Consider the following 53,161-nt stretch of genomic DNA (forward strand, 5'->3'; position numbering starts at 1 on the left):
AATGGTTTTTTAGTGTGCTTTATAATATTAAATAATATTTAAATTATTTAATAAATATGAAGGATCTTTTTTTAATATTATCCAAATGAAAAGAGTTCAATTTAATGTTTCAGACTGCAATTAAAAACTAAAAATTCAAAATAGGGTAATATTAAAAAATTACAACGTTAGGGTGACATTGAAAATTAAAATAATAATTACTATGTCTGTCCCATTTAAGAAGGAAGATATCTCATTTTTATTTGTTCCACTAAAAAAGGTCATATGTTTTTGTGCCAATTTATATGAATTTTCTTTTTTACTCCTTTTCTCTTTACATGATTAATGACTACTAGTCTTGTTGGTTAAAGACCTTAATCCATAATTCTTATTTTGATGATAATTAAAGCCCACTAATCTTTGTATGCCCAAGTGTTATAAGGCACATGTTTTAGAAGCATTTTGAAGGTTTCTTATTACTCAAGAAATATGAATGGAGGGTATTTTAGTCATTAAGCTAAAGGAGCTAGCTCAGCTTATGCACCCAGGATGGATCCGTACTTCTGTCAGGCTGACACACTAACAAACAAGAACATCAGTGTACTATTGTCTCACTAGTAAATAAAATATTCTCAAGCTGATTAGACAAGCTCAGTTCAAGGAGGCTCCTCCATTTGTTATCTTATACACCTTGCTATTTGGATGAGGATGATTCAGCCCTTTTTCAGAAAATTCTTGAAGACTATATAAAAGGCTCCTTTACCAATTTCAAGAGTGTGAAATTTTAGAAAGAAAATCATCTCAACCACCATCTTTGTGCTTAATATTTTGGTTATACCTCTCAAAGGAATTAGAGCTAGTTTTGAGTGAGAGTTTTATACCACAACAATTTGTGAACACTTGTAAGGATTACACTAACTTCTGAATAGAATTAGGTTTACATTTTCAAAGAAAAATAATTTGTTGAAGCTAAATAAATCAGTTTGTAAGTTACAGACTAGTTTCTGGATAAAATTAGAGTTGTATTTTTAAGGCTTTTTTTCTAGCCCGTAATAGAAATTGAAGAGTTGAAATTTTAAGGATGGGTATTATTAAGGAGTGGATGTAGGCAGGGTTGTCAAACCACTATAAAAATTTGGCATGATCTTTTATTATGCTTTAACTTTTTACACTACTTAGCTTACTTATTGATTAGGTTTAAAAGAGTTTTTCAAACTAAACCTATTTTTAAATCTCTGTGTTTTAACTCTTGCAAAACAAATTTATCTTCTGATCTTGTTTAAAGCTAACAAGTTCTCATATACTTATTTAGCTTAAACAAGAAGCTATGTGTTATAGTTTAGTGAATTTAAATAATTTTAAAAATCAGTTTAATTTTTTGTTTATATAATAAAACTCTTTAATTTATAACAAAATTTTTTGTTAAATATTAAACTTCTAAAAAATTAATAATGAATTTATAGTTTAATTTAATTTTGGGGCTTAATAATGAATATTACAAAATTTAGGCACTCATTTGGAGTGAATTTTTTTTAAAATTTAGGAATTTAGTAAAATCTTAAAATTTACGGAGTATAAAATATATAAATTTAAAAAATTCCACAATTTAAATTGAATTTAAAATTAATAAATTTATAGAGATAATTTTAAAATAAATAATAATTTAATAAACCATCATGCACAAAAAAATTAGTGTATTTTAATTTTGTATTTTTTAAAAGTAAAATCAAATTAATTTTTTTTCTTGATATATGATAGATGAATTAGAAAATCCACAAGACAAGATGGGGAAGACAAATCAATATATTAATTCTTTTTTTTCTATTTTTATTAAATGGTAAATTTTATTTTTATTTTTAAATAAAATAAAATTTACATATTTTAATCATTTGAATTCTTTCGATCTAAAAAATAACTTAAAAAATCAAAAAACAAAAGAATTTTGAACATTGGTTTGTCTCTCTCTTCACTTATTCACATGGTAACTAGGAGGGTGTCTTGTAGTGAAGTTTAGTAATTCCATTTAGATCTTGTTGACACACATGTGAAGGGTACTCTGCCCTTTAATTTGTTTTAAGGTCCAATGGGGTTGTTTGCATGTGCCTCTTTCCATTCCTTTTTTTTAATTTAAACCCTACACTTACCTCTTTTCTCCTCCACTTTTTATACCTAAATCATTTATTGCAACCCCCATTTCCCTATCCTATACACATTTCTCCCTCTCCCCTCCACAAATCTTCATTCTCATTTTTTACTTTTTTTCTTCTAAATTTAGATATTTACTTTTCACATCAATTATTTTATAGAATAAAGTTGTAATAGGATAGTTCTTTTTAAAAAAAATCATTTTAAGAATTACATCGAGAAAAAAAATACTTATTTCGTCTCATTTTAAAATTTTCACTGCATTGTTCCTAATGACTAAAACACAATTATCATTATTTTAAATTTGTTAGAGCTAATTACTTTTAAGTCCGCCAGTTATACCATATTAACAATTTGATACATCTTGTTTCAAAATCTTATTTAATGGTCTCTCACTTTCAATTTTATTAATTATTAGGCCCATCTGTTAATTTCGGTACTTATTTTCAATCGATTTGTTATCTCACTTTCAATTTCGTTAGCGATGTGGTCCCTCACTTTAAATTTAGTTAAACAATTTGTTACCTCACTTTTAAACGATATGATATCTCACTTCCAATTTCATTAATGATTTGGTCTCCCAAATTAACAAAAGGACCTAATAGTTAATGAAATCGACCATTAAGTAGAATTTTTAAATAAGAGGTATTAAATTGTTAATTATAATATATGTGAGAGACCTCATAGTAATTTGCTCAATTTTTTTATGTATATTTTATTTTATTAATGGTAATGACATTATTTTTTAAAAAATAATGAAAACAAGGGTAAACACGAACTTAATATGAAATTCCTTTAAAAATAAAAATAAAATTTTAAAATGGAACATCCTAAAATAAAAAGTGGGACACATAAAATAAAACAGAGGGAGTATATTATATCAATGGACTCAAGTTGAATTCCTCGATTTGATTCAGTTATTCAGTTTGATCTTTTTTTTACATAATCTAATAGCATATATTGATTAATTAATTAATAATATGAAGGGTTTGTACGTATACTTCTATCCCCTTTTCAATCATAATACGAGTTTTAAATCTTTATAATGTCAGATACGAGTTATTAATTTTTTTTAGTTGAGATATCTTTTTTTTTCATAAAAAATATTGATAGAATATTAGTGCATGAATTGCCATTTTTATATCAAAAAAATAGTATCGATTCTCTAAATGTTAAAAAAACTAATAATTCGCACTTTATATAGCAAAATTTAAAATTTTGTGTTATAATTGCAAACGTGCTAAAATTTGTGATTGTCTTTATAACTAAACCAAAATTATTTTTAAGGCAATTAAATTTCACATTATTTTGTAATCTAATGAATTTGTAAATTAGCGAATGGATATTAATTATATTTATTTTATTTAAAATATAATTTGAAGCTTTATTGAATTGATAATTTTCATAATATATAATAAATTTATTTATGAACTAAATAAAGTATGGAGTGGAATTAAATATAAAAGAGATATGTAAATTTTAGAATTGAATTTTTATTCCTTTCAGATATACATTTAGTAGGAGGTAGAATAGTCTTAAAAAAATCTATATTAAATACAGATATAGTTTCTTAAAAATACTTATATAAGGGGCGAGTAAAAAATGTTTTAACTTCTATTCATTTTAGTGGTTTCACCGAATGTCTTAAAAATTCTCAAAAATCTATATTAAGTTGACCTTTTTTAAGAATTTTTTGAAATTTTTTCAAATAAAAAAATGTCAATTTGATGTTTAATGATACAATTGAAACGAAAAAATATGAAATAGAATAAATTGACCAGTTTTCAACGTTAGGTTAAAATTTAAAAGAGGTTAAAAGATCGGTTGTTTTTTAAGTATTAGCCAAAATTCAATTACATGATGGTAAATTACTTAAAAATCAATCTGTTCCAATGAAATGAGGTGTGACCCGATAGTTAGAAATTACCATTATTTTGAAATATATGCAGCAATTTTAATCATAGATTGCCAATGAATTGATGCTTTTATTATTTAAATCTTATAGTATAATCTGAGTTTTATACAGGGACTTTTTAATATTTAGACTTACCGATTAAATTTTGTCAAACCAAATGAATTTTCAAGGAGTTTATAGTTTTAAACTTTATAATATATGTTCCCACTCATAAAATGCGAGCTAGCTGATAAATTTTAGGCAGACACAGTTTATTATATAATTAATGGACTATCTATCATATTATGACACGTTATTAACATAGTGACACTACCGTAATTTTATTTGTTACTGTTTTACACATTTGAAGAAATTTTTCTAGGTAAACTCAGTCCACCATCATCAGTGAACTAAACCTATTACATTATAACAAGTTATAAAAATAATGGCAGTATCGTAATATTAATATTTAAAAGTGTAAAAAAGTAATAAACGAATTTACGATAGTGCCACTATTTTAATAACGTGTCATAATGTGATAGATTAATTTATAGATGACGTGGTAGACTGAGTCTACTTAAAAATTTCTCCACATTTAAATAGTATTATATGATAATGTCACTATTTTAATAACGTAGCATAATATGATAGACTAATTTATATATAACGTGATAAATTGAATCTATCTAATAATTTATCGAGCTAGAGACATTACTGAATGTCTTACCATTTAGACCAAGATTTATTAACCACTTAGTATGGATTCAGTATTCTAATTGGGAACTAATAATTTCTTCCAGTCCACTTGCTATTTATAAAAAAAAAATCTTAGAAAAAGGGGGAGTATTTTATATTTGTTTCTCATTTTATTCACAAGAATACCAATTTAATCTCTATTTTCAATTTTCCTGTTATTACATGCCTTCTTGATTTACATTTTCCAAGTTAAGTGTGATATTCCAGATATATTTAGTTTTATATTTAAATGTAAATATAAACTTTTTTCTATGTATTTACTCTTATTCATTTTCTTTCCTAAAATAATTAAAAAACTTATTTGTATTCTTAAAAAAGCTTAATTTATACCCATCAACGTTGTTCTTTTTCCATAATCAAACTTATTCAGTTCAATCCAATTCAGCCAATTTATTTCATATTTAATATTTCAATCTCTCTCAAAAATTTTGAAATATAGCAGACCACTTTTCAAAAAAAATTAATTAACTCGATTTCATGTAATAAATCAATTTTAAAACATTGAATATAATAACTTCTTCACATATCACAATTTTATTAGCATGTATCTACACATTAGCGTGAAATTCAAATACTTTTTCTGTAAGTTTTAATAATCTTAATTAAATAACTTAATTAATAATAATAAATTTAATAACGTAAGTAATTTATAATTTATTAATAGTTATTATTAAACTAAATTAAATAATTTTAATCAAACATTTTTGGGAATAATAATTTTGTTATTTAAAATAAAATATATTATAAAAATATAAATTTCAGAAAAGTAAAATCTCATTCATTTACGTATATTTAAATTCTAATTTAAATTACATTTCATAAATAATAACTTTCATATAGAAAAAAATAAATAACTTCAAAAACAAAAAACAAATAAAGAATAAAGAGTGATAAAGTTGTTTATGGAAATTAAAACCAACATTTGTGCTAATTTAAATAAAAATAATTTTAGAATAAAATAAGAAATTAAATAAATTAAAATTAAAGAAAGTTAAAAAAATATTTCAAGCTTTTCATATATGTCATAATTTACAAAACAAAATCCCATATTTGACTTCTATTTATATTTTTCTCCATGATCTAATCTCGCGGGACATTTTTAGTATTAGTAAACTAAATTAAAATACTAAAATAAAAAAATAAAATTTCAATTTGATCTTTAAACTTATATTTAGCACAAATATAGATTATGAATTTATGATATTTAATGGATTAATAAATATTGTTCATTTAATTTTTACTTCTTTTATTTTCAATTTTTAATTTTTTTAAATTCCTATAAAACAATTTAAAGCTAAAAATAATTATTTTAAAAAATAAAAAATTAATAAAAAATTAAATATAAATTAAATTCGTTAACTCGCTGAATTTTATAATACTATGATATTTATTTGGACATATTAAAAATAAAAATTTATATACTAAATTGAAAGACTCGATTGATTAAAATAAATAAATAAAATGAGTAAAATCGTTGAAGTTAATAAGAATAAAAGGCTAACAAAAGTGTAAATTAAAATAGAAAAAAAGTGCAAAAATAACTCCCATGTATATTCTGTGTCTCTAATTGGCACTTTATGTATTTCGGATCTCAAATATGACCTTAATGTTGTGAAGAAGTATCAAAAAAATACAAAAAAAGGTGACATTAAATAGAAATGTGTACGGCATTAAACGGAAATGTTAACGGAAGAGTCTTTTTGATGCCTTTTCAATATATTATGGTCATTTTTAGATTCAAAATACATGAGGTGAAAAAATAAGATCAAGCTATACATCAGAGTCATTTTTGAACCTTTCCTCATTAAAATATACGGAACACACTTTGAATAAGATGCCCTTCGAACATTCTACTCCCTCTATTTCAATATAATAATCCACTTTCTTCTTTTTTGTCTCAAATAGTTGTCTATATTCCTAATAAATATCAATTAAAAGTATTGATTTTTGCATTGTTCTTATTTAAAATTTTCCATTTAATGTTATTAGTTCAAAAAGTAAATTAGTTATAATATTTAATAAGGGTATGCTAATAAAATAAAATTATAAAAAGTTAAAATATTAATTGTGTTTTTAAATTATATAAAAAGAAAAAATGGACTGTTATTTTAGGATGAAAGGAGAATGACATAGTAAAATTTTCAACAAACATTCAAAGTTGAGTTTCAGACCATTTGAAGTCAAAGTTGTTGGAAAGAGTGAAATTAAATTAATTTTATTTTTGTTTAGATTAAAAAGATAGTTTTAGCCATTTAATTTCCCCAGTAATGCTTTTACTATTACCCTGAAAAACTAGGGGTAGGGTCCTTTCCTGAGTAGGGTGCATGGTTTGGCCTATCTGGCAATTCTCTCTCTTTATCTCAAGAATACATGCTTATAATAACTACTTCAAAAACTTCTATATATATGCACCCTTCTAACTCATACTACCTTCAACTTATACCAAACTATAACCCACTCAACACCTTCTCATACCAGTAACCATTTTTTGCTGTTGAAGAGAAGAGCAATGGCTATTTTAATGGTGATTGTTTTTTTAATTATATTTTTGCTCTGCCTCTCCTCTGCTTTGTTGAGATGGAATGAGGTTAAGTACATGAAGAAAGGTCTGCCTCCTGGTACTATGGGTTGGCCAGTTTTTGGTGAAACCACTGAGTTTCTTAAACAAGGTCCTAATTTTATGAAAAACCAAAGAGCAAGGTGATTCATTTTTTTAATATTTTTTTTGTAATATGTTTCTGAATGTTCATATATGAAAAGGGTAATTTCAGTTTTTGCTGTTTATGATTTGATTTTCTTAAACATAGGCTAGCTAGCCTTAAAAAAATCTTCAAAAAAGTGAAATTTCTTTTTCATTTCATTTCAGTTTTGCCCTCTTCAATCAGCTTTTTGGGTAGTGGAGATTGGTCCATCATAGCCCATAAAAGTTACCTATAAAACCCATCTTTTCAATCAAGCAAAGGGTGTTAGTTAAAACAGTTGAAAAGGGTTATTATCTTGTAAAAAAACTTAACTTTTTTATCTAACTTTTCATTTTTTTTATAGGTATGGTAATTTTTTCAAATCCCACATACTTGGGTGTCCTACAATAGTGTCAATGGATCCAGAAGTGAATAGATTCATACTAATGAATGAGGCAAAAGGGCTTGTAGCTGGCTATCCACAGTCCATGTTGGACATACTAGGGAAATGTAATATTGCAGCGGTTCATGGCTCCACCCATAAGTACATGAGAGGTGCACTATTGAACCTCATTAGCCCCACTATGATCAGACATCAACTTTTGCCAACAATTGATGTCTTCATCAGATCCCACCTCAGCAATTGGCATGGCCAAATTATTGACATTCAACACAAAACCAAAGAGGTATGCTACTACTAGTATATGTCAATCTTTGTGTGTCCAATTATTACTTTGTTTACTTAATTGATTAATTAGCTTTATTAGTTCTAATTATTATCAAAAGTTTTACTAATAAGTTTCTCTAATTAATGTTTATGTAGATGGCACTTCTCTCTTCACTTAAACAAGTTGCTGGTGCTGATTCTGCCTCATTCTCTCAAGCATTCATGCCTGAGTTTGTCAAGCTTGTTTTAGGCACTTTGTCACTTCCAATTGATCTCCCCGGCACCAATTATCGTCGCGGATTTCAAGTAATTTTTTTCATTTCCATCATTTTTTTTAAATAAGTACTATCAACTCTCGAGGTTAGGTTGAATTTACCATTTTCCTTCTGTCTTTTTGTAAAATTTATATTCCCCTTGACATTTTAATTTTATGTAATTGGAATCCTTTATAAGGGATTTCATTTGTGTAATACTTAAATATCAGGGAGTAAATAGTGATTTTAAAAAATTCAGGGAGAAAATGATATATTGACATAATATCAGGGGGTTAATTGTAATTATTCCATTTTTTTAATTACACACTAATAATTTCTATATTTACTATGTTTTACAGGCTAGGAAGAATATTGTGAGCTTATTGAGACAAGTAATGGAAAATAGAAGAAAATCAAATGAAATATATGAAGACATGCTGGGTTGCCTCATGAAAACTGAAGATAATAGACATAAGCTTAGTGATGATGAGATAATTGATCAAATTATTACAGTTTTATACTCTGGTTATGAAACTGTTTCTACTACTTCAATGATGTCACTCAAATATTTGCATGATCACCCTCAATTTCTTGAAGAATTAAGAGTAAGTATTAATTAAGAAAAAAAAATTACATAAGTATTTTTTACTGTTTATGGTAATAAAAGTACTAATTAGCTTAATGATTGAATTTGCAGAAGGAGCATTTAGCAATTAGAGAAAAGAAAAAACCAGAGGATCCGATTAATTTCGATGACCTTAAAACGATGCGTTTTACTCGTGCGGTAAGAATTTTATAACTACTGAAATTTGATAATGATTATGTTTTTGATTTGTTGATATGGTAATGATTTGATGAGTTATGTTGTTATGATGGGCAATGATGCAGGTGATCTTTGAGACTTCAAGATTAGCAACAATAGTTAATGGGGTGTTGAGGAAAACTACTAAAGAAATGGAAATAAATGGTGAGTTTTTTAAAAAGTTTGTAATAAAATATTTAATGTCTCTTTTTGCTAAAGTTCTGTTGTCTTTATGGGCTCAAGAAGCTGTTTTGCAGCTAGTAGTTGCTGTTTTTTTGCAACTTTTATCATTAATAGAATATACTTTAAATATAATAGGGTGTGCAATAAAATAAAGTAAACCGAATTCACCGAACAAAACTAATAAATTCGGTTCGGTTTGTTGCAGTTTTAGGTTTTTTTTTTGGTTTGAACCAAACTGAACTCTTAAAATCAATCGAATCAACTGGTTTAGTTTAATCAGTTTAATTTTTTTTTATTTTACTAAAGTTTAGACTGAATTTGATTTTTTTAAAAGAAATTTTTTGATTTAGTTTAATTCGGTATGGATATAATGGACAACTCTAAGTATAATCATCTTCTTCCTCCCTTTTGTGGACCTTACTCTTACATGATTTACATAGCATACCTACCAATCCAGCTAGGCCACTCCTTTTGCTGCCCTAATTTTTGTTTTAGTTATTTTCGAAATGACTAGTATTGTAAGAGGTCAGCATTTTAAATCTGAACACCCATCACTTATGCACACGACCAGAACTAAGGGACAGAGTGGGCGACCGCTTATTAGCCGTCAGTCACCGGTTGTCTTAATTTATTTCATATTTTTTAAAATATTATTATTTTGTAATTTTATTATATTTCGCCTTCTGTCTATACTCCGCGCTACCTAATTTATTGTTATAGTAGATTATGCATTAGCTAATGACATTTTGTTTCTTTGAAAATCTCAGGATTTGTGATTCCTGAAGGATGGAGAATTTATGTTTACACTAGGGAGATAAATTATGATCCCTACTTGTATCCAGATCCATTTACTTTCAACCCATGGAGATGGATGGTTAGTGTCAATTAAATTATAATTTATTATCGTGATAAATTTTCATATTAGAAAGCAATTAAGTACATTTTAAGTGACCAATCTATAATTTACTTAATGCAGGACAAAAGTTTGGAATCTCAAAACTATCTCTTCATTTTTGGAGGAGGTACCAGGCATTGTCCTGGAAAGGAACTAGGAATTGCAGAAATTTCAGTATTTCTTCACTATTTTGTAACTAGATACAGGTAATTTTTACTATTACATAACTTATTGATTTGGTTTGATTTTAATTGAATGCGTACCCTTACTAGTACCTACTTAATTATTTTTGAAGAGGGTAAATTGGACTAATGTGAGTAAATTGTGTACTAAATTGCAGATGGGAAGAAGTTGGAGGGGACACTCTGATGAAATTTCCAAGAGTTGAAGCTCCAAATGGATATCATCTTAGGGTTTCATCTTACAATTAAGTCCAACCTTTGAATGTACATAAGAGAGATTTATACACATGTTAAAAATAAGAGATAAAAGATGTACAGTGATCTTCTAACATAATTGAAAGTGAGTCATCACCACATTTAGCTCCTCCATTTTTCCATCTATTGAATTTGGTTCAGAGTTCCATAATAAAAGTGCAGTCGTGCTAACAACATGTGAAATAGACGTACTTTATTCCCGTGACTAAGGGACCTAATATCTAAAAAAATATACAGGCTCGATACTAATAAATAAAAATATAATAGATTCTATGTCATAAAATTGATAAATATAGTAATTTAAATACACATCTAGCTATAGATAAATACAGAGTACAGACCTTTATGATAAGGCAGTATTTCACCTAAAAACTTTTTTATTTTATTTTTTTATTATTATTGTCAAGTGAGTCTGCAAAAGAAATAATTGGGCTTCAATAGATTGATGTTGAATCATAAATTTAGAAATTTCCCAAGATTCATGGACAAGTTCAAGCTAATCAAGGCTTTTCTATTAAATCCAGATTATGTCCAGCTCCATTTTTCACTTTGAAGTTAGACTTCTAGTGGGTTGGGCCAAGAAAAGTGAGGTTTCCATAAAATTATCTAAAAATGAAAATATTTGCAAAACCTAATTCCAAAACAGTAATTTTGATAGTTTACTCAGCACACTGGAATTTAATTTTTTATTATGTCACGTTACTGTATGTGACATTTTATTTAAATTTCTTATGACAATTTATATAGAAGTACTCTATTCACTTAAATATCAACTCATTTCTTCATAGTTGCAAATATTTTACATCAAAAATTTAGTTCATAATGTTAATACATGTTTAGTTAATTTATTTCAATAGTTGCAAATATGCTTCGTGTGGAAAGAAAATGAAACTCCTCATTTTTTGTTTATTTTGTTATTAACTGACTTTTACAAATCGTGATTGATTCTGAAAAAATGTATATATTTGGTGAATTTATATAACACTGATCTTATAATGTAGGAATATTGAGATGAGTTTTGGCATTTTTATATTCTATCATAAAGTGATAAATTCTATAGATTTTTATATTTTATCATAAAGTGATAAACTCTATACGTGAATATAATATTATGTATATTTAAAGATTTTCCTTATTGAGAGCTTAAATGCTGATATGGAATTTGTTGGCCAATTGAAGTAAAATAAAACAGTTTGCATATATAGCTAGCTAAATTGAAATTTGTCAGCCAAATTAATATATGGACTACTTTAGCAACTTTCCTATAGCAAGTAAAAATCAAATCATTATATTTGGTTGTTAAAATAATATTTAATATTTAGTGTAATGATATGAAAATAAATATGAATTTAGAATATTTAAATTTGAATTATTCTCATTATGGTAAAACAATACTATCTTTTATTTTTTAAAACAATACTATCTTTTACCATAATGAGAATAATTCAAATTTAAAAAATATACTTATATTACTTTATAATTTTTATTTATGATAAATAAATATTTTTATTAAATATTTTATATTGTGTAAAATTAAATAAAAAAATATAATTTTTAAATTTTAATATTTAAAAACTCTCCTAAATAATACTTGAATCATAAAATAAGAGATGATAAGCAAAAATTAAATTGTTTATTGCTCGATTTTTAAATTAAAATTATTTTTTTAAAAAAATATACTTATATTACTTTATAATTTTTATTTATGATAAATAAATATTTTTATTAAATATTTTATATTGTGTAAAATTAAATAAAAAAATATAATTTTTAAATTTTAATATTTAAAAACTCTCCTAAATAATACTTGAATCATAAAATAAGAGATGATAAGCAAAAATTAAATTGTTTATTGCTCGATTTTTAAATTAAAATTATTTTTTTAACAATATAAAAATTATCAAAGAACATTTATGTCTTTTAGTTAAAAAATATAGTATATTATATTAAAATTAATTTTGTACTTTCCGGGAAGTAAAAATTGAAACAAGTAACATTTATCAAACTTCCCATGAACTACACTTTCCGGAAAGTTATTTTCCAGGAATTGTTATAAAACAAACCAAGCGAGGCCTTTATAACATGCTAGTTTATCAATTGAACTAAATTAATTTAAACAAAGGAATTTTAAAAGGAAATATTAATTAGTTTTGAAAAAAAAAATAAACTATGAATCTTGGCTAATTAATCTCATCAGTTAATTTTTGTTATGCACTTATTTTTAAAATTATTATTATAAGACACAACATATATCACGAAGACTCGAACTAAACTGTTATGATGATTAATGATTTATTGGAATTATTATTCGTAATGTTTAAAGGATATTCCATAGAAGTCTATTTACATTGGACCAAAACTTTTATGGAGATTGCATTTGATTTGATTTCATATACTAATACCAAAAGGAGCGAATATGTTGGATAAAAGGAAAATTAATTCTCCATTGACCATATCGTATTTTTCCAATTAAAGCTGCCACCAATAATATCCATTATCTCTTCATAATTGGCATTACAATGAATCCAAAAATAGTTAGGTAATTAAGTTGTGTATATACCTTTTAATATAAAAAATAGGAATTTTTAATGGTGATGTAAACCTCTCTTACCAATCAATTAAGGCAATTACTAATATATTTTTACTTTTGAACCTCAGTCTAATTTTGTTTTCAAAAGAAATTTAGCTTGTCGCATAATTTAATAGTAAAAATGTTATGATCAATATAGTCTGATAGTTAGAACGTTATAATTCAATATGATTTAATAATGGAAAATGTTACATTTCAATATTATTTTTTTAAATTCGATAAAAACACTATAATTCAATAAAATTTAATAGTAATAAGAATGTTATAATTCAATACGAGAGTTTCATATTCGATTCAAAAATGGTATAAGTCTATAAAATCGAATAATAGAAACGTCACAATCCATTAATAAGAATTTTAAATTCGATTCTTCTTTTCTATTATAAATATATAATAATAACAACAATAAAAATAAAAATCAAACTCAAAATTTAGTTTTTTTTTTGTAGAAAGATGTAAATTTCATTATAAAAAGATCAATTACACTCTAACTACGTCAATTGAGCTAGAGAATTATAACAGAACGAATCATCTCCAAAGAATTCCTTGGCTATATTACGAACCGCTCAATTACGAGTAGGTCTATAAAACTAAATGAACAAACATTTAATGATTGACTTAAATTAGTATAAACACTATTAACTTCCTCAATATGTTATTTTTAAACCAAATTAATTTATTCAACTTCTAACAATAAATATTCTTAACATAATTATATAGATACAAGAAATCCCAAAATTAATTTACATTCCAAAAGAGTAAAAAAATAAAATAAGAGCAGAAATGCTAAAGAAATTAAAACTACCATAAAAAGCTAAAAAGTCTCAACACTAGAGGCTAAAATTGAATTAGATTCCATGCATAACATCACTTATTACCAAACTCTTAAAAAAAACTTCTTGGATTGCAATTGATTGAACAAGTCATAGACCGCAACACCACCCACCATTAGAAAACATTTCCAATTTCAGACACGTCTCTGTCTCCTCCTCTACTTCTGCCACTCTTCTCGGCACCCATGTTCCCCTTCTAATCCCTCCTTATAAACCCTTCTAATTCCTCTCCTTTTCCCTACATCTCAACCCTCTCTTTTTTCTCTAACAATGGTGGACCAACCGGCTAAGGATACCTCAAAGGCGACCAAGATTACGCCGCTGCTGAAAGATGAGCTTGATATTGTTATTCCAACTATTCGGAATCTTGATTTTTTGGAAATGTGGAGGCCCTTTTTTGAGCCCTACCATCTGATTATTGTTCAAGATGGGGATCCCACGAAGACTATTAATGTTCCTGAGGGGTTTGATTATGAACTTTATAATAGGAATGATATTAATCGGATTCTTGGTCCTAAGGCTTCTTGTATTTCCTTCAAGGACTCTGCTTGTCGTTGCTTTGGTTATATGGTCTCCAAGAAGAAGTATATCTTCACTATTGATGATGATTGCTTTGTGAGTATTTTTACTTCTTGATCTTTAGTTTAACATGTTTTTTGTTGTTTGTTTTGTTCAATTTTGCATCTGGGTGTTTATTTTTTGCTGTAAAGTTTAGATCTTTGGTGTTTGTTTCAGGAAAAATTGAGTCTTTTTGATCTATTGGGTGATTTTTTTCAAAGCTGTTTTTATGTATCGAGTTGACTTCAATTATACTTATGTTTTGTTTTTGAAGCTAAAATTAGAGTTTTAATTGTCAATTATAGAATTTTATGTTTATAGTGTTGATCTCATGATCTAGATAGCAAAATTGTAGTGTGTTATTTGACTTTGGATAGCTAATTAGGCCATTTTGGTTTGTTAGGATTTCAGTATGTTTTAACTGCTGTAAACGAATGTTTATCAGGTTGCTCAGGATCCATCTGGAAAGCCAATCAATGCACTTGCGCAGCATATCAAGAATCTTCTGTGCCCATCGACTCCATTTTTCTTCAATACCCTTTATGATCCATACAGAGAAGGTGCAGATTTCGTGCGTGGATACCCTTTCAGCCTACGCGAGGGTGTTCCTACTGCTGTTTCCCATGGCCTCTGGCTCAACATCCCTGATTATGATGCTCCTACACAGCTCGTCAAGCCTCTCGAGCGTAACACCAGGTATATGCAATTTCATTGATTGAATAATTCCATTCACAAAATTGCAGTTAGTCAGGAATTTAAATGTAGCATGATGATACTCAATTGTTGTCTGTTAGGTATGTTGATGCTGTCCAAACAATCCCAAAGGGCACCCTTTTCCCTATGTGTGGTATGAATTTGGCTTTCGACCGAGATTTGATCGGACCCGCAATGTACTTTGGTCTCATGGGTGATGGTCAGCCAATTGGTCGTTACGACGACATGTGGGCTGGCTGGTGTATCAAGGTAAGTTACATGTTCAAGCCCTAATCAAAGCTCAATTAACTCTAAAGCTATGTAGTGCATAAACTATTTGCGCGGAAACATGTCGAGTCCTATGTTTCCACGTTTCATTTTGGTTTCAGGATTTCCTTTCCTTTTGAACATATTTTCGTTTCCGCTTCAACTGGCATTTCCATATCCGTGGAACATAGCTCGACAAGTTGACTCACACATGTTATAACAATCACTTATTTGCAGGTGATATGTGACCATATGGGACTAGGAGTGAAGACAGGGCTGCCATACATCTACCACAGCAAGGCAAGCAATCCATTTGTAAACCTAAGGAAAGAGTACAAAGGTATATACTGGCAGGAAGAGATCATTCCATTTTTCCAAGCTGTAAGTCTTCCAAAAGACTGCACCACTGTCCAAAAATGCTACATTGAACTCTCCAAGCTTGTTAAGGAAAAGCTTAGCAAAGTCGATCCTTACTTTGATAAGCTTGCTGATGCTATGGTCACTTGGATTGATGCCTGGGACGAGCTTAACCCGTCATCATCTGCTGCTCCTGCTAAACTTGCTGCCAATGGCAGTGCATAATTTATTAAAGTTTTGATTACGCTTTTGTTTTATCATCCTTTTGTGTTTAATTTAATTTTATTACGTTGAGAGAAAAGTAGAAGAGAACAAAAAAGTGATGTTTTTATTTATGGTGTAATTTTTGTTTTTGTTCATTAACTTATTGTTATGAGTTTTTTGAGAAATTAATAAAACAGTTTTTCTTATATGTTTTGTTTGGTTGTTTGATGAATGTTATCATATTTTCTAAAAACAAAAACTGAAGTGTTAATCTTAGTACTCTAGTCTTAATTTGTGCTTAATCATAAACTCAGCTATTATTTTGAACCCAAAATAAGAAGATTGGAGATACATATAAAAAAGACAAAATAGACGCCGTTGCCGCGGATCGAACCCGGGTCACCCGCGTGACAGGCGGGAATACTTACCACTATACTACAACGACCTTGTTGTGTTAATATTTCTATATTTTTGACAAATTTTGTATGAGATTCTTTTTAATGGGCACGTTAACCTCAACTAAGCAAGAATCTCCATTTCTCTAATTATTAAAAAACAAATCTATTTACTTGTATCAAATTTAATTCACCAAATTGTTAGATGATAAGAGAAGTTATGAATGACAATATATGTTACTATCTTATTCCATTTCATATGTTACTCTCTTTATTCACCATGTGTGTAAAGCACTAATTCTTATGTATTAGATATTTAACATATTAATGTTATAAATGTGGTATAGTTAAAAAAATATTCACTAAATTGGTTTTCAGTAAATATATAGTGAAGAAAGTAATATAAAAATGTAGAAACAAACTCATTTAGATGTTATCTTATTAGAAAGGATTGGGATTCCCTCAAGGTCAAATGAACTTGAGGGGGTCATGTTCATAATCTCTACCGTTCATTATAAAATGAATGGTGTGGATTAATTTGATTAAAATTGTACCTTTTTGATCTACACCGAATGAACGGTCCCAATCCTATTAGAAATCATAAGCTATCTCCAACAAATAGAATTAAGCTGAAATGTAATTTGCATATTGAAAAAGTAGAGCCTAAAAGATTGGTTTCAATATTGCACAAATGGCATGTGAAATCATAAACAAAGCCTTAATTCCAATTAAAATACAATTCTTGAAATTTCTTATGGTGAACAGCACCTTGTTCCTATTTTTTTTTTTTTAACAAATAAATAATAAGCTATCATAGCCAAATAAACTAGTAAAAGATTTTACATCCAACTCAAAATTGGCGCAAGATTGCTTTACATGTCACAAAGTATGCAAACTTCAAAGGCAATCTGCAAATTTGTTTAGCGGCTGAGAACTTACGCTTGTAAATGATGCCTCCTATCAGCAGATGAATGTGATTTGACCAGAGGAATAACAAAAAAGATCCAAGAAAACCAGGTTCAGAGGTGAACTGATGAAATGAAGAGTTTATTCTTACGAAACGGGGGTTGAATCCTCCGTACCCTCGGTCTTTTGGCGTTTCGGCTGGGGATCTTCATTGCTTTCTTGGTTGAGATGTCCATTGATTGCCTCTGGACCCAGAAGAGAGACGTGTTTGCTGGTAATATGACGACCTGCTCTAAGTTTAGGACCCCAGTGTCTTTCGGGATTTGGAAGGAAGCGAGCAACTTTCTTTGCTTGTGCTTTGCTAAGAGATGCAACAGCTCGGGCAAAATTTGCCTGCACAAAAAAAGAGGCAAAGGGATAGAGAAGGTGTTCTTAAATGCCAATGCAAAATAAAGCAGTAGAAAAAACAAATTAAAATCTGAAACTTTCACATACTTGAATAACGGGTTCTTTGGCAAGAATCACACTTCCTGGTTGATCACGTGGTTGAGTTTTCACAGGATGATTTTTGACCTGTATAAGAAAACCGTGATTTGAAGGTAGTTAGACAGAAGAAAGGGATGAGCAGAGATGAAGAGACCCCAAGAAAAATGTACATCAAAGCCAGATTTCAATTGCATAAATCATCAAACAGGCTAACACAGTGAAATTGAAAACAAACAAAATATAAAATAATATAGCTTATAACTCACACAAATCAAGCAGAGAGAGGATATTGAGCAAGAAATACTTACCCAGCATCTCATTATATCCCAAATCACATCCATTGGAGCATCTGATTTTAACCCCAAAGGATTTACATGTGTTCCAGAGATACGATATCCTGCATTTATTACGGCAGAACGGAAGATTACTGCAGACGGGGAAGTGCATTTTAGTGTTGAACATAGGTTGTGCAGACTCAAGAACAGAGGAACATCAGGCAATTCCTGCAAATAGTGCAATATGAGAATAAGAAACCCATTTTGGAAAGACACAAGCCAAACTGCAAAGAACAGAGCCCTTGCAATCTTTCCCCTACAGTTACGTAAAGAAGATGCAATCTTCTAATCAATTATTTCCTTTAAATATCAAACTATGAATGGAAAATTTGTCAAATGCTGTAAAGAAAACATATTTTTTAACATAATCTGTCACTTGGATTATTAAACTGCCTCTCTTTCAAGTGAAAACACTGACCAAATGGTAAAAGCAAAGTGGCTTAGTAACACTGATTTAAGCTAGTGATTCTTCATGGAATGTTAACGAACCTTTGAACATATATATGCATTGGTCAATAATAACATACCTCAGATATTGTTGTCAGGATAGCAGAGATGTGATCGTAAGCAGGATAACGGTCCTTCATAGATTTTACAGATTCTAAAATGGAAGTGACCCACTCTTGCTCGTGTATAGGAGCGGACCATATAGGACCGCCCATGTTGAATTTCTTCCCACAGTCGCTGCACTCTTGAGGAACAGCTGGACCAAACCCAGGCATATATCTCACACTGCTGTTCTGAAAAAGAAAAACAGATGCTATATCAAGATCTATAATTATTTAAAAGTGGAATAAACCAAGGAAACAATGTAGGCCTAGGGACACGACTTCCTCACTCCCATAACTTCATATCGCTTGTCCTAAACAATTTGCAAAACTTTTGAGAAGCAATTTGGATTAAAAATATAGACATTCTTATATTCTCAAGAGTAGGAAAGTTGCAGCTGAAAATGACCAAGTACTTGCCATCAAGTTGATCAGTTAATGCAAATTCAGGACAGTAACACTTTAAAAGAATATCTACATTATGTGACATATCAAAATGATGCGGACCTTGGCTACAGTCCTTCCAATTTGCTGAAGATGAAATGAATCACAACCGATGCATTGATAAACATACGAAAGCTTAAGAGGAGTGTTTTTCATTGCACTTGCAGAACTGCAAACAAGAATTTGAACTTATTATCAAACATAAATAGATGTACATTTTCTTGTTGTAACATATATTCAATCAGAATAAATAAGCCACATACGTGTATATCCGAACAAACACTCGAACATAGAAGTCCATTTGGACAGATAGCACAGGAACAATGTAGCGCTTGTAGCGATTTGCATGGCTCTGCATTAGAAAAAGATACATATACGATTACTCATACAATATTAAAATTCTTGAATACAAGAACTATAATTTACATCAAGGAAAAGGCCTACAAATACATGCAAGGAACAAAGGACTCTCCCAATACCCAGACAGAGGATCTAAGATTTATCATTACACAAAGAGCGCCATAACAATTTTTTCATAATTAGATACCTCAATGCAAGCAAGAAGAATCCTCAGAGCCATCTCATGGCAATATTTTCCTCTCAGTGGATAAGAGCCATACCTAATAGCATAAATATTTGTCAAAAGATAACTCATGATTATCAAACCATAATTCAGATGTAGAAAAAGGAATACTCTTACTTGGAATAGCAAACCTCGCCATTGCCTCCACAAAGCACTGCCATATCGGTTGCTGTACACATTAACATACCACCATCGGCAACAGATTGAACTGCAGAATCCAAAAATATTGAAGGTGATCCATAAGGATCAAGATCGACCTGAAACAGTATAATCCAATAAAGAGAGTAAGTCTTTCTAACAGAACATAACCGCATCCATTGGTCATGCCCAATTTTAGGAAAATGATATCAAATATTGAGATAAGATATGCATACCATATCAAATTCTTTTGGGTGGGTGAGCATATATACACGGGCATCAGTGAGATGTGATTCCACCTTAGAAATTGCCACTGAACCATTGAACTTTATATTTCTCTTGCATGCTTCAACTGATGCTGCATAGCCAAAAACACATCACACTTCTAATGTGCAATTTATTAATGGTAAGAAATCCCTTCATAATCTACATTTGTTGATGTTATCTCATTTGGGAACCAAAATCTACATTTGTTTCCTGAGTTCAATTTCTGCATTAATATCAGAACAAGTTTATCCAAATCAACGAAAAGGAAAAAACCTGGAATGCCTAGCTAGCATCCAAAAGTTACCTGGATCATTGTCCAATGCCACTACTTGGCCAATTCCTTCAATCTCACGAGCATATCTTAAAGCTCTTAACCCAGAAGCGGACAGTGCCTAAAGATACAGAAGGCAGTACTTTAGTCATGACTGAATAAAAATACAAAATACAAAATGATGAAATAAAACAGACAATAAACTCCATAAAAGCAAATAAATTAACTACAAGAGGAATTAACTAAATAGAAAAAAAGAGATTCAGCATCAAACCTCAAGAACTCTTGGCGGCTCCAACTCTCGAATTTTACGGTCTGGTATCTTCCCTGGTTCTTCTGATATGCTAGAAGGTTCTTCCTGAATTTTTTCATCTGGCCCTTCACTGTCTCCATTTACTTTTACATTAACCATAGTCGCAGTCACTTCTTCAGCAGCAGATTCAGAAGCATCTTTCTCAGATATCTTTTCCTCACATTTTCCATTCAATTTTTCATCATCTCCAGTAGGCTCATCAGCAGCAGATCCAGAAGCATCTTTCTCAGATGCCTTTTGAGCAGATTTTGTTTTTCTGGACAACCATGCTTCATGCTCCTCTTTGCGTTTGGATATAAATGTCCTCAGGACAGCAATAGATAGATCTCTGTTGTGAACCTGCGCATTTTATAGTTCATTCTTTTAGGATTCTCCTAATATACAAGCCACCAAAATCCTAGTGCAGAAGATAAGTGACCTCACAAACAAAAACTAAGCTTTGTTATTGTTGCTAATTAATGGCATAAGTCATCTAAGTGAAACACAGAAAAGTCCAATCAACAATGCCCGAGTTCTTTCTGTCGCTAAATTTGAGAAGTTACCTTCTAAACTTATAAGTAGTAGTTGACAACATACTAACTGGTAAAGTATAACCACATGATGAAATTATCACAACCGATAAGTGTCAATTAGAGATAAATACATGAGACACCCAAGTATTCCTTGCTCCTAATAACCAACTATAAACTATGTTTCCTCACTATTATACAATTGTATCAAACAAAATTAGCCAACGCCGAGAATTCTTAAGGTTGCATCATTTGAATTGGGTTCCAATATTCGCTGTCTAATATAGAGCTAGCTAAACATGTTAAAGTTACAAAATTACTTCAATCACTACTTCAACAAGCAATTGAAAGAGAGAGTACAAAATAGAGTTAAAAATGTTAAAACTTACTAATGCAAACACAACAATGCTCCTACCAACTTAAGGGGGGGAAAGGAAGTTATGTCATCTGCACATTCAAATTTTTACAAAAAATCTAACACCAATTAAATTCAAAACAAAGCTCAATCATCAAAAGTCACCAATCAGAACAACAATCCATATCCTGTTTCTCTTCCTAAACAAATCATTAATAACTTCAAATTTGTACAATGAACTCAGTAAACATCAGCTAAAAACTTAACATTTACTACTCAACCTAAACAAACAACATTAAAAAAAGATACATAAATTGAATTGGGTACCTGGGCTTTGTTGAAAAAGACTTTATTTTTATTGTGCATGAGAATCTCAGCTTCTCCTTCCTTAATAATGCTGTAATCATTGAGATCCATTTTTTTACTCAGCTGCACAATCTTCAAACTTTGTTCTCCTTCTTTCTTCTTGTTAGTGAAGAATCAAAGGATACTGATATTTAACAATGACAGGCTCAATTTTTTTGTTGGGTAAGAGATTATTTTCAATGGATTTTAGAGGTTGTTTAAGAATTTAAATTTTAAATTCTTTTTTTTTTTTTTTGAATTTAAGAATTCGAAGCTGAAGTGCACAGAAATAAAGAGTTTAAATTTATATGGGGAGAAACCACCAAGGCACTAACCACACCCTCAACTTCTTCACGAATGGTTTTTGCAACTGCGCTTAAACCCTAATTCCCCAAACCGGTTTATGTTAGCATTTCCTCGTAGTTTGCTGCTAAATTGAGCTGGAGGGTTGTCTCTTAATTGGCTGGGCTGTAGGTCGTGGGGTATGGCTCGCATATGAGATTCAGACTTTAACTTGAACTTAATTTTTTTTTTTTAGATTTAAGTTGTAATTTGCCCCTTCAACTTGTAAGTAATGAACAATTAACACATAAATCAATTTTATCGGCAAATCAATACACGAATTTGGTGATTATGGGCAATTAGTTTATTTTGGCAAATTAACTTACAAGTTAAAGGAGACTAATTGCCAATTCAGGATACAATTAACTTACAAATTAAAGGGAAAAATTGTCAAAATGGGGCTAATTGCCCATAATCATCAAGTTCGTGTACTGATTTGTCCACAAAGTTAATTTATATGTTAATTGCTCATTGCTTACAAGTTGAGGGGGCATATTGCCACTTAAGTCATTTTTTTTATTCTCATAAAATATACTATAAAATACCTTCTTATCAACATAAAAATATAAATATTTATTTGATCTTTTAAACTTATTCACATCCTTTTCTTTGATAAAATATACTCTCTCCCGTTTAAGAAAAGACTGTTCCATTTTATATCTTTCATTTTTATCTTTTTAGTTATTTCAAATTTTCAATATCCATTAAATGCAATTTACAATATATTTATTGTATTATTAGGTAAAATTATATTAATTAATAGAAGTAAACATGATAAAATAAAATGTTGTCGTATTTTATTAATTTTGGTGTAAAATTTATTTATCCTTTTTTAAAAGAGACGGAAAAAAGTAATTTTTTTATAATTAGAAAAGAAGAGCGCTTGTGGAAAAAATTGAACACGTGACCTAAGAGTTTGACGTCTAAACTTATTTATTTTTTTAAAAACTGTCTTAATCTAGCGCTTATTGACTTATAGCTCATTGATATAATTTTTTTTTATTTCTATTATTCAATTGGCAATTTTAAGCCATTTTTCATATAGATATATAAATAAAGTAACATCAATCATACATACACTTATCATTATTTATATTTATTTTAAATAACAATAATAATTTTATTTTATATTATTATAAAATGATAAAATTTTCACCCTTAGAACAATTTCATATAAAATATGTGTTTAAACTAGTGTTTTAAAAATCGGACCGGACCAGTCAAACCGAAATTTAGCTAGTGGTCAGGTTTAAAATCTACAAAAAATCGTAATTCTTGTCAGTTTGGACCGGATCGAAGCGGACAAGTCGGTCATTGAACTGCTGATTGAACCGATTGGACCGCTATCAAATCGGATTAAGATAATTATCGACGAAAAATTTTATCGCTATATACCTATAATTTGTCGTTAATTTTAGTTTTATTTATTTTTTAAAAATGTCACTGAACTGGTTAAACCGGGGATCGATGGCCTCACCAGTTCAGCCATTGATTTGGTTTTTAAAATGCTAGTTTAAACCAAAAAAATAACAGTGAAGCATCTAAACAAGAAAATTACGTACAAATAATGGACAAAATTAGGAGTAGGATAGACAGTCAAATATTGAACGATTGTTTTCGATTGATCTATTACTTCTTTATTACTTCTTTCTATATTATTTTCTTTTTAGTCGTATTTCTTTTTTAAAATTACCTCTAGTTTTTTTCCTTTTTCCTTCTCATTTTATTTCTGGTTTTCACTGCTTTTATAATGATCTTACATATCAACTTAATATACAAAGAAAGCAAAAAATATGTACATAGCCAATTAGCAAGTCCATGCAGTCACAGCATAAAGGGGTCTTTCATGCCAACAAATCATCAATCTTGATCTCTCACTAACAATCTTATAACCTTTACCAAACCCATCAATCATTTGTTTGGTTTCCTCATCAAAATTAAACCACATTCTAACCGGCTTAAACCCACCTCTACCTAACCGAATCATCCACTTAGCATATCTCTCATGTCTCTCATATCTCTCCAATCCTTCACATGCCACAATATTTTCAATCTCTCTTCCAAACATTTCCTCCAAAATTATCCTATCTTCACTTCCTAATTTTCCTAATGTTGCATCAATTGAATCAAACATTGCACTGTAATAATGTAATCCCTCGACAAATCGATCGGCTAACCGATGGACATTATGATCCGCTTCTTGTTCTACCATAAATAATAATTTAGGTGAAACTGATCGGATCTTCGCAAAAAAAATCGTTCATTTGCTTACAATTTTTAGGGCCGTTTAATTTGTTGCCTTCAAAATGTGTATCTACTCTATCATCTTCGGCTAATAAAATATGAAGATTTAATATTGAAATAAAAGCTAATGATTCACCTGATTTTACCTTAAGCATATTTATAATTAGGTCTCGTAAGCTAATATTTAGGGGATTAAATTGAAACTCCATGTCTAATGATTTAGCTTCTTTGACTAGCCGTTTTCCCAACTTTTCTAGAAGAGCTTGATTTCTTTGTAGACAAGTGATCTTCAAATTCAGAGGCCTGTTTGGTGAGTGAGCTAAGCTACGAAGCAGAGGAACTAAAAATTTCGAGTCACCAGAACCCAAATCCACGATATGAATTATATGTTCGTGGGTCATAGAGTGGATCAAGGTTCGAGCTATGATGGCGTAGGCTAGGTAAGGGAAGGCTCGTGCAAAAAGAGCCCTAGCCCGAGTTAGGTCTACTTTAGATTGTTGGTTAGGGTTTAAGGTCTTATATAGACCGGGCCAATGATGGATAAGGCGTATAGCTAGGGCTGAGGCAAACCGAGTTGCCAACCGTTGGATCGAGTCACCGGAAACCGATGAGAGCTCCGAAATCTCTAAAAGACACATATCTGCGCAATGCAGCTTGCCCGAGGAAACATGATTAGCACATTTAAGGAGGAGTTGAACGAGACGTATACCTCTTTGTTCAGACATGAGTGTGTGAAGAGAAGAAGAAGATGATGATGATGATGATGATGATGATGATGATGATGATGATGATGATGATGATAGTGCAAGTGATAGGGTTACATCTGGCTTTAACAATGATTTTGCAGAACTCATAATTTAGGATTAAGGTAGTATAGATTGGTGAGGGTAGCTTAGTTTTGCTTAAAATCAAAGATAACTTCTTTGAAGGAATCAAATTTTGGTTATGAGACTTATACATAGTGGACTTGATTTTAAAGGCAAGGATGTGAGTAAGAAAAAAGAGGTATCTTATTGGAAGTATGTCACCCTCCAAATGCAAGAGTACAACAATTGACTTAATGCTTGTGCTCTTTGTCGTTTGAAAGATCATTTATGAATCAAAATCTTGTTATAATATAGTGATGATTTCAAGAAAAATTTAAGGTTATAGAGATTTAGTAAGGGTCACGTTTCACATCTATCTGATTAATTAATATAAATGTGAATGATGTTTTAAAAATTGAATCGTTGGCCGAACAAAATGGCTGTTGATTCATAATTCGACAAGTCAAATCGATTTAATCAGTTGATCTGGTTAATATATTAAATAATGTTATTTTATTAAAAATTATTACTTTCTTAAATCTCTCTCTTTAATGTAAAAAGCTTTTGAATCGGTCTAAAAGATACTCAAATATAATATCCAATAATTTAGATTATAACAATATCTACTCAAATTTATGTTTTGATTTAGGTAAAATGGCAATAGAACTTTGTAGAACTTTTTTAGATATTCATAATTTGTGTTCTAATTACACATCTACACTAATGCCGCCCATCCTCTTCACATTTCGTTGTCCTCTTGCAAAAAATTGCTTCTCAAAAAATCCCATAGGAGAAAACATAATTTAGCCAATATATAACCAAATGAATGTATAGTTTGGTCTAATCAAGAAAATGCAATTAGTCAAAATGTGTAAATATATGATTAATTGATAATTAATTAACCTTTTGGACATTTATATGCAGCTAAAGAGCAAAGACAAACCAAACTTAAGTAATTTAGTAGACCTAAGTCACAAGATGATATGTCAAAATAACAATTTAATGTTTTATTTGATTTTTTTTAATCTTTCTATTTGAGAAAAAAGAAACATGTTGTTTTTCTCCCTTTTTTTTCTTTTCTGGATTTTGTGTTTGGACCCTGCCTATATTTATGCAGACCAAAGTCATCAAGTCTTATCACAAAATATTAATTATTTTTTAGGATAATTTTGATACAATAAAATAAATCCAACAGAGTGCACAACTACATATTATTATCTTCTAAAAGAAAGTTGAAAGCAGAATGTACAATTACGTCTTTAAATTTTTGATAAAACTTATAAAATCGACGCGTATCTAGTAGAAAAATAAATGGGTCTAATCTAAAGGGTCGATCTGTCTCAATTTGATAATTTTGAAGACTAAGTTGTATCGAGGTAAACTCTAAGAAAATAAATATTATTTCGTATAAGCTTAGGAACATATATAAGCATTTTTTAAATTTATGAAAAATTGATTGTACATATTTTTTTTCAATGCCAAAAATTACACTAAAATCTTTAAGAATACAATCAATATAATACATGTAGAATATAAATATTTAAAATAAAACCGTAAGTTAAAATTATTTTAAATAAAACGAGTTATTGATTTTATTATTGTATTATAACGGGTACTTAGCTATTTTAAATATAATAAGTAATAAATTAAAATGAATTTTGAGGTGCTAATAATATTTTTAAAATCCATGGATAAACCGGCCGATTAGAGTGAATTAATTGAGAATGTGTTGTCTATGACATCTAAATAAATTTTAAATTTTGAAATAAATAAAAATCAAGTCAAATCAATTTTATAAATTGTATCGAAAAATCATATTAAATTGATTTTTGATTCATAAATTTCAATTTTTATATAATCCTAAAGAAAATTATTTTAAAATCATTTAAATTATAAGTGGTTGCACATTGAAAATAAAAAATCTATAAATAAGAAAATTAAAATTATAAAAAATAATAAACAAGCATGATCAAAAAGTAAAATTAAAAAAAAAGTAAAGTGGAATGAGACATGATTTCTGAAATTTATTTTGTGAGAATTATATTTTACTTTTATATTGATCTAGTTTTTTATTTCTTTAATTAACTTTATAGTCCATTACTTTATTATAGTTAGGAATATAATTTATCTTACTTTAATTTTATTTGCTAAAAAATCTTATAATTTTTTAATTTTTGTGGCTTTATAAATAATTATATTTTAACTCATTTTAAATTTCAATTTTATTTCAATATGCATCATATCAACCGTTTTTTAAAGACATTTAAAATATGTTTTAGCAGAGAGAATATTATACTCTTAATTTAATTTAAAATTACTAAAAGGTACAAATACTCTTTTCAATTTTTATGCAAGATTATTTACATTCTTAATTTAATTTGGTGCAACTTGAACCTTATAATTGTGAAATTGGTTCGAATCAACCCTTCAGACCAATGTTCTATAAATTAAATTGGCGGCGGAACTAGTATGGGATCACCGATCCTTACTTTAACCAGATTGAACTTGTTAAATTATATATAAAAATATACTCCCTCCGTCCCAAATTGATATGCACTATTTCAATTTTATTTATCCCAAATTACAGGAACTAGATATTTATCTTACTCAATAATTGTCAAACATACCCTCATTAATTATAGAAAATATCTTGAAAAGACAACAAAAATCACTAAAAGATAAAAATTACCATTATAATAAATGAGGACAAGTATGATGTTTTTTAATGTAATAATTCATTTTATCTAGAGAATTTAAATTTTTTAGCACCCTTATTTGTTCTAAACTATCTATCAATTTGTGACGGAGGGAGTAATAAATTGGGCCCAGCTTGGATAGTATGTTCGTCTACCAATTTCTATAGTCCAATATCAAGATATTCAAAGCAAAATCGCTAGATACAAAAAAAAAAAGTAAGGTAATAATGTTCGATACCAAAAGACCAGTTAGTTCAACTGATTTTTAAAGCTCATTGATTCGCCATTCAATTTTGTCGATCCAAGTCGATTGGATTAAATTTTCAATTCCTAAGAGTTAGGTGGATAGGAAGCTGGCTTGATCCTGATTCAACCGATTGAACCGGACAGCTTGATCCAGTTCTTCAATAACTGCTTTAGATTAGTTTGTTTCTCCATTAAAAAAAGTTTTACTGATTTTATAAGCTGAAGGATCGAGATGCAACAAGTTACGAGTTTAGGCGGAAAACACTAGAACTGCACAATTAGGTCAAAACGTACATCTTACAAGAAAAGACCTTACATCAATGGAAGATTATTTTCCTAAAAAATATAGTCCGTCAAAGTTTAAAAACATATCCATATCTTTTGCCAAAATTGAAAGATGAAACAACATTTAGTGAACAACCGTAAATGTCTACAAAATCAAACAATCCAAACCTAAGAATTTCTCGTAACCAAATAACATAGGGACTCGGAGATAGGATTCCAAAAAACCGACGAAGAGCCAGTTCGAAATAAAGAAAAATCAAGACCCGAATGAGGGCCAATTCGAGATAAAGTAGATCAAACACCGTACAAGATATATTTCGATCCCAAATAAGAACATTATACTGTATCTGATTAAGCGGCTCAGGCAACAACTATCCTTTAAAACAATAAGTACACACTGCCACATTCTTCATACATATAATATAGGAACGATGATGTTTTTTTCTTCATCAATCTCTATAAAATTAAAATGGCAAAACACAAAACACAAAAAATCAAAATTTAATTTTAGATTTATTCACTCAATTATAAAAAATGACAAAAATCACTCATTTACGCATTCTAATAATTTTCATTTCTGTTGTTTACTTTTAAATTTTTAATGATAGAGATCTTGGCTGTAGACAAGAAATCATAATATTTGCCATGGGCTGCAAAATCTGCTAGATTGACAGTGACAACAGTACAATCTTTCCATTTAAATTCCTTGTGACATCCCTCTAATTTAAAAGGACGATACAGTGCTACATCTACAAATCTACCAAAAACTTTCTTAACTTGCAGTTTTTCTGGTTAAAATCTTACCAATTTATCGACAAACACTAAACTGAAAAAATCAACTTAAATAGAACGCAGAACAAAAAATATAAACAACTAGCATTCAGCAAAAATTCTATGAACACAAAAATAAGCAAAATGATATACCGAGAAGGAGAGGGAGACAGATCTGGCCGGAAAAAGGAATCAATGACGGCGCCGGAGGAATCAATGGGAAGTAGAGGCATGGGAGGTGTAGGAAAAGTCAGAAATGATGAGAGATTGGATTTTTCCCACACACCCATGCCTATACCCTCCACTGAATTACAGACCTCTCTTCAGATCTAATTTTTAGGTTAGGTTCTGCTCTCAGTTATTGCTCTTTATAACCCACAATGCAAAGGATGGTGAGGAAGGAAGGAAGAAAGTGAGACGAAGCATCGTTTTAGTCTGCTCTCTTTTCATCATTTCCTTTTCTTTTTCTTGTTTAAATATTTTTAGTAAATTTTATTTTATTTTAATTTCAGCAAATTACTCTCATAATTCCATATATATTACTTTTTCGTCTTTTCTGTAAATCTTCTGCATTTTATTTTCATCAACGATTTAACTATAAAATTATCAGATTTATGGAGAGTATCAAATTAGTTTGAGAACCTACATATGACATGTGTAATAATTTGCACTTTCGCCTTTTTTTTTTAAATTCAAAACATATACTAGTCCTTAACTCTCGTTTTCATCAACCGTTTAATCTTTCCGCGCCAGTTGACTAACGCTAAAAATAGACGGAAGGACTAAATTGTTGACAAAGACAAAAATAGAAAGATATATCATCTGATTTTCAAATATGATTGACGACAGTAGTAATGATATATGAGGAAACCCTTGGCGTAATCACATTAAATACTCTAATTTAATTTTAAAATTTATTGTAAAATTAATGATTAAAAATGAATAATTAATAATTTAATTTTAATAAAAAAATTGAATATTTTTTTTAAATTATAATAGGACATATAAAATAAATTATCATTTGAAATCAAACAAGAAAACCAATAAATTTGCAAACAAATAATTAACAAACTCGGTCGGTCTCTTTTTTTATCTCGATTCAAATGTCTCTTTACATTATACTATACATAAAGATTTGCATTCAAATTAAATTCATAATTTTCTAAATTTAAATTAAATTAACTTTATCGTTATATTTTTTAAGATTGGTTTATTTTCTAATTTAGTTTTTACCAAAATTCAACTGTGATTCTTAGTCCAAATTTGAATCAAACTAAACATTAATTTTTTAATGATATTACGTTGAAATTGATAATTTTGATATTATATTTGATTATGTGAATCCTTTCTTCGATTTATGTGAATCCTAAAATACCAAGTTTTCTCTAAGCCTGGCCCAAAGCACTGATAAACATTTAGCAGGACCAAAAGTATGGAAAATTTAGCCCAACCAGCTCAACCAACGGCTCATATGACCTTACAATGATAACAATTGAGCTAATTTTCACTAACAGTCCATGAATTATCTTCAATCTCCACCATAATTTTAAAATTTTAATTTATAGCTCCAAACTTTTGATATGATTTAAATACTAGTAATCTAAGAAGCACGGAAACTTCGACAAAGTTGCGTTTCCCGTTTCGGAAACGTTTCGAAAACTGGAAACTCTTGGACACCCGTACGAAACGTTTCGGGCCGTTTCCGTAAATAATAAAAATTAAAAATTTGTAAAAAAAATTTAAATTATTACCCACAAATAAAAAATTCTAACTAGTTACCCATAAATTTTACATTTGCATTGCCCACAATATATCAATATACTTACTTGTGTTGAAATATATTATATTTTTTTTTATATTTATAAAATTTTAAATATTTAGTATATTAAAATGAATTATTTTATTAATTATCATAAATATATCCCTAAATTTTTGTTATTTGCACGTTTCCCCCACGTTTCGTGTCCTTCATTTTGAAAAACTTTCGTTTCCCCGTGTCCGTTTCGTATCGCTTCCGTTTCCCGTTTCCGTTTCCGTGCTACATAGCTAGTAATTACTTTCAAAAATAAAAAGGGTCTAGTAATTGATAGTATACTGCCATATTCAAGGTATATGTTATATATTAGACCAACTCATGGGAGTGGGTATTTTGTCTACGTCCGTCCACCTTAAGCTATACTTGGACAAAAATTCTTTTTTTTTTTTCAAAACTCGTTCGAACTCAAGCCCCAAAAAAACACGCTTTTATAGACGAATTTAAACTTTTATTGTCATAAAATTCCTTGTATAAACCCAAACAATTCCAATCTGAGTCCTCACATATAGGACGTAATTGCTGGGTTTGGATAACAAATATAAAGTTCGACCGAATTTAGACTAACATAAAAAATAGTAAAATCTGACAAATCCAGTTTCTGGAAAACGCCCTAGCAGAGTGATTTTTCTCGGTGCGGCGGCCACCGGAAACGTCGTCGCTGCCGCCGCTTATAATTTTATTTTTTAAAAATATTGAATTGTTTAAGAATTTATGTTTTAATTTTTAGAGAATTTAACTTAGAATGTAGGGTTTGTAATTTAGAATTTAGGGTTTATAACTTAAAATTTAGGGTTTATAACCTAAAATTTAGGGTTTATAATTTAGTGTATAATTTTAGGGTTCACCTATAATTTTATTTTTAAAAAAATAATAAATTATTTAAAATTACATAGCTAGTTTGTTTAATAAATTAATTTAGTATAATATAAGTAAATTAATTTTTATTATAATCAAAAGTTTATGGTTTAAGTTTTAGAAAATTTAACTTATAATTTAGGGTTTAAAATTTAGAGTTTACGGTTTATAATTTAGTGTCTAATTTTAGGATTTAGGGTTTAGGGTTCATTGTCAGTTTTGAATTTGCTTATGTTAATTATATTTTTTAAATTAATATTAATATAAATAGTGTATTTTAATTAATGTTATTATAAACTGAATATTGTAGAGTAAAGGACCTGGTAGAGGAAAAAATCTACCTATTGCTCGACAGCTAGAGATGGATCCGGAGCTAGAGGGGTCGAAACCTCGACACGGCCATGCTCGTTGTGTAACCGCTTCAGTACGACGACAGAAGCAGCAGACTCAAACTGATCATGTTGAGAGACCTCGTGTGCCAGATGAGAAGTGGAATGCCATACTTTTTCATGCCAATATTGAGAGTTTAGAGGAGTCTGAACCGATTGATGATGCTCGATAGAGGAAGCGGAAAGTTGAAAAATTCGTCCCTACATCGTCTGAAGGTAAAAAAAAGCTCAATTATTCTGTTATTTAAAATATTGGTTTAGTTTTTAATATTGTTTTAATATTGTAATTTTATTTCAGTTTCCAGCAAACGACCTGAGGCAGAGCCTGTCGACGTATGGACCGTTAGTAGGCCAGTGCCAGGAGGACCACATGACGACAGTATCATTCCCAGTTTTCTCGGACATGCTGCTGCTAGGATTTGGGAGGGGGATGGCGGAGGCACACTGAAGTGCTATAACAGATACACAGCTTGTGGGAAGCTGAGAGAGTGGTATGCTACTACCTATGAGGAGGTCAAACGGCTGATTGACCAGACTGGTTTGGGACATCTCCGGAAAACAATGTTCTTCCACCTGGATATTCCACTACTTGTTGCCTTTGTTCAGCGATGACAACTAGATACTAACACATTTTCACTTGCCTTTTGGTGAGATGCCTATCATGATGCATGATGTGTGGGAGATTCTTCGTATTCCGGTCGAGGGGGTTTGGTTTTTGAAGTGCCCAGCAGATCTGATCTTCAGAATGCTTGTGTCGAGATCTTAGGTATTGATACCGACACACTATTAGACCCGGAGACGAAGCATTATTATCGGGGTGGACTTTTGACTGACTCGGTGATCAATTTGTGCGATCACAGTCGGGGTCAGACTGCTAATGTGGAGGCTATTGCATGGATTTTGGTGACTCTGGGTTGTACGTTGTTTGTTGATAAAAGTGGCCACAAGATTAGGCCGACATGATTTTGGGAGGTGAGAATGATATTTTAAATTTATAGAATAAGTTTAAATTTGATCTGATATTTTATTCTGTTTAATCAATATAAAATTAATTTTTTAATTTTTGCTTATTTTATATAAATAGGCGAGGGACGAATTTGTCATCTGCGCCTTCTCACTCGTGGGACTCAGCTACACTGGCGTACCTGTACCGCCAGCTTGGAGTGGCTTCCAGGGCCGATGGTGTGGGTTTGTCCGGGTGCTTGACACTACTGCAGGCATGGATTTACGAGTATTTTCCTTGCTTTCGACCCCAACGAGAGCGGCTTCTTATCGATGCTAATACGCCTCGAGCTTGCAATTAGAGCGCTGCACTGACGAGAATGCGGATAGTCAGCTTCAGATGTTGAAGGTCCATCTGGATCAGCTTACTTTGGACGAGGTACGTAAATTTAATTAAATAAATTGGACTACTTAAATTTACTTAAATAATTTTAATAACTAATGTTTTTCGAGCAGGTCGCCTGCTGCCTTATGGTGGCACCCCGCCCATACCTTTCAGAGGACTGCATACATGGGCTGGATCCAATACCGAGAGATCTTAGAGCCGTACATGCCCAGCAGGGTTTTGTGTCAGCTTGGTTATATCAGATGATCCCGTCTCCTATTTATCTGCCCGAAAAAGGCCTGTAGGTCGTCTAGATCGAAGAGGTTCTCGTTGGAGATTTCCGATGTTATTGCAAACAACAATTGGCGTGCTTTTCCGTGGAATGGCTTACTTCTGCTGACCAGCTTAGATCGAGTGACTGTTATTACTGGAGCATGTGATGGACGGTAGATGGACCGGTACGCTCGATACTCACATCCTCGGCTACTTAACACCGATATAGCTCCACCAGCCCGTCCTTCTCGTGCCAATTTCGATTATATAAGGTTTTTTTTTTAATTTAGAAAATTATAAATATATTTAATTGTTTAACTCAATTTAACTATTTTCCGTTTTGTAGTGGGTTTAACTCAATTATAAATATATGTACCAATTTTCATTGATAAAAAACCCAATTCGTACAAATCCAATTTTCATTGATAAAAAAAACCCAATTTTCATCCAAATGCAATCTCTCATATAGAATGTATATTGTGAGGTATTTAGCTCTTAAATAAACTGAAAATTTATCCAACAACAACAGAAAATGGAGGGAGATTATCAGCTAGCAATTTTACACTTCAACAAGATTAAGCGTAACAGAAAGGAGTCAAACAGGCAGGAAATGATTGAAGAGGAATACAGAGTCAGGGAGGCGTCATTCAATTCAATGACACAAGGCCTGCGAGAGAGGAACCCTGACAGCCATGCAAAACTCGTTGCCGAGCGGAAAGCGCGCAGAGCTGCTGCCCGTGCCACTGCGGGAGCTGGAGCGGGAGCTGCTGCCCGTGCTGCTGTGGGTGCTGGAGAGCAGGGACGGACCTAGGATGAGCGTATGGTGGGCAACTGCCCACCTTATAATTTTGAGTCCCTTTAAAAAACGTTGATATGGAATCGAAAAATATGATTTTGTCACCTTAAAGTATATAGTTTGCCCACCTTAAAATTTATTTGTTGTCAATTTTACTCATCTTTTAAAATTTCAATATAGTTTTGACCACCTTATAAAATATTTATGGATCCGCCACTGCTGGAGAGGGAGATGCTGCCCGTGCTGCTGCGGGTGCTGGAGCGGGAACTGCTGCCCGTGCTGCTGCGAGTGCTGGAGAGGGAGCTGCTGCGGGTGCTGGAGAGGGAGCCGATGCCCGTGCTATTGCGGGTGCTGAAGAGGAGTTGCTGTCGTGCTGCTGCGAGAGCATCTGCTGCAAGGTAGTAAACTAGTCATTCACATCATAGATATGAAATTAAAAGAAGTTCATTTTAACTGCATTTTTTTGTTTTCAGAACTTAACTGTTGTCTTTTTGTTATCAGAACTTAATTGTCGTCTTTCTATTTTCAAGACTTAATGTCGAACGACCCAAACCTTGTTGAACTAGTTTGGCTTGTGGTTTTCGTAAATATGCATGTTTGAGAAAAAAGTACATGATTCTGCTAATCTGCATTCTGAACTACGATTAATCTGCTTCATACCACCTGCAAAGTTTAGCTTGATAAGTGCGTGAAAACTAAATTGGAACAAATGTTTATAGTGAAAATGAATCCGGAATGAGGTGCGAATTTTGGACAAAATCTGCAAAAAATATATTAACAATATTATTAATTATTAAAAAAATTATTTACAATATTAGTAAAAAATTTAAAAAATAATATATTAAAAGAAAGAATGTTCACCTGATTCGGGAGCGGAGTAATCCCGACCTCGAGATGACTTCGCTCGGCTACGTACATGTCCACAACCCTTCGCACTGTACTCCCAATGGCTCGGGTCCCGCCTGGTATATTTCTCGGGTGGTCTACCCTTAACTACGGTTTTTACCTCGGGTTGACGGTAACATGATTCATCTGGGTAGAGTCGATCACGGATCAGAAGAGAAATATCACGTACCAAAGCCCTATCTTGAGTCATCACATCTCCGACAATTCCTTGAAAGTACCGATGTTCCTCTGGCTCGACAACACTACCAGCCTGCTCAGATGTGTCCAGCCCACCACTGATAACAAGCCTTTTCCAAAATGTGTGGACACTGTCCAGACTGATCGGGGTCTCTGAAAAAACATAACAATTATATTAACTTTTAATAAAACAGTAATATTTATAATTACTTTACAAAAATGTGTTGCGCGGTACCTGAATCAAAAAAAATTCGAAGCTCACGAGCACATGGAGTCTAATGAGTTGACATCAGCACACAACCACACCGATCTACCACATCCGTACTCAACTCTACCATTCGCCCAATTTCCTCACATATTAAATCCAAACAGTAATGCAAGACGTTGCACGACATGTATTGAATGGGAATTTTTGACGCCAGACACCTGTGTTCCCCGTCTTGACTGCTCAAGTGTGAACCTGCCAATATACATAACATTTATATTATTAATAATAACAATATTAATTTTTACAAATAGTAATATCAATAACAACAGTAACATACCGAATAACACTCATCTGCGAATCTATAACTTTATCCACCTTTGTCCAAATAATGTCTAGTGCACCGGTGTAAGAGTTGAGGCACTGCTTCAGCTGAGCATGTGCATTCTCCACTTTACATGTGGTGGTGTTTCTAAAATGCAGCACTTTATCCGTCCATCACGAAACAAATTTCTCTTTATGCACCAACCATGTGTCCTCAAGATACTTTATCACAACTGGTCAGCCAATAGTCCGATCCTTCATACTCTCTAAAACAATAATATACTCTTCCTCTGTCGGGACTTTAATAATGTTTTTCCACCTTCTGTTCTTGAAACCCTCAGCAAAAGTTCTATCTCGCCCATATAGTTTAAAAACGCTGTCTTTAACGTCCTTATTGATGTGCCAGGTGCAAAGCAGATGGGCAGTCTGTGGGAATACCTCTCTAATAGGTCTAATCAGCCCTAACTCCCGATCCGTGAGAATAGCCGCCGGATGCACATCATCGCCAATCAAGTTCCTCAGCCTTTCCAACACCCATCTATAGCTATGCTAAGTCTCTTCCTTTATAATGGCATAAGCTATAAGGGAATTTTTGTTCGTCGATGTCATCCTAATAATCTCGAAGAAAGGCATGTTGTACTTGTTGGTTTTGTAGGTGGAATCCATACCGATGACCCAGTAGTAGTGTTGTAGTAACTCCACACAATCTGGATGCGCTAAAAAAATGCGAGTCAACGCATTCGTATCTTGATCAGCAAGCGTTAAATGTACATATTTCCTCTCCATAGTCAGGTGATAAAACTGCCCCGCCACGTCACTACCCTCAAAACTGGACCTTCTCATACTATCTCTGTAGTTGTACACTTGTCTTCGTGTGGGGTTATCTGATGGATTTTTTTCCAGAAGGGATGCCAAAATAGCACACGGCTTAACTTGAGCCACACTCATATTCTGCACAATGAGTTTGGACGCCGGACTCAGTCCACTTATCTGTCGATATCCCTCATGATACACTGCTAAATCATGGTTGTGCATACTCGTTCTCCCAGGTTTTGCAATGACAACCCATGATTTTTGTTATAAAATAACACCACAACTAAAGATGGGCATTTGCACGCTTTTGTTGCACGCTTTTGTCTTGGTATTCTTCTGTGAAGAGAAATCTGCCAAAGAACCTCCATACCGCTCACCTCGTGAACATTTCAAAATCTTCAAAGTCCCTCCATTTTTGTGAGAAGCTATAACCAATTCGAACCCAATCCGAATAGCAATTGTTTCAGCCCATTTAATCGCTTCAGAATCACTTTCAAACAGTTGTGCGTCATTGAATTGTCCACTGTCGTTAATACCGTCACCGCCAACATCTTCAAACTGAACCTGTAAAATATATATAACTGGTATTAACATTTGTATTACTATTAATAAATAATTAAATAATTTTAATTCAAATTTTAATTGTTTTTTTTAAATAGGTGGCGTGGCGTTAACCGGAAACGCCCTCCTAGGGCGTTTTCAGCCAACAGAAAATGCCCTAGCATGACGTTTTCTATCTTTAGAAACACCATAGGAGGGCGTTTCTATTCACTGAAAACGTCCTATGAGGGCGTTTCTATTCACTGAAAACGTCCTATGAGGGCGTTTCCAACAGCGTGTCAGCAGAGGGTGTTTATGTTCACTGGGAAACGCCCTCCTAGGGCGTTTTTTGTCAGCAAAAACACCCTAGGAGGGCGTTTTTGTTGACACACTGAGGATCTGCAGCAGAAAAGGTCCTTTTAAGAACGCGTTTTTTGCTGCAGATTTACAGTAAAAAACGTTGTTTTCTGCTGCAGATTTACAGCAGAAAACGCCTAGAGGGCGTCTGCTGCAGATTTTAATTCAAAAAAAATAAAAAAAATTCAAAATTAAATATTTTAGACGATAAATATTACTTCGGAATTGGATGGAATATATGATTCCGGTTCTTGATGTTCGTTTTTGGACGAATTCGAAGCATCGTCCACCATCGGTTTCGAATGAGGTGGAGAGAATGTATTTTTTTTTTATAAAAAGGACAAATATGTAATCATATATTCTTCAATTAATTAAAATATTATAAATCATGCGGATCTGGCAACTCTGCCAAGTCACACATCATTACCTTATTTCATTCATGAACTTGGTAATGAAAAACGATAAATATCTTCTATCTGTTGCTACAAATTATGACAGTATCTAATAATTCCGAGTCTTCGTTAACTTTACACCAGATTTCATTAACATTATTATAATACTGTAATTACTAAAAAAGTTAAACTTAGATCATCACATTTTGGGCTCCACAAATTTGTAACTATCTAGATTCTAGAAGCCCTAATTTTCCATTTAATATCTTCTCTCCATGTTTTATCCAATGATAGCAACACACTTGGATGTTCTTAAATTATATATTTAAATTTAATCTATTTAATATAATCTAATTCAATGATATATGGCTCTAGTGGATCTCTCTCGAGAGATAAAATTAGTAAAAGATAAAAAATTGTTTTTAATCAATTCCGAACGCATGATATGGCAATCTTCGACTTTTAGCTGGAAATCATCGTCGCTTAACTCGTTTCTATAAATGTTTTTTTTAATAATTGGAAAAGAGGGGAGCTTGTGGGAGGAAATGATCCTATGACCTTACCAGTTTACTGTCCAACGCTTATAGCATTTGAATTACAACTCGTTGGTCTTTTCTATTAATATATTGTTGTTTTTTACGAATAAATTGTTCCATTTCTTGAAATTTTATATTTATTTTGTGTTTGATTTTTGCATATCCTTAGATCGTTCAAGCTTAGCATTTGCCATTCCTTAAATTCAAGTTTTTGAATATTCAATATTTTCACATCATCGTTTGAAATATATTAGCAGCGAAACAAGAGATTACTAGAAGTTATGAGGGTTCGACTTGTGTCAGAAAATTTTAAAATTTAAATTATTTCTGGTTATTTTACACTTGCAAAATTTGTGTCTTTAAATTATAATTGTTATTTTATTTCTCAGATCGGTTAAAATTTTAATTTTTTTTTATATAATTTTGATCTACGATATTTTTCTGACTATTTAGGTTGTAATCCCAGTTTGGTTCCTTAATATATATAATCTATCTTTAAAAAGTTATTATCATTTTCTAATCTATTTTTTTTTGCACACTATCAATTATCAAGCCTCCCGTACTATATAAGTATAAATATGATATTGGAAACTTTATAACAAGATCTTGAACCCTCTCCAATCTACTTTTTGTTAATTAATTTAAAATACTACTAGATTCTATTAACACATCATTACCTATTTATAAGCATTTAGTGTATAAAAAACTTAAGTAGAGCCAATTAAAAAATGTCCTAACATTCAAAAAAATGCTACTTATAGTCATTCCAAAGGCCACATGTAACCCTAGATGACTCATCCAAGTCGTCGCTTATGGCATATATATAGACCGCATTATCTTAATTACTAGAAGTTTTCATTGTACTATAATAGAATAAATAATGTTTTTTTAACATTAAACAATGTATGACGCATGAATTTTAAAATCATTTGTATCAACAGATGGACTGATACTACTCGAGCAGAAGCCCCTTTCGAGGAAAAATTCAACTACCCACTTACCACTAGCTATTTCGGCTGAATTAATAATATATAAACCAATCTTTTTTTTATGATAATCGGTGTTTTGAAAACCAAAATGATAGTCATTGTCAACCAATGTAACCACCGATTTATGATTCAACTGGCTGGTTTAATCGTTTGATATTTATATAAAATATAGACAAATTCAGAGGGCGAAGGTGCCTCTCCTCCGCGGGCCAAGGGTGAGTATTCAATTTAATCGAAGTACAATCTTCTTAACTGATCAAACCAAAAAAAATTAAAGAATGTTTGGTTCAAATAAATTCATTGTATGTTTTGGTAATAAAGACTTTTTTTATAGTTGGAGAGGGAGGAGCGTTTGTAGGAGAAATCGAACTCACGATCTAACAGTTTGTTGTCTAGCGCTTACATCGTTTGAGTTACAGTTCATTGGTTAATAAAGATTTTTTCTATTAAGCTAAAATTCAATATTATTGTCAAATCCTGAGACGTGGACTGCTTGCAAGCCCACATATATAATAAATCCGGGTTTATAAACTAACTTCAACTTTTTTATTTTTAAAATAGGCGCAGCCGGAGTTTGAACTCACAACCTTTGTACCCAGATGGCTGAAATTTTGAACATTAGACCAAATTCGTGGGGCATATTTAAGATTCGTGATATCAAGTACAAGATTCCATTTTCGATGAACTTTAAATAAAAATCATTTAGAAATGAAATAAATTTCACGACCCAAACATTCCCTTAAAGCTCAAATTTAGAGCCGTCCAAAGTTATTCTTTAACCAAACAAAGCTGAAATCTGATTTTTGTAAAATAACAATATGTTTGGTCAAAACTTAAAACCGAAGAAAAAAGTTACAGAAAAAATTACACACTCGATTGATTCGGTAAATTTTGAGTTTTTTAAGTAAAAATCGAAACCGAACCGAATAATCCTAAAAAATAACAATATGTTTGATCAAAACTTAAAACCGATGAAAAAAATTACAGAAAATTTAAACACCGGATTGATTCGGTTAATTTTGAGTTTTTAAAGTAAAAACTGAAACCAAACCAAATAATCCTAAAAAATTACAATCGAAACAAAACTAAAAGTAAGTTTTAAACAAACCGAACCAACTAAAAATTATTGGTTTTGTTGATTAAAACGGCCAAATTTTGCTTCCCCCTATCGCCGGTCAGATTTCCACAGGAGTCATTGTTGATTCTTTGTTATAGTGGAAAGAAAAGAACGAGTTATGCACTGTGTCTTAGAGTTTGAAGAAGGACAGAAGAAGATTACGAAACCGAAAAATATTAAATTGAGTATTAATATCTTTCACGTGGTTGGATTTAATTTGCTACAAAATATAATAAAAGGCATTGCATAATATGTTGCTTTCTTTTACTTTTTAGAGATTTCTTTGGATAAAGGTTCAGTTTTGCCTTGAAAAAACTATTTAAACTCTAAAACAAAATTTAGGTTAAACTCCTAAAATTGTAAAAGCGAAATTGAGCAACCATTTGTCTTTTTAAAAAAATTAGAAAAGAATAATTATTTTTAAAGAATTAGTCAAATAACATGCCGTTTAACCTAATAGTTGAATGTTTAATCACTAAAAAATATCTTATTTTCTTTATCTTTTTCGTTAATGGTCCATTTTTTTAATTTTAACTCATTTTTTTAATTTTCAGTTTCAATTTAACCATTTTTTTATATTAGAGTGAAAAATAATTCAAATATTACTTCATATTTGAGAGTTTTATAATAAAAATTGCAAATTGGAACAATATGAAGTAAGATGAAAGATATATTTGAACTCTTTCCCACTTCCATTTTGAACATATGAGTATAATTAAAAATAAAAAATTGAGAACTGAGATATGATTGACAATTTTGAAAATTTGAGTTATATAAAAGAAAGGCAAAAAAATATTAGATGGTTAAACCTAGTTTAAAAAAAAGATGAATAGCAACGGGCGTTTGATCTTTTTTTAAAAAAAAAATCGGACAACATTATGTTCATCCAACTAAAATTCCACCCTTGAGTTTCTGGCTCATATATATATGTCCTTGTCTATTCGAGACTCTCTATACTAGTAGCAGCCCTCTATGATATCTTCAAGAAAAAAAGGATTGTCGAGAATCTAGTTTATAAAAATATAAACAAAATCCCACTTCTAATAATGACTGCCTACATACCATAGTCGATTCATTAGGGTCGTCGCCTTCTACCCTAAGAGTGCTTTCGAAGTCGAAGATCTCGATGGTTTTGTAAGTGGTTGATAAATTATGATATCTATTACCAGATTAGTGTTGTCTTACAAATTAAAATAAATATGTCCTAACTCCCAGATTAAATTTATTTTCAAGCATATGATGCTCATTTTAAACTCATTCTTTCTAGATTGAAATGAATAACATCAACTACATAAAATCATTGAGTTATATCTCGAATGGTATAAGGTCATGTTAGGTCACAGATTTAATTTTTCACATCTCCAATTATCAGAAAAAAATAATTAATTGTATAAATCAATGAATTATAGTTCGAACTTCGAATGGAATACGCGTGTGCTAGGTTGTGGGTTCAATTATTTCCGCAGACGCTCTTCTTTCTCGATTATTAAAAAAAATCAACTGTGTAAATAATTATTTATAAAATCAAAAAAGTTTAAAAATAAATCATGAAATATAACAGATGTAGTTTGAATTTGAATATAATTTAAAAAAATTGATAGATCAGAATATTCTAATTATTTTTTTGATATAAAATGGATAAAATAGTAAAAAAATATGAATATGATTTCTTTGTTGCCTGGAACTATGATATTATTGCTGCTTAAAGAGAGATTATCTATGGTATGATATAGAAGATTTCATAAACACAGCTGTTACATGGTGATTGGCAGAGAGAAACTGAGCTGGTAAGCACATTGTCAACACACTTGGACTCAAGTCATAGGATATGGGAAGGATGATCTCATGAGTCATAATCAAGAAGGGAATTCAAAACAAAAATGGGACTAAAAAGACATAATTAGTGGTTATGACATCATAATCATCAATAACTTCAGTTAAAGAGAATGAAGTGACCAAGTGAAGAGAGTGCGTATATAAATGAAGGAATAGCTTAGGTTGTGTCATAGAATTTGGAGACAAACAAATTAATCTATTTTTTTAAGAAATGAGTGAGAGAATGATCATGAGTTGGGGAGTTACTGAGCAAGGGTGGAGGAAAGGTCCTTGGACTCCTCAAGAAGATAAGTTGCTTACTGAATATGTTAAGTTGCATGGAGATGGAAGATGGAGTTCTGTCTCTAGGTCTTCAGGTAATTCATTATTTAGTACTATATATTATTATACATGCATTTAATGCAACAAAAAGAGTTTAAGCTTAATTTGTTTAATCAATGTTAATCGTGTAAATGATTTTGCAGGCTTGAATAGGAGTGGTAAGAGTTGTAGACTAAGGTGGGTGAATTACCTTAGACCAGGCTTGAAAAGAGGCCAAATTACACCTCAAGAAGAAGGCATCATTATTGAATTGCATGCGCTCTGGGGAAACAAGTAATTTCCAACTCTTTTTTTCTCTAATCTTATATTTATAAAAAATAATATAGCTAACTTATTCAATTTCTGTGCAACATAATTAATTATTCATTGTGTTGTATATGTATGCAGGTGGTCAACCATTGCTAGATACTTACCAGGAAGAACAGACAATGAGATAAAGAATTATTGGAGAACTCACTTCAAGAAAAAAGAAAAATCACCAAAGAAACAACGTAAGCTCATTAAATGTCAAAATTTCAATCAAAATTTTGTGAACCAACAACAAGAAGAGCAGCAACATTTGGGTGATGACATGAAATGGGCTATGATGAACACAAATGTTGATCACAAAATGCAAGACAACAATATGGGAGTCATGAACCCTAATGTAGAGGATCAATGCTTGCCTGTGATGAATAATGAAGATGTTTCATCATGGGTAGATTTTCTGATGGATGATGAACTGTGGGGTGACTTGTGGAATCTTGATAACCAAGTTGCAACATTCAAGTAATTGCAGCAAAATAGCCAAGCAAAATTAGTATATATAATTAATATACCAGATAATTACTTTGTGTAATATAATTATGCCTTTGATAATAAATTAAGGATTGTGTTGTGATCTTACTAGAAAGAAAATAGCAGTTGATATATGGAGATTTGATAAAAAAAAAAATTAAAAAGCAATGGCCCATGCAGGTTTCGAACCTGCGACCTTCGCGTTATTAGCACGACGCTCTAACCAACTGAGCTAATGGGCCTTGGATGAACTGGTTATTGTTTGTGACTCATATATACAAGAGGAATTTGCACAAAACACTCCTTTTTTTAACTTATTTGTTCTAAATACCTCAATTTCAAAAATTTACTTTTTTACTCTATTTTTCTATTGTTTTTAATTGTACCTCAATTAGCAAAATAACTTATTTGTATTTTTACTCTCCTACTTTTTAAACACATGCATATCTCATTTTTCCTTTTTTTTCTCTCTCCTTTTTCTCTTTCCTCTTTCTCCTTTTTTTTTCGTTTTTTTCTTTTCTCTCTCCTTTTTCTCTTTCTTCCTTCTCATTTCCTTTTTTCTCTCTCTTCCTTTTCTCTCTCTTCTTCTTCTTCTTCTCTCTCTTCTTCTTCTTCTTCTTCTTCTTCTTCTTTTTTCATCTGCAATTTTTTTTCTTCTTCGTTTTTTTTCGAATCTGCTTTTTCTAGTTTCCACATTATACAAATGAACTCTAAGACAAAGAAATTTGAATGAAAAAAGAGTTTAAGAGATAATATGATGGTGACAGATGAGAAAGTTCTTCTTCTTCTTCTCTTCTTTTTCTTCTTCTTCTTCTTCTACTTTTTTCTTTTTATGTTGTTTTAAATTATTGTAGCATCGTTTTTTAAAAAAAATTTACAACTTTTTTTGAAAAAATCGTAATGTTCTTCATTAGTGATATTTTGATCTGGTTTTCAAATGTTTTAAATCAATTTTAGAAATCGTTTGAAATTGTTTTCTCGAAACTGTTTTATACTGTTCGAAGCCTTTGTAAACTGTTTGAAACTGTTTGAAACTGTTTTATACTGTTTGAAACTGTTATTTTTTAAACTGTTTGAAAGTATTTTTTAGAAACTGTTTTAGACTGCTTGAGATCTTTGGAAACGGTTTGCAATTGTTTTATACTGTTTGAAACTGTTTTATACTGTTTGAAACTGTTATTTTTTAAACTGTTTGAAAGTATTTTTTAGAAACTGTTTTAGACTGCTTGAGATCTTTGGAAACGGTTTGCAATTGTTTTATACTGTTTGAAACCTTTGTAAACGGTTTGAAACTGTTATTTTTTTATGTAAACGGTTTGAAACTGTTTGATACTATTTGAAACTGTTATTTTATAAACTATTGGAAAGTATTTTTTAGAATCTGTTTTAGACAGTTTGAGACCTTTGTAAACGGTTTGAAACTGTTTTATACTGTTTGAAACTGTTTTTTGAAACTGTTATTTTTGGATTCTTTAAAAGCGTTTTTTAGAATCTGTTTTAGACTGTTTGAAACCTTTGTAAACGGTTTGAAACCGTAATTGAAACTGTATTTGAAACCGTAATTGAATTTAAGCGAATGAAACAGTTTGCAACTGTTATATAATTTTTATTACGTTTTAAACTATTTAAACATCTCGAAAATCTTTGAAACCTAATTAAACATACTAAAACTGTAAAATAATTCGATTGAACAATTCTATATCCTTTTTTTTCACTGAATCCACAGTTTTTATTGTTCGTAATGTATGAATTTGAATAATGAAGTATTAATTCGAAAATATCTGACAGAATATTGAAGAAAAAATAGTGAAATTTGAGAAAATTTGAGATCTGAAAAAGAAAAGAAAAAATGAGATGAAAATTTTGAGGAGAAAGAAGAAATTTGTTATGATAAAAACAAGTGGAGTAATTTTTAGGTATAAAAACAAATAGGATATGGTATAAAAATAAATGGCTGACACAGATAGGTATGTAAGTCAAGTCCAAACTTTATGGTAGGTAATTGCTAATACTTTTCTTATTTAGGTAATTCTCTAATTCTCTCTATATACAATAAGTTAACCCACAAAAATCAACAAAGGTTCAGTTTGGCCCTTCAACTTAAAAACAAATATTAAATAAAGCTAACTTTGTAACTTTCAACAAAAACACTCTTAAAATAGGTGATTTGGACAAAAACATACTCAGATAGGCGTTTTGGCTCGTTTCGGCTTTCATGCTTTTATTTCTTCAAAGATGATAATCGACTCTTTAGAGTCTCAATTGTTAGTTGTTAGTTACGGAGGCGTCACAACCTCTCAATGCACTTAGAGGTGTTTTTACCATTCAAATTAGGTCGATATTGACGCTTTCATGCTTCAAATGATATAATAATTTGTTGTTACCTTAACTACAATTGATCCAATTATTATTTTCACTACCTCGAGAGATGAGCCAAATTAATTAACATGTGGATGATTTTGTCTAAAGTAATGAACTTGTCACTGATTGAAATAATGTGCTAAATTGAAGGAGCAAAAAGAACCTTTGTTGCTAATAAAAATAGATAAAGTAAGAATGTAATCCAGAAAAATAAGAAAGAGTGGAAGAGAAGATGAATAATATAACAGGAAGTGAAATAGCAGGGCTGGGCGTTGGTTCTTTACTGTTATGTTGTGCCATTGCTGCTCCTAAAATTGATGCTTTTATTTCTTCTTCACAAAGAAGGTAAACAAGTTACTTGTAAAGTTTCAATCTTTACTCTCACTCTCTTGCTTACTTTGATTTCACTTCACTTTAAATTATCAGTTGGAAGATTCTCTTTGTCTTGTTTCACTGCTTGGTTATCTTCAATCTGTGTATATATGTTATGAACTTGAGAATTACTTACTTAATGGCATAGTTATGATTTTGATAAAGTATTTCTTATATTGGCTTGTTCTTTAATTTTTTGATTTTAGGCTTTTGAAAATTATAAATTGATTTAGTAGGTCTCATTTTTATGTTTTGCTATTTGTTAATCTATTTAGTGATTACAAATTGGGTAAATTAGGCTTCAATATATAATTATTGTAGTGCTATGAACACTTTATAAATAGTTGAGATGTGAAGGAATGAGCATCTCCTTATAAGGAAGACTGACTTTGAAGTATACAACCAAAATTAGACCTTTAGATTTGAGATTGATGCTCAAGCTCTAGTTTTATTAGCTTAAAGGCGAAACACAAATGAGCACCATGGAGAATGTATTAGTTTCCAAGTCTACACTCTTTGTCAAATTGGCGTTCTCCGCTATAAGTCGATAAATGGTAATGGAATTGATTAAGCTTGAGGGTTTTACCATGGTTTGTCAAAAGAAAAAAAAAAGTATTGTGACCATGGTATAGTTATTCTCAGGACATTTTGAGCTGAATTCAAGTACTGATAAATAGTTTTACCTGTTCCTTATTCACGGTTGCATTTATAAATTAATGTTCTGGCTCAATACTATATTATTATGCGTCTTGATTATTACTTATTAGTATTGCAAGGTGTGTTATAATTCTTAGTCGGATATCCACTCGTTGATTAAATAAAGATTTGTGAACTTCAAAGACTTTGAGTGCAAATCCTTTTTGTTGTTGACGAGATATGAAACACAAATCCTTATTATGATTTAAGCAGTCAAAATGTTGCACAGCACTTCCTCAGATGCAGGATTAGAAGTTACAACAAGGCACATTGTCTGTGCAGTCAACTATATATAGTTGCAGGATTCTACTCCACATAAAGAATGACTTGTATAGCTAGCTACATATAAAATAATATAGTCTTATGGGTCAAATTAGCTTAGAGGACTACCAAAAGCTGAAGGAGCTAACTATTTAAGAATCCCCGATTTTAATATCCATTATCTGGTTGTGAATTAGATGCTGCAACGAATTTTTATGATTTTGTGTATTCGCATATTTAAAAATTCATGACCATTGTAGAAATTCAAAAATGCGTGTGCTGTGGTTCTGTTTTGACATACTGCTCCGGCTACATCTTGAATCTACAGTTCTCTGGGGATGTGCAAGACGTGCGGTGATCTAAAGATGGTTCCGTGCTCAAACTGCAAAGGAATCGGAATGGTGAAGGCAGATGGACCGATAAATTTCAACATGATGAATGACTTGTATCAGTCCTTTGGCGGTGTATCGAAAGTGAAGACCTTTAAATGTTCTAAATGTCAAGCTCGAGGTCGATTCTCATGCCCTAACTGCTCTAAATTACCTTCAGTTTAATCCTCGTAAACATTAGTTTTCCTGTGTTTATTACAGAACATAGTTTTAATTGCACAAACCGTAAGCCTTCCTATGAATGAGATCAATAGTAGATATAATATCATAATAAGTATTTCTTCTGTAATCTACTTTCTACTTGGACTCTGTAACTGCTGAATGATTATGAATATCCTATACTGCAAGTCTGTAAGGAAACTTCTCAAGTTCTAAATTTCTGATTTTGTTTCTGTTTACGGAAATGCTTGTGAAACTCTGAAACTGTAATATACTTTAGTCTTCGCCGGTTTTTTCGTCTCTACAATTCAACAATTTCGTTTATGTGCTACACAGATATCAAATTGACATAGAAAAGAAAAACTTAAACAACACAAGTAATGAATCAACTAAATTACATCAGAACGGTTCAACTCAGAAAACAAAACATAAAATTGTAAATACTATAAAGCTGTAGATACAACAGCTAGCTTATTTCTAGAGGTGGGATAGATCCCAGGCTCGAGCCTCCATATCGGCTCCTACTCGATAGAATGATAAACTGACAAAAGTAATTTATATGGAACTACTTTCAGAAGGAATCAAACGACAGCCTGGAATCATAAATTAGATAATGTAGAAGGAGACTGATAATCTCTGATCAAATTGGTCCATGCAGGAGGGAAAACACCAGCAATCTATCAATAGATATCACAGGATTCAAGTTCACAACCTTGTTGTCTTTATTAGTCATCAGATATATTTCATACGCCCGTCGATTTCTTAAGTAAGCTTCGCTCTTTTCTGATTCTGGCCGATAAGTTGATAGCTCCGTATAACCATCGGCATCAGTTACTTTTGAATCTGACTGAGAAGTTGATGGCTCCGTAGAATCGTAGGCTCTTCGATTTTCGGTACAATTATTTTGTTCTTGATTAGAGAGGCTTGTTAGATCATCACTTAATGACGACAATGACGAGGGTGATGATTTAACTAAATTTTTTCGAGTATTTGCTGCAGCAGCAATCTGGCGCTTTTTCGATTGCTTCATAGTAATGTGATGTAGCGGAAGTCACGAATAAATAAAGATAATTTTAATAATTGTTGATTACAAGAATATCAAGAACGAATGGAAAATACACAACAATTGTCTCCCCAAGCTGTCGTTATTGATTCATAAAGTGGTTTAAATATTAAAACAGATTAAAACCCTAAACTGGACATGAAATGAAATATTAATAAGTCTAAAAATCTGACATAATCAAAAATTGCCATTTTAGAGGCCCAGATGATGGAATTCGGCCCAAAAGTGACATATCATGAACGAAGTTTATGAGTATCGATTGTTGGGCTGTTTTTAATAGATTTAGGATCAGGAACAGCCCAAATCGCACAACTCCAACTTTGATAGAATTATAAAACTGTCATTACGCCACTTTCCACTCTCTTTCCTCCATGAACCCAATATCCGTCTCAGCAACTGCATCATAATGACCGAAAGAAATAAATTGCATGAGAAAAAATATATAAAAAGACACAAAAAACTCTATTCTATATTCAACAATTTAGTTTTAAATTTCCAATTTTCTCTCAACTAACTAAACTCTACTTACTTGATTGACAAGTCTAATCTTCTATTTTCTCTCAAACCAACATTTTCTATTAACATATCAAACTCAACGAGAAATATAGTAAATAGATAATTTTCATTGACGCTGTGTTGATTTTTTGTTGTTAAATTTTCTTGATTGCTATTAAGTTTTTTTAGCTATTCTATTTTGAAACATCCACCTATTTTTGCTTCCTCACTCTTACATTTTAAGATATATTGTAAATTAAAATAGTTTAAAATTAAACTTTTTGTCTTGTTAAAAAACAATTTTCTCTAATAAAATATATCAAATTCAAATGATTATCAATCAAAAAATAAACAGGAAATATTATAAAAAGTTTTTTTTAGTTTTTGCAATACTATAAATCAAATTTTATCTCAGCAAATAGATAATCAAAATAATTCTGAAGCACGTTTATTAATTTGGGCTGTTCTAACATTATATGTTGCAATTAAAATACTGATGAAAATTCAGTAAAAAATAGATAATGAAATTATATTTTAAAAGGTTGTTCATTTTGTCAAGAGTAATCAATTTTAGTTTTTTAGGGGCTAAAACTGCTTCATCTTTTAATTCTTTATTATTTTACAATTTTATGGCCAAAACGATATTGTTCGAATAGAGACATGAAAGAAAAAAGAGCATACATCCCTTTATCCAACGCGCATAATGCCTAACAACTCCATTTTTTTTCTTTTTCATTTACATTCTAATCAAGAAATTCAAATTAAATTTTTATATTTTTAATTGTTCACCAATTTATTCTACTAAAAATTTAAAAGTCAGTATTTTTCATATTCAATAGTTTAAGAGATTAAAATCATATCCTATCTTGGCAAAATTGTTAGATGTGAAATGGTAGACTTTATTAGAGGATAGCTGGGCTAAGTTAGTAGACATGAAAGCAAGGTTGGCATCTTTGAAACTTTATGATTTCATAGGAACTACCAACTCTGCTGCCAAGCTTCCAATAGGGTGGCATCTAACTTAGACAAAGCACAAATTCATGTTTTTTATCCTTTCAAATCTGTCTCTACCCTTATGTTTAAATGCACCTCTTTTAGACTTCTAAATAGTCTAAATAAAAGGAATAAGTTATGAAAAATTATTGCACACAACCGTTGCGCCATGTCATTTGTGCAACAAACCAATTATGCGTTAGCCATGTGGAAAATTGAATGATAAAAAAAATAAGTAATAATTAAAAAATTCCCTATCGCAAATGCTCATTGGCTTGATGTAAAAATGACGTGGCGCAACGGTTGCATGGGATAAACACTCGTAAGTTATATATACCTTGTCAAATTACATTGTCGTTTTTAATATGTTGCATTAAAAGAAATTATTTAAACTTTTAGTACTACTTTTTAAATGAGATAGAAAAAGTAATCTAACTTCAAATTCGTTTACTATGTAAGAACCTATGTATAATATAATGTCTTCTTAAATTTTGCACGGCCGCCATATAATATTATATTTCACATTTAGCTATATCGGTACCAAAGTTGTCATTTTATCGCAAACTATAATTTCGATTTCAATTTAAATTTAAAAGTGTTACAATACATATTATTTAAAAGTTTTACAATACATTTCCTTATGATTTTAAATTTTAGTATTCATGTTGAATCGTTTAGGAAAACTAACTTAAGATAGAATATAAAGGATTTAATTGTACATAAACTTATCAAATAGTAATAATTTTTATTGTTTTTAAAAATATTTTAAACCTAAAATTTTAACTGTATTTCTTTGCTCTATATAGATACTTATGAATTGACTCATGATATTTCCAAAAAGATTGATGGGAAATCTCTTTTAATTTGTAAGAGTTCAATTTACCAAAAAGATATTAAATAGATTTTGAATTAGCATGTCAAATCATATTAATCACTAAGTAAAGCACAATCAAAAGGTGGAAAGTGGAAACAATTAGAAGGGCCAAAATTAAACAGCCCAATAATTGTACAGTAGCTTTACCCAGCACGCGTCCGACAATCGTCAACTCTGCAATTACCACCAATACCCAGCTGACGTCCATACTACCGCTGTCTTATCCTGACACGTGGATATCTAGGGCAAATCACTGTTCAGATACTATGCCGTGACAGCCACTGTACGGTGACCGTTTGTATCACCTGGCACTGTTCAAATGAACGTATAGAAAGCTGCCACGTAGTGACTGTGATAGTTTTACTGTCTGACGGGCCGGGTTGGCCAAGTTGGACTCATATCCCTTTGGGAAGGTACATAAGCTACTGGTTATGATGTTGACACGTGTCCATTGGACTAGGTTTAGAGATAATCCGTCGTCTTGAACTTAATTACTCCCTCCATTCTGAAATAGTTGTCGCTTTAGGAGAATTTTTTTGTTCCATAATACTTGTCACTTTAGAAAACCAAGAAAGCATTTATTGCTATTTTTCCACATATATCCCTCATCAATTCATTGAAAGATCATACAAAATACAAATAAAGAGTCATACTAATTAATGTTAACAAGTTTCAAGAAGGGCTAATTTAGTAAAGATACTTATAATTTTAGACATATTTATTGATTTCTTAATTTGTGTGAAAATGGCTAAAGCGACAACTATTTCAGAATGGAGGGAGTATGTGATATGGATAATCTGTTGCCTTTCAAACACAGAAAATAAGAGAAAGATATTATCTTCTGCATAAGATTATCTTCTGCCTTTAAGATTTAGTACTATTTTTCTTAAATTTTCAAGAATTGAATTTTTTTGTTGTACTTAAAGTAAATATAACGTACACATAATTTTTTTAAAAATCTAAGCTATACTGGTACATAATATTTTATGAAATCAAAGTAAATGGGGTGAAATTGCGATTCTTGAGTTGGAAATTTTAGAGTTATTTTCTGGTGATTGTATTTCTATTTTTCAGGTCCTTTTTACTTTTTCTAGCATTTATTTTTTCATGCCTTTTTTTAGCACTTGATAGAACAATTCAATGCATTAAAATATAAAGGGAACCTACAAAGAAAATGATGAATAATAGTATCTTCTACAAATTCCATCGATGTATTAGATGCATTGCTTCTACTGGTAATTAAACTGATACGACGGACTTAAATAAATTATT

At 30.8% G+C, this 53,161-nt stretch overlaps 6 protein-coding genes, 1 long non-coding RNA gene, 2 other non-coding genes and 1 pseudogene across 9 annotated transcripts; 4 read left to right on the forward strand and 6 right to left on the reverse strand.

The window, feature by feature from the left end:
• Positions 1-7,185: 7,185 nt before the first annotated feature.
• LOC126679480 (cytochrome P450 85A-like) lies at positions 7,186-10,807 on the forward strand. Its single transcript, XM_050374520.2, has 9 exons — positions 7,186-7,474; positions 7,820-8,141; positions 8,279-8,428; positions 8,736-8,981; positions 9,074-9,160; positions 9,265-9,343; positions 10,129-10,235; positions 10,338-10,462; positions 10,597-10,807. The coding sequence occupies exons 1-9, from the start codon at positions 7,284-7,286 to the stop codon at positions 10,685-10,687; spliced, it is 1,398 nt and encodes a 465-aa protein (XP_050230477.1). The 5' UTR covers positions 7,186-7,283; the 3' UTR covers positions 10,688-10,807.
• Positions 10,808-14,178: 3,371 nt separating this feature from the next.
• On the forward strand, positions 14,179-16,401 carry LOC126678767 (UDP-arabinopyranose mutase 1). The gene is made up of 4 exons (XM_050373669.2): positions 14,179-14,731; positions 15,120-15,370; positions 15,469-15,637; positions 15,872-16,401. Exons 1-4 carry the CDS (start codon positions 14,387-14,389, stop codon positions 16,214-16,216), a joined length of 1,110 nt encoding a protein of 369 aa, XP_050229626.1. The 5' UTR covers positions 14,179-14,386; the 3' UTR covers positions 16,217-16,401.
• Positions 16,402-16,568: 167 nt separating this feature from the next.
• TRNAD-GUC (transfer RNA aspartic acid (anticodon GUC)) lies at positions 16,569-16,640 on the reverse strand. The gene has a single exon. It is a non-coding gene; the product is annotated as a tRNA-Asp (tRNA).
• Positions 16,641-17,247: 607 nt separating this feature from the next.
• LOC126678012 (tRNA (guanine(26)-N(2))-dimethyltransferase 2-like) lies at positions 17,248-22,548 on the reverse strand. Its single transcript, XM_050372861.2, has 12 exons — positions 22,073-22,548; positions 20,843-21,220; positions 20,602-20,689; positions 20,267-20,388; positions 20,010-20,149; positions 19,857-19,929; positions 19,573-19,661; positions 19,373-19,478; positions 18,845-19,057; positions 18,291-18,485; positions 17,992-18,069; positions 17,248-17,889 (listed from the first exon to the last, which is right to left on the reverse strand). The coding sequence occupies exons 1-12, from the start codon at positions 22,160-22,162 to the stop codon at positions 17,644-17,646; spliced, it is 1,818 nt and encodes a 605-aa protein (XP_050228818.1). The 5' UTR covers positions 22,163-22,548; the 3' UTR covers positions 17,248-17,643.
• A 1,691-nt stretch (positions 22,549-24,239) lies between these two features.
• Positions 24,240-25,834, reverse strand: LOC126676325 (scarecrow-like protein 3; annotated as a pseudogene).
• Positions 25,835-27,800: 1,966 nt separating this feature from the next.
• On the reverse strand, positions 27,801-30,043 carry LOC126676201 (uncharacterized). The gene is made up of 2 exons (XR_007640249.2): positions 29,634-30,043; positions 27,801-29,165 (listed from the first exon to the last, which is right to left on the reverse strand). It is a non-coding gene; the product is annotated as an uncharacterized LOC126676201 (long non-coding RNA).
• Positions 30,044-35,777: 5,734 nt separating this feature from the next.
• On the reverse strand, positions 35,778-37,583 carry LOC126678623 (uncharacterized). The gene is made up of 4 exons (XM_050373517.1): positions 37,189-37,583; positions 36,812-37,092; positions 36,321-36,479; positions 35,778-36,172 (listed from the first exon to the last, which is right to left on the reverse strand). The coding sequence occupies exons 1-4, from the start codon at positions 37,581-37,583 to the stop codon at positions 35,778-35,780; spliced, it is 1,230 nt and encodes a 409-aa protein (XP_050229474.1).
• A 5,671-nt stretch (positions 37,584-43,254) lies between these two features.
• LOC126676125 (MYB-like transcription factor EOBI) lies at positions 43,255-44,315 on the forward strand. Its single transcript, XM_050370252.2, has 3 exons — positions 43,255-43,484; positions 43,593-43,722; positions 43,837-44,315. The coding sequence occupies exons 1-3, from the start codon at positions 43,340-43,342 to the stop codon at positions 44,219-44,221; spliced, it is 660 nt and encodes a 219-aa protein (XP_050226209.1). The 5' UTR covers positions 43,255-43,339; the 3' UTR covers positions 44,222-44,315.
• A 79-nt stretch (positions 44,316-44,394) lies between these two features.
• On the reverse strand, positions 44,395-44,468 carry TRNAI-AAU (transfer RNA isoleucine (anticodon AAU)). The gene has a single exon. It is a non-coding gene; the product is annotated as a tRNA-Ile (tRNA).
• A 2,312-nt stretch (positions 44,469-46,780) lies between these two features.
• Positions 46,781-48,703, forward strand: LOC126676126 (uncharacterized). Its single transcript, XM_050370253.2, has 2 exons — positions 46,781-46,932; positions 48,245-48,703. The coding sequence occupies exons 1-2, from the start codon at positions 46,820-46,822 to the stop codon at positions 48,468-48,470; spliced, it is 339 nt and encodes a 112-aa protein (XP_050226210.1). The 5' UTR covers positions 46,781-46,819; the 3' UTR covers positions 48,471-48,703.
• Positions 48,704-53,161: the final 4,458 nt, after the last annotated feature.

This window comes from Mercurialis annua, linkage group LG4 (assembly GCF_937616625.2).
Source record: "Mercurialis annua linkage group LG4, ddMerAnnu1.2, whole genome shotgun sequence".
Lineage (NCBI taxonomy): Eukaryota > Viridiplantae > Streptophyta > Magnoliopsida > Malpighiales > Euphorbiaceae > Mercurialis > Mercurialis annua.

Bases quoted from the DNA above. Each gene is read 5' to 3' on its own strand.
- LOC126679480 (XM_050374520.2), top strand. From the start codon at position 7,284: ATGGCTATTTTAATGGTGATTGTTTTTTTAATTATATTTTTGCTCTGC. The intron at 9,161-9,264 runs GTAAGAATTTTA...GCAATGATGCAG, and splicing joins CGATGCGTTTTACTCGTGCG to GTGATCTTTGAGACTTCAAG. The intron at 9,344-10,128 runs GTGAGTTTTTTA...TGAAAATCTCAG, and splicing joins TAAAGAAATGGAAATAAATG to GATTTGTGATTCCTGAAGGA.
- LOC126678767 (XM_050373669.2), top strand. From the start codon at position 14,387: ATGGTGGACCAACCGGCTAAGGATACCTCAAAGGCGACCAAGATTACG. The intron at 14,732-15,119 runs GTGAGTATTTTT...AATGTTTATCAG, and splicing joins CTATTGATGATGATTGCTTT to GTTGCTCAGGATCCATCTGG. The intron at 15,371-15,468 runs GTATATGCAATT...GTTGTCTGTTAG, and splicing joins CCTCTCGAGCGTAACACCAG to GTATGTTGATGCTGTCCAAA.
- LOC126678012 (XM_050372861.2), bottom strand. From the start codon at position 22,162: ATGGATCTCAATGATTACAGCATTATTAAGGAAGGAGAAGCTGAGATT. The intron at 18,070-18,290 runs GTAAGTATTTCT...TTTCTTATACAG, and splicing joins GGGATATAATGAGATGCTGG to GTCAAAAATCATCCTGTGAA. The intron at 17,890-17,991 runs GTATGTGAAAGT...TTTTTTGTGCAG, and splicing joins CCAAAGAACCCGTTATTCAA to GCAAATTTTGCCCGAGCTGT.
- LOC126678623 (XM_050373517.1), bottom strand. From the start codon at position 37,583: ATGCACAACCATGATTTAGCAGTGTATCATGAGGGATATCGACAGATA. The intron at 37,093-37,188 runs GTACAACATGCC...GACTTAGCATAG, and splicing joins TCCACCTACAAAACCAACAA to CTATAGATGGGTGTTGGAAA. The intron at 36,480-36,811 runs GTATGAAGGATC...GTATATTGGCAG, and splicing joins GTATATTATTGTTTTAGAGA to GTTCACACTTGAGCAGTCAA.
- LOC126676125 (XM_050370252.2), top strand. From the start codon at position 43,340: ATGAGTGAGAGAATGATCATGAGTTGGGGAGTTACTGAGCAAGGGTGG. The intron at 43,485-43,592 runs GTAATTCATTAT...ATGATTTTGCAG, and splicing joins TTCTGTCTCTAGGTCTTCAG to GCTTGAATAGGAGTGGTAAG. The intron at 43,723-43,836 runs GTAATTTCCAAC...ATATGTATGCAG, and splicing joins CATGCGCTCTGGGGAAACAA to GTGGTCAACCATTGCTAGAT.
- LOC126676126 (XM_050370253.2), top strand. From the start codon at position 46,820: ATGAATAATATAACAGGAAGTGAAATAGCAGGGCTGGGCGTTGGTTCT. The intron at 46,933-48,244 runs GTAAACAAGTTA...TTGAATCTACAG, and splicing joins ATTTCTTCTTCACAAAGAAG to TTCTCTGGGGATGTGCAAGA.